The 60114-nt window shown below is 18.7% G+C and overlaps 6 protein-coding genes and 4 pseudogenes across 6 annotated transcripts, besides 4 other annotated features; 6 read left to right on the top strand and 4 right to left on the bottom strand.

Annotated features, from left to right (window-relative positions):
- Positions 1 to 3424: 3424 nt before the first annotated feature.
- PmUG01_01032700 (STP1 protein) lies at positions 3425 to 5980 on the bottom strand (the record flags this gene model as incomplete). Its single annotated transcript, XM_029008559.1, has 3 exons — positions 3425 to 4548; positions 4811 to 5849; positions 5978 to 5980. The coding sequence occupies 3 exons, from the start codon at positions 5978 to 5980 to the stop codon at positions 3425 to 3427; spliced, it is 2166 nt and encodes a 721-aa protein (XP_028860107.1).
- A 6305-nt stretch (positions 5981 to 12285) lies between these two features.
- PmUG01_01032600 lies at positions 12286 to 12891 on the top strand (annotated as a pseudogene).
- Positions 12286 to 12891: a sequence feature (Plasmodium exported protein, unknown function, pseudogene).
- Positions 12892 to 16671: 3780 nt separating this feature from the next.
- Positions 16672 to 17623, top strand: PmUG01_01032500 (Plasmodium exported protein, unknown function; the record flags this gene model as incomplete). The annotated part of the gene is made up of 2 exons (XM_029008558.1): positions 16672 to 16746; positions 16904 to 17623. The coding sequence occupies 2 exons, from the start codon at positions 16672 to 16674 to the stop codon at positions 17621 to 17623; spliced, it is 795 nt and encodes a 264-aa protein (XP_028860106.1).
- Positions 17624 to 21811: 4188 nt separating this feature from the next.
- PmUG01_01032450 lies at positions 21812 to 22461 on the bottom strand (annotated as a pseudogene).
- Positions 21812 to 22461: a sequence feature (Plasmodium exported protein, unknown function, pseudogene).
- Positions 22462 to 26400: 3939 nt separating this feature from the next.
- On the bottom strand, positions 26401 to 28349 carry PmUG01_01032400 (PIR protein; the record flags this gene model as incomplete). The annotated part of the gene is made up of 3 exons (XM_029008557.1): positions 26401 to 26565; positions 26689 to 27972; positions 28332 to 28349. 3 exons carry the CDS (start codon positions 28347 to 28349, stop codon positions 26401 to 26403), a joined length of 1467 nt encoding a protein of 488 aa, XP_028860105.1.
- An 8105-nt stretch (positions 28350 to 36454) lies between these two features.
- Positions 36455 to 36856, top strand: PmUG01_01032300 (annotated as a pseudogene).
- Positions 36455 to 36856: a sequence feature (Plasmodium exported protein, unknown function, pseudogene).
- Positions 36857 to 39766: 2910 nt separating this feature from the next.
- On the top strand, positions 39767 to 40737 carry PmUG01_01032200 (fam-l protein; the record flags this gene model as incomplete). Its single annotated transcript, XM_029008556.1, has 2 exons — positions 39767 to 39853; positions 39979 to 40737. 2 exons carry the CDS (start codon positions 39767 to 39769, stop codon positions 40735 to 40737), a joined length of 846 nt encoding a protein of 281 aa, XP_028860104.1.
- Positions 40738 to 43321: 2584 nt separating this feature from the next.
- Positions 43322 to 44172, top strand: PmUG01_01032100 (fam-m protein; the record flags this gene model as incomplete). The annotated part of the gene is made up of 2 exons (XM_029008555.1): positions 43322 to 43408; positions 43519 to 44172. 2 exons carry the CDS (start codon positions 43322 to 43324, stop codon positions 44170 to 44172), a joined length of 741 nt encoding a protein of 246 aa, XP_028860103.1.
- A 3703-nt stretch (positions 44173 to 47875) lies between these two features.
- PmUG01_01032000 lies at positions 47876 to 49648 on the bottom strand (annotated as a pseudogene).
- Positions 47876 to 49648: a sequence feature (PIR protein, pseudogene).
- Positions 49649 to 56881: 7233 nt separating this feature from the next.
- PmUG01_01031900 (PIR protein) lies at positions 56882 to 58121 on the top strand (the record flags this gene model as incomplete). The annotated part of the gene is made up of 3 exons (XM_029008554.1): positions 56882 to 56905; positions 57038 to 57859; positions 57984 to 58121. 3 exons carry the CDS (start codon positions 56882 to 56884, stop codon positions 58119 to 58121), a joined length of 984 nt encoding a protein of 327 aa, XP_028860102.1.
- Between the last annotated feature and the right edge of the window lie 1993 nt (positions 58122 to 60114).

Genomic DNA, 60114 nt, shown 5'->3' with positions numbered 1-60114 from the left:
ATTTTTAAAAGCTTCAAAAATATGTAATTATTGCAATTAGACTTCTTGTAAAAAAATTAATTTATAATAATATAACGTCTATGTAATAAACATATTTTTTAAAGTGGTTATAAAAATAGATAAAATTTAATAACGTTATATGACATTATATATAAAAGTTAACCTAGAAAGCATACCACTTAAAATTTCTCTCTTGCGATTAAAATAATAATAAATATTCTGAAGTTAGCTAGAGGCATACTTGCAATAAATTTTTTAAATATTTTGCAGTAAGCATAATATAATTAGGATAAAATATATATATAATATGTATTATTTCATAAAATTCAAGTAAAAAGCAATATGCACAATATGAAAGAATTATATATACTATGCAAAAGTGCTTAATATAATGGTTTCGATAAAAAATATATTGAGGTTACTTTTTCTGTTGTATAAGATAAATTAATGTTCTGTTCTTTTTTAAATAATATAAGAAATAATTTTCTTATGCGGTTTAAATATTCAGAACCGTTAATATGAATTCACGTGTTTTAACAATATAAAATATTAAGAAAAAATATTAAAAATAAAAATTTTAATAATAAAGTATTTTTTTATAAAATACTTTGGATTATAATAAAAAATATAATTCAAGATATATATATATATGTTATAAATAATTTTATGAACAAAATAAAATGATCATTTAATGATGCCTTATCATGGATTTATTTCCTAGTTTATGATGTACAATAATAAAATACTTATAACAAGATAGAAAAATGGCTTTACTAGGATACAGTAAAGCAAATACATCACAGTTGCGAAGTATAAAAAAGCGATTCACAGTAATTTTCAATAAAGAATGATTAGGTGAAATAATATATATTATTTTTAAAATATAGTACTAAAATGTTATTAATTTCCTCACTTATTTTATAAGTACAGAATGATTTACTTATATACATTGAAAGAGTATATATATATATATATACATATCCTACTTATTAAATATATTTTCTATATAATATATTAATAATTACAACGACAAATTCCACTTTCATACATTTAATGTGTTTATAGTAAATCGTACATTGCACGTTTAACTATTTCATTCATTAATATATACTTATATATATTTAAATTGTAAAAAATAATTTTTTTTTATATTTAGAGAATTAATTATATATCAGGAGATATAAAAAAATGAGTTCCCTTATTTTATTTTTTATATGTATTGTATACATAATAAATCTTATATTAATATTAATGTATTTATATTTTATAAAGTAAGATAAAATATGACGAAATACCTATGATAATTTAACGGAAATATCATTTATATATAAAGCTCAATAAAAAATACCCTCATAATATTTATACATAAAAATTAATGAATTTTTGCTAACTTACTCATATATAGCCATAGTATTCTTGTATGGATAAAATTTTTTTATTTTTTAAAAACAATGAAATTGATTTGTATGTAAAAATATTTTTTCATAAAATTTTCTAAAGATAATTCTCTCAAATATATAAAATAAACTTATATTTATGGAGTTCTGTAATATTTATTATTAGTTTACATTTCAAACTGTAATAATTAAGTATCTGTCACAACTTTCTTAATGATTTACAGTTCATAAAGAGAGTTTCATATAATAAATCTTTACTTTGGATAAAACATAATTTAAAAAAGTTCAATTTTTCTTGAATTCTATATATAATATATTAACTGTTACGCTAAATTCAAAGAAGTAGAATACTCAACTTTCATTAATAATAATATTGTACTTCATTTTTGTTGTTCTTCATATAATGTTATATGTATTTGTTCAAACATTTTGTAAATAAAAATTTTGACATAAATTACTTTAAAGATTATTCTGATTTTCTTAAAAAGTAAAATTTAAGAATAATTTTTCTTTTTTCTAGTGCAATTATATAACAAAGAAAAAAAAAAATAATATAAAACAAAAGAAAATAAGTTAATTACATGTTCTACAGTTCTAAGAATAATTTAATCGGAATATATAAATAAAACATTAAATTTCAATATAACGATGATTTATATTTAACCCTTAAATATTTTAACAATTGTTATAATATAATACACAAGAATAGTAATATAGTATGTGTTAGTAAATATGCTATACTTATTATATATATATATATATATATATATATATATATATATATATACATATACGTATAGTTAAAATAATGTATGCATATATATACAAATATTAATATTTATTTATGCAAATTATATCCATATAATTTTATATAATATTCTTTTAGAATTAATTTAACAGATTCGATCATATTTCCCATATACTGGAAAATATTTTAATCTTTTAGGTTATTGTTTATCATATATATCTAACATATATTTGCTCAAAGAAGACTATATATATTTTTTTTTTTCTTCTATATATATAGAGATTTTTAAATAAGGAAAATAATAAACTATAATAAACTAAGCTTATTGTACATCTTCCTTAGGAAATTATTTATTATTTGTATATTATTCATTAATTCTTATTAATTAAAGATTAATTATATTATATATGTTATACTACACATTCTGATAATAAAAAATCCAAAAAATCCTTATATATATTAAACGTAACAAAGATTTCTATTAAACATAACATGGGTTTTTATTATACATTAATATATTAGAAAAACTAATTATTATTGTTACTAATAATTTCTTTATCCTTGGTGCATTAAATATTATCTTATTATTAAACATACTAAAATATTTTTTCTTCTAAGGAAAAACATAATATTATATTTTTATAATGTTTAAATTTTAAATAAAGTAAAAGATTAAAAGAATTATACATTAAAAAAAAAAACATATATACATATATATAAGTAAAATTTTTATGGAGAAACTTAAGCCGTACTTTGATGCTAATATTTGTGGGAATCTAGTTATCTATATTATATTATTTATTACGCTAACATATATATACAAAAGAAATATATTCGTTAAAAATATATTCTATAAATTCAGTATATCTAATAATACCAAAGAAGGAAATTACATATTAAAGGATAATTAAAAAAATTTAGCTCAAAATTTCACAGATTAATATTTAATGCATAAGCTTTTTTTTTTTTAAAAGTATACATTAAAAGTCTTTTTATTTTTTTCGTATCAATCCTCAATATAACTTTTTTATAGATGTACTTATAAAAGTAAAAATTATATATAATTAGAATGTTTTTTAAATAAATCCACTTCGACCTTTATACTCTAGACTTGGTTTTTTCTTTTATACTACTAATTACTTCATATTGTTTTTTTCTTTATTCCCCTTAGAAAAAAAATTTAAGAAAATAGTTTCATCGACATTATGATATATCACTTTAATATGACTAGACTATATTTTGAATTGTTCCTTTTCAGTTCCAAGGATAAATTATTTTACTATTTGATTAGATTTATTTTCATTGCTTCATTATATGTGAAATTTACATATGTATCATCTTCTATTATCCAATTTTCTAAATCTTTTCTCAAACAGTCTTCCCATATATAATTATGAATTTCCATGCTTTTACTGCTTTCCGAAGCGCTACTGTTAGTTTCAATTAAATTTTTTAATATCTGTGATTTTTCATATGAATTTCCTTCTATTTTCCATTTATTTATGGAACTATCTAAATATAATTCATTATTTTCTATATTCTCTTCTTTTTTGCATTCTTCTAATATCTTTATAAATACGAATATACACAATTTTTCTAATATTTTTCTTTTTAAATATTTATATAAATCTTCATAGCATTCTTTAATATCCAGTTCTTCTATATTTATTAGTGATAGACCATAGTTATTTCCTAGAGCTTCAATTATATCTGAAATATTCTGGAGTTTTTCATCTTTACCTTTAAACCAATCCTTTTCCAAATATTGTTCTATAATATAACGATTTTTTGATATCCACTGCTTCCATAAATCTTTTTCTCTTTCGAGATATGGAATTTTGTAAATTTCATCTAAAAGGTTTGAGTTTAATTCTTCACTCTTTTTTATAAAAAGTTCTTTTTTCCATTCATTTTTCAAATTATTGAACCATTCTTCCCTTGTTAATTTATCAGATATGTTTCTGTGTTCTTCTAACCATTTATTCCATAAAATTTTTTGTTTTTCAATATCATTTCTATTTTGAACATTTTCCATTAGTTCATCATCTGTTAAATTATGATAAGTTTTATATTCTTCTTTTTTGAAATGTTCTAGGCATATATCTAAAAATTCGTCTTTGTTAAATTCCCACTCATCATTTCTGATTTTTTTTAATACTTCCATATGCACTTCTATAATAGTTTTTGATCCCTCCTTTTTTCTCTTTAATTCTTCTGTATTTTTTATCACGTCACTTTCATGAATTTTTATTTTTTTTATGATTTCCTTATCATCATATATTTGATGTTCCAAATGATCATGTGATGAAAATTCACTTTTTCTGTCAAAATATGAAGGTACCCTTATTTTCAGAAATTTCACTTGTTTTCTTTTTATCTTTTTCTTTTTTTTATGTAGCCCTACTAAAGCGCACTACAACATAAAAAAAAATTGAATCATAAAATAATTTATTACAGCAGTCAAATGGTAATCATATTTTTAATATTTAAACATTATTTTACTTTAATAAAAATGGAAATGACAATAATAATTACAAAACCCATAAAAATGGATGATATATGTTCCATATGGGGATATCCTAGTTTATTTTTAACTGCATTTTGAAAATGGGCGTTATTTATTGTATTTATTTCAAAAATAGAAAAATAAGTAGCATTAATTTACCTTCAATTTCAGGAAGTTCGGAAGAATCAACAAATGGGGAATTCGTAATTAATTGTGATGAATTTCCAAAAGCAGCACGACTATCTTCAGCTTTTCCTGAAACTTGAACTTTTGGAGAAGGTGCCGTATCTCCTTGTAAACTTAGATCTCCAGTTTCAGGACCTTCAAGAATTTGTGATTTTTCATCTGATACAGATTGTAAATCTTTAGGTTGGTTAGTTGTTATTTCCATAGATGAAGGCTCAGATAGAGGCGTTGTTTGGTATTGCGATTGTTCTTCACCTGTAGATACCGGTTCAACTTCAGTTTCTACTTTTCGTAGAATTTCAACTACCTTATCCGATTGATCTTGAAATTCAGATGGACTTTCCGATACAGTTTGAACTTTTTCTGAACCTTTTGCATGTTCTTCAGGTTGCAGTTGACCATTTTCTGGGGGTTCCAAGATTGAGCATTTAGGAAATATATTAAATGTTTCAGGATTCAGTAAGTCATTTATTGGATTACGAAAAGAGATATTTGCATTATTAATTTTTGAATTTCTTTCAATAAAGCTTTTCTTTTCCTTAAAATATTCCTCTCTATTTTTAATCCACTCATTATATTCCTTACATGTACTTTTACATTTAGCATCATTATTACAAATATATGAATCCTCTTGGTTCTTTCCGAAAGCTTTCAGCTTTCTCTCCGTTCTTATTTTTTGTTCATAGAAATCATCTGCATCATATTTTAATTTTAAAAGTTCTTTATCATTATCTTTTAATATTACAGGGCATCCTCCATACTTTTTTAGACCTTCATATTTAGGTTTTAGCCAATTTATTAGTGCTCTTTCCCAATTATTTTGGCTAAAATGTTGTGGTGCAGTCTTTTCCTTAATTATATAATCAGCTAAATTTAAGCAGTTGTTTCTAAATTCATTTTTATTTTTCACCTGTTTTAAGGTATCAGTTCTAGTTTTTGCTTCTTTAAGAATCTTTTTAAATTTAGCCTCCTTAAGGTAATATACTGATCCCATACCTAGTCCAGTCAGATCCTAAACACAAAAGAAATTTTAGAGATTATTTATGTTTTAATTTTTACGTAAGTTTTTTTGTCCCTTTTTCCTATAACCAGTAAACTAACATATAAATTTAGAAATATTTAAAACCACTAAAATTTAACCATTTCTTAATTCCACTAATTATTACTACGGATTGTTGTAAATAAGCATCTGAAAGAAAAATACAATTATCCATCTTTTTATTTTTTAATGCTGTAATTTTAAGTTAATATATAATAGCAGAGAATATAAAATTATCAATTACATAAGAAAATACATGAGAACTAAAAAAAAATTAAAATAATAATTAGTTTATATTATAATCTCCTATTACCCGAAAACTATATATCACAAGAGGAGATATATCCTAACCACATTTCGGTGTTAAATCACTGTTAAGAATATGTATTTATGTAAAATTCATGTTCTCTTTATAATTCAAAATGCAAATAGATAACAACAAAAAATTAAGTATTAGTAACTTAATAAGTTACATGAAATTCATGTGTAAAATTTTCATTAATATGTGTATTGAGTCCTTTTTTATATGATTTTTGTTTTTATTAATACAGTTACATACATAAAAATATTACTATCCCTAATAATGTAATTAATACTTTTTAATCTTTTGATTTCCTGAAAATAAGTAATCTATAAATTAAATAATTAATAACAGTGATAGTAGGTTTCTTCTTTATTATACCTTATATGTTGTCTATGTTTAAGATATATAATTATGTAGTTATAATTATTTTGTTAGCTGTTTTTTATATTTAGTATGACGTATACAAAAATAAAAATTAATAATATATAAATTATACTAAATTGTTGATTTAGTTCAAGTTGATTATCATTTAATTGTAATTATGACATTTAATAATATATATGTCGACTACATAAATATTGATAATTTATTATATATATTATTTTAGTGAATAGTTTTAATGTGCTATAATTTATAATATATATATGTTTTTCTGAATATGCTTAGAGTACCACTATTTGATAGTAATAATCCCATTCGGACTAAATTTTAATAAAAAGTATATTTAAGTATATTAATGAAAAATATTTTGAATCTTATTCATCATATGAAATATTATTACGATATACTTATAAAAAAATTAATTTTACTAACTCGTTAAACAAAAATATAATTGATTAGAACATTGTTATAAAAAATAATAATATATGAATTTTGTATAAATAGAATATTATATTAAATTAAATAAAAGAAAAATATTGAAGGTTTACAATTATTATTTTTTAATTATTTATAGACATATTCGAATAATAGGTTAAAAAATTGCCTTTTTTTTCTATATTTGTTCAACATTTAATAATTATATGAAAATATCCCACTAAGTCCATTAATAAATATTGTCTTACTAGGAAATATATAAAAGCTCTTTTATTGTTTTTATATACCTTTTAAGTAATGAATTATTAAATGAAAATACAGAATATTCATTCGTATTATCAACTACATATGTTATTCTATTATAATGTAAATATATTATTTATAGTTTTGATATATAATTTAAAACACTTGAAAAAGAGATAATGAATATAGAGAAAATTAAAAAAAAAAAAAAAAAAATTTATATTAATTGATAATTAATTTTTTGTCAAAAATTGCTTAACAAAAACAGTTAAGTTATAATATTCATGTTCAATCAATATATTAATTAGTGGTTCCATGTATTTTTTAATTTTTTAAATTTATTTTTATGCCATTTTTATTTTTTTTGTTTTACGCATTTTTTTTAAAATAAATTTCTTAATAATTATATACAGGATAATAAATGTAAAAATTAATTATCATGTTTTAAGGCATTTTTTATCTAAATTGTTGTATTTTAATATATCGCTTATATGATAAACTTATATTAGTGGCTTAATATGCGCTAATATAAATGAAAATACAATTTTCTCAAAAATTTGAAAGGTTATATAAAGAGATACATAAAATTAGTTTTCATATATTACATAACAATATTATTATATTTTATTTTTACTATTTCATAAGTATATAAAATAAATATTTTTCTTTGTTAAGGTATTTCTGATGACTTCTTTTTTATATGATAACAATTATTGCTTGATTCTTCAGTTTATACATAACATTTAATTTAAATTAATGAAATATTAATGAATACTCATAAGAATTTTTGAATATTCCTTCAAAATATTATGATTATTTTATTTACTTAAAAAATATTATTTAACATTAAAATGTATATGTTTACATGTAAATTTATCACAGAAATTACACTAATAAGATCTCAATATATTTATCCATATAATTATCGCAGGTTACATATTAAAATATAAATAAAAGGAAAATCTAATTTAACATTATGTAGTTACCCGTAAATAACATATACTAATTTGACTATACTTATTATGTATAAGTGTTCATTGTAATAACTGGGGTATACATTACTATAAAAAGGGACCAAGTATTTAAATTTTCTCTTCACACCACTTTATATTAGTGTTTATAATTATCAATATATTCAACTAGTGAATGTATTTTTATGGAATAATTATATTAAAAAATATAATAAAAATATTTATTTTATGATAAATATATTTTAATGTAATATATAACTTTTTACTTATATAACTGAACATACAATAGCAAGATACCATAGAATAAGCTTGCCTTTATATATCATTTTACTAATAATTGCAATCATTTATTTTTATATAGATTAACATAATAAAATATATGTAATGTTATTGTTAAATTTTAATTATTTCCATTTAACTCTATTTTATTATATATAATCGTTCTATTTATAATTTAGCATGCCTTTCTATGGTTATGCTACTGATATTTCAAAATATGATTTCCATATTTTATAGCATTTTTGACAATTTAATTAAAATGATTCGTAAAGTATTATTTATATATTATTAATATGTTCAAATATGGGATAAACCTATTATAACTAGTTTTTGATAATATAATGAATATTCTATTTTCATACCATACTTAAAGGTAAAGATATGCATATTTATTTATTGAATTTTCTTTGAACATATATATTATACGGATGTACTTTTCATCATAAATACTAAATATTTTAACTGTGTTAATTGTGAGCAATAAAATTAATGGTGTTTATGTAATTAATATTTACATATTTTTATTATGTTATAATGTCTCCTTCACAAAATACAAATTTATGTAAAATAATTATTCTTTAACATTTAACTATTTTTATCTTGTTAAACATTTCTATCAACATAGTTCTATATGAGTATTTCATAGTTCCCTTGGTATAATGCTCACTTTTGTATTATTTTTTATACATAATTATTATAAAAAAATTTATTTAAACTTTTTTTCTTTTTTTATATTTTTTTAATAAATATTTCAGTTAACATGTTCATAACTTTTATCCATGCATAATGATATATATAAATGAAAATTTATCAGTAATAATTTTGTATCGTAAGATAGGCTATTGAACAACTTCTGTAATCCGAATATATATAAACTTTTCAAAACGATTTATAAGCATTTAGAAATTCTCTTAATCTGAATATTTCGATATATATTTATTTTGTCTTAATGAAAACAAATAAAAAAACCCATAGTAATAAACCAGAATTAAAAAAATTACATATTTGTAAATACAACACTTAACAGTAATATCGTATGATAATATTTTACAAGACTGCATTTATATTCTCTCAATTTTAAGTGGAATAATTTATATTTATAATACAAACAAATTATATGAAAAATGTTCCAATAATCATTTATCTTATTTGTTCAAAATAAAGAGATGTACTGATATTCATTAATATCGTAAGATGCTTATTTTTGTGATTTTTACCACCTAAGTGAAGGTTTTACAATACATAGGATTCGTTGATATTTAATTCATTCATATATATTATTGAAAATTTAAAAAATCGGTACATTTTTTAAAATTGTTATATGATTTTTACGCGTATCGTATTTAAACGCAGAGTTTTAAAATTTCATACAGATATTTTTTCCCCCTTGTAAAACATAACTATTATATAATTAATATAAAAACATTAATATATTTCATAATATATGCAAGAAATTTATATATTAACTGAAGATATGGAACTTTTTAAAAATAGTAAAACATAAAATTTTTATGTTAAATTATAAAAATTATCAAAGTTTTTATTTTTGTTAAAAGACAAAAACGTTGGCATCGTTAAATACATTATAATTGTAAAAACACAAACCATATATTACATTCAGTAAGAACTAAATATTTAAATTAACACTTTGTTTTTTGCAGATAATTTAATATATACATAGAATAAATAATGTAAAAAATTGTGAACTTTTATGTTTAATATTATTTTATATTTAAGCATATTTTATTAGTATGTATTATATATTAATTATATTGTTTATTATATATAAAAAAGATATAATTAGAAAAGTATACAACCTTTATTTAGACATGCATATAAGAACAAAATACACTTATAGTACATGTCCTTATTAATGAGAAAATAAATACATTACAAAAAAATAATGTACTTTTATATTATTTCCTAATTTATAAAAGGAATAAATATTTTAGATAAATAAATATATATATTTTTTAAAAAAAAAAAAGGATCAAAAAACCATTAAAAATGAAAAATAATTAAAAAAATGAAAAAGGCTATTTATAATCAAATGTTTAGCAGATTTTTTTTATATGATATACTTATTTTCTATATTATATTTAATAAGATATATACGGATTATTATAAATTTTAAAAATGTGTTTACTTATAATTTATATAAAAATATTTAATGAAAATAAAAACTTTATAAGGATAAATTGTATGAAAAAATAAGAGGAAATAAGAACTTTTGTAAATGCTTCATACCAATAATGTATACGTAAACATATAGTAAATCTATAAATGTATGTTGCTGTTAATTTAAAAGAATTTGTTTTTAATACTGCTTTTTATTTACTTTAAAGAATAATATTTTATAAAGTGTAAAATTATATAATATATTATTCCATTTGATTAAAATGATTTTTTTTAATTTTATATTGACAAAATGATTCTGAGATTTAAAACAAATAATGAACATAATATTTGGTTATAATGCGTTTTAAATAATAATGACATGTTTAACAAATTCTAATTTATATATTTATGTCCATTTATTATCCTACGCCTTTAAAATACGCTTCAATCATTATGTGCTATTAAAAGAATAAATAAAAAATAATATATTGTTCCTAATGTAATAAATAGAACAGTTCTTAAAATATGTGTGCTAGTAGATTATATTGCTATTATTTCTTATTTGTTATGTACAAATTATATGCTGTATATAAATTTCAAATATACTTCACATAAAAATAATTCTACATATTAAACTTAATTAAAAATTATTATTATTATTATTATTATTATCAAAAATAATGATATAAAAATTAAAAATCACTGTTTATTTAAATTCATAATATATATATTTTATAGATTAAGTAGATTATTACAAATATTGTTCTCCATGTGAGTAATATTATATTAAAAAATGAATATATTTAGATAGTAAATCATGCAACTACTATGAGCAATGAAACTCATAATGTTTTATGTACTATTCTTCATTTATTATTATTATATTTTTAAAATGATTAATATTTTATTTAGAATTAACAAGTTTTTCCAAAATATTATGTTTATAAATTTATAATTATTAACCGAAAAGCATCAATAAAATATAATTTTCCTCTCTTAAAATGTTCAACAATGCATTATATATATTCTCTACGTTATATATTCTATATAATCTCTCTATATACCAATATTAAGAAATCATATGTATATTTTTTTTTGAAAATTTTTTTTAAAAAATCGTTTAATTACATTACTATTTTAAATAATTATTTCATATATTTTTAATATTTATAGATGAAGTGAAATTATATTTTTCCAATGAAAATTAGTTCTTTATAAATAACAATAAGATAAAGTTTTTATAATACATTTTAAAAGTTATTTTTCTTTATCTGTGTTATAAAATAAATTATTTACATTTTTTATGTTTTTATGAAAAAATAAAATACAAAAAGAAAAAAATAATAATAAATAAGTAATCTATCCTTTTTTATTAGAATTATATTATGTTACCGTTAATTTTTTCGTTACTGAATATATTACTTTATTAAATAGAGTCATGTTCAGATAAAAAATGAATCTGCTCTTTTTAAAAAAAATATCCACCTTCTTACTTTAAATTAGTCACATTACTTTTATAATGATATACTACGGAAACATTACTAAAGGAAATTCACAATATTCATTCTTTTAGAATCTTATTTTTATTAATACTCTTTTTCATCATAAAATTATCTGTTCTTTTAAATAATAAATATGCACATTCTATATTTAAAGTAATTATAATAAATGTTTGGACAACTACAAACTTGGCACAAAATTGAAAACAATATCGTACAGTTTACTGGAAAAATATTAACAGGTGAATGTTTCAAATATTGAAATATTAAAACAAGAGTTACAATATAATTTAGTGGATCAATAAAAAGAATTTATACAATAATGAGAAGGGGTACAATTCAAAAAATAAACTATCAAATGAATGGACATTGAATAAAATAGAAAGATGTGAACAATTCAGTAGTAAATCCCACATACGTACTAAAGAGATTCGTATTTAAAAAAAAATATTCAACAGAGTAAATTATACAAAAGGAATTAGGTATATTATTAATGCAGATTAAAGGAATTTAAGGTTAAAAGTATATAATAAATACGATTTACTATGTATTTTACATGTTTCCCTTTGATTAAGTAGAATATTATTATATGTCTTATAAGGCAAGATTATTTTTTCGCCACTTTTTTATTTGATAGATGTAAATTTAATTCGTACTGCAGTAATTAGTACTAATCTTAGAATTAACATCTATAGTTTTACCAACTTTTATATATATCTTCTAGAAACATGTAAAATATGATAAGTTAATACATATAAAAAAGTAAAACTTATAATGCTAAATATAACCTTTACTCACAGTAATTTTTTCAACAATTAAAATATGTAACATTCTATGTGATATAAAGAATAAAAAAACAAAATCCAAATTTGTTTATATTTCATAAATTAATCCTTATATCATAAGCCTTTTTTACTCTTATAAGTAAAAATATACAAATATAATTTTTTTTTTAATTTTAATATTTTAATTATTTTCACTTTGAATTTTAGTGTATTATTTTAACACACATAATATTATGATTCATGTATAAGTATCTGCATGTACATAAACAGTTATGAAAAATACCTATATACAGGTTATAATGGATATATAAAGCACAATTTATATTATTTTACTGATATAAAATGTAAATTAATATTTGTTACTACAGAAAATAGTATTCTATTTATTTTTAACATATTACAATCTTAAATGATTATTTGTTGATGTAATTATAGAAATGTTTCATATGTTTTAAACTAAAAATATTTGTGTCTTGTTTAGTGTATGACAAACCAAATTGAATGTTTTTTACAATATATATATATAATTTTTTTTTTTTTTACATATAAAATTTATAAAATAAATAATGGATTACATGAATGTTATTATACTATATTTAATTTTACTTAAAATAAAAATTCGTTTTATTAGACCTAACAAAAATTTTTAAAAAAGTGAACCAGTGAAAATATATAAATTACGTCATAATATATAATGTCAAATAATTTATTTAATTACTTCTTATTTATTTTTTTACGTTGTCTTTCTATTATTATAAAATAATTCTTTTAATTAATAAATAAAGTGTTATATAGGGAACAAAAAGATATATAATGATTATGACATAAATAGTATTAGAAAAAATATAAGCATCATTTTTCTTTATTTTAACATTTTTATTATGTATTCTACAGTAATGTACTTAATAATAATATTACATATTCCACAATAACATACATTACAATATCTCCTTGACATTGATTTCAGTTTCACATATATAACATAGAATATTATATTTATTTTTTTTTTCTAAACGTTTAAGAACGTATACCCTAGATAATATTTATGTATGCTAAAAGAAATGTTTTTTTTCAAATTTAAATTGGCTATGTTATTCATGTTTGTCCTACATTTTTTCAGTATAATACTAAATCATACACTTTTTAATAGGTGAATTAATTTTCATTTTTCTTTTTTTTCGTTTCTTTAGATTCACCCCAAATAAATAAAATGTAATATTATATGCACAACGAATGCGTAAAGTAAGTTTCGGATGTGATATATTAATTTGTAAAAATAAATATCAATAAAAAGCTAAATTTAAATGAAAAATATGTCATTGTAGAAAAAACTTATACATTACAATACAAATATTTTTCAATTTTGTGAATAACTACAGTTTATAAGTTTATGATAACATAATTTTATAAACTCATTAGTAGTAATAGCATAGTTTAAAAGACATAATTAATTTATATTAAATATTCATAGAGAAGTGATTCTTAATGAAACGCTAGGAAAATATAATTTTTAGTGAAAATATATATGATGTACTAACGTTTAATTATCAAAAAAAATATTGATATAAAAAGTCATTTACCCTTAAATAACATTAATATATAACCAATTATAAAAAACGTAAACTATTATTATAAAACAGAATTACGAAGAAATAACTATTACGAGTTATATTATATATACTAGAAGTCAAAAAATATTAAGGGGATAGTTTCATTATATATATGAATTAGTAAATATATATACATAAATAAGTACGTATATATATATATTGTTTGTATATGATATATACATGTACTCTGGAAAAAATTAATTATTTCAGTAAAATAAGAATATAACTTACAAATTTTTCATTTTTATGAATACTCATAATTAATTAATTTAAGTTACCATAGATATTTTTAATAAATACGCAAATGAAAGATAATATAGTAAAATATAAATACTCCTAAAAATAACAAACACAGTTACATGGAAATTTAGAAAATATTAATTAAATAGAATATTATAAGTTTGTATAATTTGTACTTTAATTATACTTTATAAGATATATTATGAACTATTGAGGAACCCTGTTGTATTCTTTATAAAACTAAAAATTCGTAATTATTTACGAAAAAGTATGAATATTCAAATAATAAAAATACTTAAAGACCACGAATAATTACCTTTCAAAATATGTTTATAATTATATATATAGTTGCATATACTATGTACTTATGGTATAATAAAGGAAAAAAATAGTTGTATTATATCACGGTTTTATGGTAACTTGAATTATATAGCATATTAAATATTTTAAGGCTTCATTTTATTTTATTTCATGAAATTAATTATTTTTTAAAAAAGCAATTTTCCTGCAAACAAATGTATCATTTTATTATTCTATAATTAAAATAATACATTTAATATATAATATTTTTACAGTTATCTCGTCATTACGTGTTACAAATGGTAAGATATAAAAATCATCCACTGTAAATATTTCTACATAAAAAGAAATATTTGTTGAAGTATCAAACTTATTTAATTTATTCCACTTGCATAAACGTTATAATTTATTATATGTATTGGAGTAATATCTATTTATATATCAATAGCAAAAGCATGTAGCTTTCTATCCAATATAAAGTTTTCATGAAAAAAAAATAATATAAATAAATTCCCGTAATTTTATTATATATTATTTTAAGTATTATACTTTCAGATTTTTTAAGAATATTATTTATCTTGTAAATTATTTTATTTTAAAATTTTTTTAAAATTAATATAATTACAATAAGTATTTTTTTCTATATTACTTTTATATTTATATATATTTTTTAATATTAGTATTCTCAATATATTTGCAAATTTAATTACTTTTAACAAAAAAAAAAAAAAAATTATAAATAAATAAACAAATTTTTATTAATTAAAATTAACTCTTTCGTAATAAAAAAAAAATTAAGTATTTTTTTAAATTATAATAGAATTATAATATTCTGTTATAACTTGATACAAAAGTGTGAAATATTTTATTTTATTAGAATATTTAAAAATATAAAAATTTTATAAGTAAATTCAAACATAAAATTAGACTTTTGAAATAGTAGTACAAATATTTTCCACATATTCTTGGTATATAACACATGAAAATTCTTATTTTTCTTATAAAAAAAAAAATTAGCTCTTTTTTCCTTTTTTTATTTTCAGTAATATCCTTGCTATTATAAGCCAAAAAATTATTTATGCTTTACAACGACATTATTCAAAAAGTATAATGCGTTCTCAGAAATAAATTAATTATCAGAAAACAAAAGAAAATTTGTACAGATCATATATCTTATGTAAGTGCTAATGTACATATTTAATCGACATATTATTTTTTAGTTTAAATATAAAATAAATATATTAAGAACAAAAGAGATTATTTTTTTTTATTTTTTATTATAAAAAGTACTAATTAAACGAGATTTATAATTATTTGCTTGACAATTAAAATATATATATATAAAGGTTACTAATAAAAATTCTTTACCGTAACGCATTCTATTTAATGTTGATTTTTTTTATAAATAACATTAAAGTAAATATTCATTAAAACATTTTTAAAATTATCATTTCTTTTTTATATTGTGTATTTCTATATTATTTTTGAAATTTAATACTTTTTAAAAATAAAATATAATAAAATTGTAATACAAATAATATTATTCTATTAAGTCCTTGTAAAAATACAAGGAATTTATTATTAACTTGAATATATTATTACATTAAATAATTCAAATATTAATGGAACAATGAAGTCTTTTATTTTAATTAAAATTTTCACATATTCCAATTTTATTTGGATATGTTCTTATTTTAATTGTGTGGTACAATAATAATATCTCATATAAGTTCCTTTATATTTTTTCTTTTTTCATATAATATAAATATAATATATGTTTATACATACAACAAAATATTTTCGTTGTGAATAAATAGATATGTCACCATGTAACCAATAAAAATAATACATTTTCTTTGTAGCGTACTTCCCAAAAATCATTAGATAATAAGAATTATACAGATAGTATATTAGATATAAGTAGTGATATATTTAAATTAGTAAATGATAAGGAAAGTAAAAATGCAGAATTAAATATTATGCTATTTGAAAATGGACATAATGATTCAGAAAATTGTAAAAATAATATTCAATCAATATATTACGAAAAACAACAATCATTAAATGAAGATGATAATAGTAAAACAGAAAATTATGGAAAGAATGAATCTAAGAATAAAAACAATTTAACAGAAACATCCAACAAATTATTCAAGAAATGGATATGTGCTATATGTAAACCGTTCAGAACGATAGATAATGTATTTGAAAAACGACTATATAAGGTATTCAGTCATATATATAATTACAGGCAATGTAAAGATCCTACACAAAAAAAAAGTTTAAAACGTTCAGCATATAAGTATATTGCCTTAATATTTGTTATACCAGGAATGCTTTCAATTATTGGATTTATATCATTTTTTTTATCGTTCTCTTTTGTTGGCAATAAATTATATTTAGCATTATGGGGACAGAATTATGAGAACGGGGGTGAAACCTTAATAAAATTTATGCAAAATTATGGGGGTACAGATATATTTTTGTTAGTTATATTATTAAGTATTTTTATCCTTGTTTATATACTAGTAAAATTTATAAAATATTCAATTAAATTAGGAAGGAATGAAGTTAAATCATAATAATAATATATGCATTTCTTTCAGAAAAAACATGCTTCAGTTAACCAATAAAAACATACGTTATACTTAATGAAAATATATAATTAAAAAAGTTCCTTGATACAATATAAATTTTATTAACATATATAGATAATAAAAAAATAAATATTGATACAAAATGATAAAAAGATATGTATTTAATATTAATAAATGTTTACGATATCATATATTTGTTTTTGTATTAGTATGTATACTTTTGATCTAATTTATTATTACATTTTAGTATATATATATATATTTTTTTTTTTTTTCTTTCTTTCTTTCTTTTTTTTTTGTTTTCCATTAAATTGTGTTATTGATATTTATTAATTTTTGTAATTAACATATACGCTTTATATATATAAATTATGTATTTATATGATTTAGGCAAATTTTTATTATAAAATACATATTATAAATTTAATATATAAAATTACATTTGATGCAACTTATGTAGTACAATAGTTTTTATTATTAACAAATGTATTTTACATTTTTTTTATTATTTTTTTTTAATATTAGACTGCAAAAACTGCTATATATATATATATATAAATAATTAAACTTTTATTAAGCACAACTAAAATAAATATATTAATTCATGAAGTAGCATAATTAAGTATATATACATATTTATATATGTGTTCTAGTTTTTACACTTCACTACAAATACATTAGATTTTAGTGTTACTTAAAGGAAGAATATTAATAAATAGAGAGTATGTTGAATACTATTAATTCTTTTATCTTTTTAAAGCTTAAGGTTTGTATTAATAAAAAGATATAATAAAGAAATATTTTTTTTATAGGTAGTGCATAAAAACATGATATATTTTTTACTTGTTATAACAGTTTTAATAAAATATTTTAGAAAATATGCAATATATTTTTAAACAAGTTTTAATTAAAAATTGTTATGCATATGTTGTCCCATGCAACAGTTTTCCCAATAATTTTTATTTATTAAATTTTATTTTTTGCAGACTGAAATAACTTATTTAATCTAATATTAATATATGTTTTAAATATGTCGTTTACACTTTAAAAAATATTTTTTAGAAAGTTAAATAACACATGTATACTTTTTATTTGTAAAAGTATAATAAAACCTATGTAAAATTAAACTAACATATACAGACATTATTGTATTTGGAGAGTTCAGATATGGCTAATGCGCGTTTTAGAAAATTAATTATTATTATTTTGTTTTATTTCTTTTTTTCTTCTCCTTTTATTAATTTGTGAATGTTAAGGCTTGAATGATTAATAGTGTAATATCCTATTAATATTTGCATTTACACATTTCCAACTAACATGGATATTTAGTTATAATTATGTTAATTCAATATAAAATACAACAATATTCACATTAAATGTTTTCAATTATAATATCAAAATGATATGGGAACATGTAATTTACTTTTTATGTAAGGTGAAGTCTGCATTCTTTTCATCATAAATACACCAATATATAGCACTTGAGATATAGCCATTTGTAAGGGAAACACCATAATTAACTATTAAATTTATAAACATATATATTTTTCACAATGTTATAATTATAGCATTTAAAATATTTATTCTTTTACATTATAAAAATTTAATTCTTCAAAAAGAAAAAAAATTAATTACTTTTATAAATTATTAATATTACATAAATGAAAACATTATGACATTATCACATCACAGATCAATAAATACACTAATACGTCCTTAGTAATAATACATATATTTTAAATATATATTTATTAATGAAATATATGATTATATTTTAGATTATCAGTTTATTTTATATTATATATCTTAACAAAATATTACATATTTCTTTTGCATTTCGTACTAATATGTATACTTCTTATTTATAAAAAACATAATGTTACTAATATATAGAATTCATATATAAAAATATATAGATAATTTATAAATATAATTATAAGTTATTACTTATTCACATAAAAGAGGAATAATAATAAGGCGAACAGTTATAACTTGTTGATAATATTTAATATCATTAATTTATATAATATAGTAAATTATTATTATTAACTAATAGAATGCTAATTACAACGCTATTACTGATTAAATAAAATGTACCAAATTGAATATATCTTATTAATAAAAATACAAATTCCTAGTAATATATAAAAAGTGACAAATATTGAATCTATATAATTCCTTTAATTATGAAATATTTTATTGAATTTATCCCTTTCCCTAGAGATAACGCTTATAGAAAAAAGCAAAAGGAGATAATTTACCCTATATTAATTAATCCTTTTTGCATAAGTATATTATTTAAATTTTTATATATAATACTTTTATTTTTAAATTTTTATAGTGCATTATATAATATAATATCTATATAAGGAATTGTTTTTAACAATTTTATTAGCCACTATGCATTAATAATATATAAAATAAGTAAAAAATTTTGTGAACATCTAAATAATAATTAAGGTATTATGTATAATAAAACATAAATTACAATGTATTATTACTCATATTAGGAACAAGCACTATAACAAATTAATGAAATAAACAAGGAGACAACTAGCTAAAGTATAAAACAAGGCACTCATATATTTCCATCCTTTTAACAAAATTACTGCTAATTTTTTATTACTTATGTCTCATATGAAATATTAAAAATTCTTAATTAGATGACATTTTTTTCATATAACGAACCGACTGTCAAACAAAATTGCGAATTAAGTCATTTAGTTAAAAAATATAAAAGAATAATCAATTTAAATATATAAATAATAAATCTCATAACAATAATTAAGGTAATTCTCTTAACTATTATACGATTTGTCAAAATTATTATCACTCATTATTATATTTTAAGTATTGTTTTTATCTATTATTTCAGATATAGCTAAAATTAATGCTAAATAAGATCATATACCAAGTAATTCAAACGCAATTTTAACATATTATTATGAAAAATTAATTGATATAGAAAAATTACATTATAAAAAACTACACATTTATTTTTTTTTTACTATGGCTTTATACATATCAATCTTTTTGAACAGTTTATATCTAGGGTTAAACTTTACATACAAACAAAATTAACCGTTACGTATAAGAACATATAATTGAAAAATTACATTTTAAACTATATTTATTTCTCTGCCTTAATGTTAGTTATCTAAATGATATAATGATATGTCACATTTTCTTTCACATACTATATTTTCAGTAATTATTCTTATATGAAATGTTGAGATATAATACCTTAAAACATAACAAGATTAAGAATTGTGTAATCTTAATAAGACTTAAAAGAAAAATATAATATCTTAAAAAGAAAAAAATAAAATAATAAAGCTATATATTTTATTATAGATACTTAATATATGAATATGTTATTATTTTTTTATTTATAACATAAGTATATTGTTGCTATACGTATCATACTTAGGGTCACAGAAAATCATGTAAAAGAACTAAGAATTTCCTCTTAAAAAATATTTTTATTAAGCAAAAATTATTATGAAATTATTTTTTATACTAAAAATATTTTAAAGTTTGTTATTCATTTTTTCTCAAAAAAATTATTCTAATTAATTAGTAAAGCATATATATAAGAATTCTACTTAGAAAATTCACATAATGAGTTTAATTTTAAAATTTAATAATGTTATATCATTGAAAAAAAATATATATATATGGAAATAAAGACAAAATATAATCAAATACATAATAAACTACAAATTTATTGAAACAAATAGTCAAAATATAACTTTAATAAAATAACAAAAACAAAGACACATAAGCGATATCCGACATATATAAAAAAAAAAAAATCAGTGATTTTAAAATTTACATTTTTCTATATTTATATCAAACTAATTATATAAACAGAGAAAAAATATGTAAATGATCTATACTCATTAGGAGATATAAAAATAATCTTAAAAAAACTTTTTCGATAAACGTTAAAAAAATATAATGCAAGTATAATGTACATAATAAATATTTCTCTTACTCTTAAATACATAAAATTCCATATATATTAATATAAATTCATTCAGTTAAAATATTTACAAGGATAAATCTTAAATATAATTTTAACAAAAGTTTAGAAGGATTTTTACACATATTTGGACTTGATATTATTAAAACAAATTTTTTTTTTTTTAAATTAATATACATAATTAAGCATTAATAATATATTGAATATAATTCTAAATCACTTAAAAACAATGGATACACGATAATCCTTTGTAACTTGTATTTTCTTGTTAAAATTGGAATTAACGCCTTAGGGATATTTTTAGTTTATAGGTTGTATATATCATCTAATTTTTTGTACATTATTCGATCATTATCCGATAGCTTTAATATTCTAATTTCGTATATTCTATATAATTTCTTTAAATTTTTATGTGATAATAATACTGTACTTTTTCTTCTTGGTTTTTCTTTTTTCATTTGACATGGGTCTCCTAGTTCTTCAAATTATGTTTTAAGATAATTAACATATTTTAATGAATTAGACAATTTTTTATTATTTCCTTGTAATTTTTCTTTTAAAAGTAATCCTATTTGTTTGGAATTTAAATCAATTTCTCCATTTAATAATGTGCTTACTTTTATATCTAATGTATTATTTAGGTTGATTTTCTTAATTCATGATTTACCATACTTGTTTGTCTAAAAATAAAGTAAATATTTAATATTTAAAATAAATATACGTATTTTCTAATAAATAAAATATTAATTTTAAAATGAAAATTCAACATTATAAAAAATGTATAGAATTTATTGAATATAATAGTTATTCTACCTCATAGAAATATGGACATGTCCATATTAATACGGAAAAAGAAAAAAATTTTTAAAAAATAAAGAATTTATTCTTTTGTACTATTATGTTGAATTTATATATAAATTCTAAACCTTTTTTGATAAAAGAATTTTTTTCTATATAGTTTTTTTGATAATAATCAATAGGATAAATGCTATAACTTTTGCTTATTCTTTTCTTTTTCTTCAAAATTTAAAACTTTTTAGATTTCTTTAATTAATGTTAATAATAGTAACAATTCATTTATAAAAAGTGAAAAAATGAGTTAAATAAAAATATTATACTAACCTTTCTATGTAAAAATATTATAAATTGAAATAATATAAATTGAATCAATTTTAAAAAACCATTAAAAAATATTTAATTATTATGTAATAATTGTAAATGTACATGGTGTTAATAATTAATTACAGAAAATTTGTTTATATTTATGTATTCTCTATTCATATTAATAAATTGATTTCTTAATTTTTTTACAATAAAAATGTATAAATATAGTAACTTTACATGACATAATTATATATATAATAACATTTTTTAAAATATATCATTTAAAATTTCTCTGTTATAATTAAAATACCTAAAAGTATTTTGAATTCAACTAAAATTATATACATGAGATATTTTTTAAAATAATGTGCTATAAGCATAATAATTAGAACACAATATATAAATAATAATAGTAATTTAATAAAATTTAATTTATGCCCATGTGACATATATGTATTAATATTACTGTATATATCTAACAAAATTGTTTATTGAACTGTTAAGGATAAAATATATATTTAATTTTACATTTATTTTTATATTATATAAGATAAAATATTGTTATATATTTTTAAGTAATTTAAAACATTAATTTCTTATGTGAACGATGGTTAATGCTCCTTTAATATTACTTCAATATTTTTAATAAAACATTATATGAAATAATATTAAAAATGAAAATTTGAAGAATAGCAAATATTTTTATAAAAATATTGCAATGATTATAAAAAATTAATTTAAAACATAATAAAAAAATAAATAAATAAAATTGATTACATATATTTAATTATAAAAGGTATGTTACATAAATAATATAATTGTACATAATTTTTGTATTGTTAATATTATATTGTAAAAATTTGTTCAAAAACATGTAACATATTTTAGAGAAATTAAATCTAAGTTTTATATAAACTTCTCCATAATAAAAATGTTCATTTATAAAAAATAATTAATGAATGTCTTACTTTCTCCTGTAAAATTATATTTATAGAAATAAAATAAAATAAAGTAAAATAATTTTTTTAATAATTATTTTATATAAATAATAAATATATTTGTGCTTGTATTTCATAAATATATTATTTCAAAGAATTATTGGTTCCGTTTATTTAAAATTTTTTAAATTTAGTGTAATGTTTTTGTCTTGTTTCTATTCCCACCGTTACTTTTTATTTTAACCTACACATCAAACTATTACATTTTAAAAATATATATCTTAATAAACATATACCTTGAATTATATATATATATATATATATATAATTGATCTTGCATTGTATTAACATATATTAAAATTGTATTTGAATGTATTAGTTAAATATATGATAAACATTATATATAAGGAACATATAATAGTAGGTGATTATATTACAACTTAAAGAAAAATATGATTTTCTCGAATATATGTAAGCACTATGAAAGGAATGTATAATAACTGATTTCAAAAATATATATGACAATATTTATCTTTTTTATCTTTTTTTTTTTACTGCAATATATACGTTATAGATACTTCTGGATACAATGAAGTTTTGTCCTATAGATAATTATTGGAATTTGATATTTAGTACTATATTCCATAATTATATTCAACTTGTTTGAGCAATTATAATATAATGTATATATATTATCAAAATTATCTGAGTTCTTGCAGTAAAACTTTTAATTTGTATTAATGATACGGAAGTATAATTAAGGAAAAAATATAATACAGAAAGAAAAAAAAATCTTTTAAATTCAGATAAAAATTGTTATTATCTCAAAAATGTTATCATTCATAAATGTGATTTATGAAAAATTGTGTGCAAGGAGTTTTTAATAAAAATTACTTCAATATTATTTTCATTTAATGAATATGATCATTGTATTTACTTTTACTATGCATTAACGTTATCATCATATTATATATTTTTTTTTTTATTAAAAAAATTTAAAAAGTACACATAAAAAAAAAAAATAAGTTAAATAACTTCGAAAGAAAGTTTAAATTTAATATGATGAAAAAGTAAAAAAACAATCAGATGAATGTATGTATATTTGAAAAAAATTAAAATATAAGTCCTTAATGATAATGAGATGAACTGACATAAAATATATTTATTATATTTTAATTAATTGAACCTAGGGCAATAATTACGAAATGTAACACTTATATTATTTAATTTATATATATATTTTAGGATATTTTATTTATATTATTCTAATTCGTATTGATTATACTAACAATCCATATTTTAAACAAATATCTATTATATAAAATAAACAATTCTAGGTATTTTGAAGACACATTTTTCTTGTTAAAATTTATAATTTTTTTTTACATGAAACATTTCACATACAACATAATGATAGTTTAACATTTTAATACTATAAATACCCTTAATATATTATTAAATGTTTTCAACAAAAAAATTCAAAATAAAATTCTTCCTAATTATTATATATAAAATAAAATGAGTAAAAAAATATATATATTTTTTAATGTATTATATATATTTAACTTATGTATATAATATATATAATATTGATATGAGATTTATTTGTCATTACATTTAATTATATTGCATATGACATGATAATAGTATTACTTTTGGAGTTATATCTTTCACATATGATTCCTTATATTCCCATATTGATAATTAAAATCTAATTCATTTTATATTATTAAATTTTTTATAAAAAACATATTTATTCTGTCAGACCAAAAAGTTTACTTTTCCTTCATACTAGTATTAATCTAAATGAAGTAATTAATTGGTATATTATTACTGTAAACATTACGTTAACATAATTCATAATTTTTTCCAATTTTTTTAAGAATGTAGTGAATCTATGCAAATATTATTATTAGAATTTTGTATAATACATATTATTTTAGTTATAGAATATAAATTAAAGGGAAAATAATGATAATTATAATATATAGTAATGAATTTTAATTTTCACATTTCTATTATTAAAAAGAAAATATTAAAAAATTATAAAAACCTAAGCATAATTCTAAAATGTAGTCATTTACTTTTCTATATATGTACTTAAGTAATGCTAACATATATATCATTACTTTCCTTCACATTTGTATATCGCTTTTTCCATTATTATCCCTTCAAATAAAATTATTAAATATGTTACATACACTCTTGTGCTTTATAAAATTTCTACTTTTTAATTACAAAGAACATTTTCTATGTTTGCATATAATATCGTGTTTTTTGTATATATGATAATTTATCTAAAATCATTTTAGCTTTTTAAATGTTACTAATATAAATGTGTTACTTTTTATAAATTTGGTTATATAATTTTTTGTTTTTTCCTTTTTATATATGATATTCTTACCATTTATTTTGCTTCTTATCATTACATGAGTTTTTATGAAATTTTAGGTGTTTTATATTATATATAAATATATGCACATTTTTTGCATTTAATTATTTTTCATTTTAATCATTCTATCCTATAGTTTAAATATAAGTACAATACATGAATAACCTTTTAAGTACAAATCGTATACTATATGTATTTATTTATGTATTAACTATATTTCAATCATTTTTTTTAATTTTTTCTCTTACTAAATATGAATACATGCATAAATCCTCCACGAGCGCTTTTCAGTATTCATTTTATAAATCATTTTTACCTTTTCGTGAAGTCACCAAATATGGTTTCACCTAGAATAATAAGCAAATTGTAATCTTGTACTACCCCTATTTCTATTTACCGTTTTTGGTGCACGTATTTTAAACTGCCGCAAGTATGATATATCAACATCATCATCAATTCGTTTATTCCTGGATGATTTTTTTCTTAAATGACGTCCAAAGGGAGTAAACTAATATGAAAATTAATAATATAAAGCATAATTAATATATTTGTTTTATAATAATATAATTCAATGGAAACATACAATAGTAAATTAATATATATTTCATTTTCTCGAGAAACTATAATTTACTTTATAATAAAGGAAAATAGTGAAAATTATTCCAGTGGCCAAAGCAAGTGCAACACCAACTCTGAAAAAATTGTTGGTAATTGTATCAGTTTTATTTACTAATGTATGATAATAAAAACCATTGATGCTTCGTGTGAATCTAACCTTTTTATGGGGAGAATATTCTTCCCATCTTCCTCCGAGAGTTCCTCTTTCTCGTACATTTGGTTCTTCACATGATCCAGGTGAACCTTCTCCAAATTGGTAACCAGGACAAATCTTTTTTACTTTACTCTTCCCATTTTCTGATAAGGATAATGAATTTGGAGCTTCCCGTAATGTGTCCTTTTGTTCAGAATTTGCAGATAAGCCCGATACATCGCCGCTTCTATTTTGCTTTTCTCCTGAGATTTCAACAGATTGAACTGCTCTAGGCCGTGACACTAAACTATTAAAATCACTTTGTAACCTATGATTTGTATTAGAATTAACATTTTTAGGAGATTCATAAGATGGAGACATTTTACAAATAAGATTACCATTGCCTTTGCATGTAACAGTATAAAATGAATTAAAAATGTGTGATCTAGAATTTTGAAAACTTGATAAACTATCCAAATTTTCAGGTGCCTCGGCTTTTTCTAAATTACTACATTCATTTTTTCCATTTTTATTTAATGATGACAACAGTTTACGAGGATCAAATTCATCATTGCATTTAAAATAATCAAAACAATCCATCAAGAATGAACCAAAGCAACAGGAATCCTGAGCTGTACGCTTATTATATAATATAATAATATAATTAAGATAATTTGTATATTTATTTAATTGAACACGTTCACAAGCATCAGATGTTTTAATACTATCAAAGTTTGTGAAATAATCATACAAATATTTCTCTTCTATCTTATCTTTTAATCCTTCTAAAATATCATTTTCAAAGGAATATAGACAATTATATGCATTATAAGCCCTATTTATACTATTACGAGCTTCCAGGAAATTATCACTAAGTGATTTTAATTCTTCTGTTTTCGAAATGCTTTTTAACACTTTCCATAATTCATAATATACCCAGTATCTGTTATGAAAACATTGATTAGTATAACTTGGTGTTTTATACTTTTTTGACAAATCTTCTGCATTTCTTGCAATCAATTTACAAAGATTATAATTTGAATTAGGAATATTCTCTTTTGTTCCATTTAATGATTTACAGTATACATTGTATTGTTCTCCACTGACGCTTCTGTTCAATTCATTATATATATTACTTGATTGTGACCCTTGTAAAATTCTATTCTGAATATGAAGACAAAATGAATCAAAAAATGACTTATATTTTGAAGAAGTATAACTTATTGTTATAATGTACAATAATAAATTTACATTATAACTTATTTATGTTTTTTTTATTTTTCAAATGAAAGAGTACCAAATCATCTTCCTCTATAGAATCCATTTTATATTTTTACGGTTAAATTAAAAAAAAAAAGTTATTATTCCGAATGTTCAGGTAAAACAAGATAAAACTAAAATCATTATTCGTAGTGATATATAATGTATTACTCTAAATGTATTTACAAAAGAAAATAAATATAGGCTAGAACGAAATATACGTTAATCATCACTCAGAATTAGAATACATTAAATTTGCTAACATCAGAGGTATTAATCATTTTTAATTTTATAAGAAATGTAAAGAAAAATAAGTAAAGATTTATACAAGTATAACGTTTGTTGATAAACTTTTGTTTTATATATTTTTTAATTATAGCGTTTATACACTATTCTATTAATATATAACTCATAACAATTTTTTTTTTGTTGTTTCCTTTTTTAACATGTCATAATAAAAGTTTTCATCTATTTTCTTTTTTTCACAAATTTTTTATATATCAATTTTGATATAATAACATCTCATTTAATTAAAATATATGTTTGGATTTGATATTCAGAAATATATTAATATAATTATTCCATATAAGCCATTCTAGAACGTTTTTTTTTTATTTAATATTACTAAGTAAATATTAAAAAATATTTTATTAGTATATATGTGACAAAACTGTAAATTAAGAATAATTGTGATACTTCAAGAAATAAATCGTTTTAAATAAGAATAAAATTAATTATTATGCTAATATATATAATAATTATAACTTCGATATTTAATAAATCACGTATGCCTATATTATCCCAAAATAGACCAATAAGCTTCTTTACTTTTTAATGAATATTTATTTTAATATTTATTATTATTTTTTTTATTTTTCCACTAAGCTTATTCTTATTTAACATATATGTTCGTATGTATTAAAATTATTAAAATAAATGGTATAAATAGAAAATTTGTACATTATATTTTTCGGTAAGTCATATTCTTAAAAAAGGGTAAAATTAAAGATCTTAAATAAAAAGTGATTGGATACTTTTATATTTATTATAAATTAAATATATAATTCCATAATAATACAGAAATAATAGAATATAAATTAAAGTTTTATAATGTATATGCAATAATTTTTTTTTTATTTTCATGATATAAAATAATTATGAAAAGAAATATTACAGTATTATGAAATTTATAACATTTCTTTCATATTTTGTTTATAGCTCTTCTGTTCCATAGTAATACATTAATTCAAAAAAATTATAGAATCACAAATAAACAATATATTTTTCTGCATGTAATATTTTGATATAAAAAATGTTAATTTTGTGTACATTTAAAATAATTCATTCTCCACAAGAAATAATATCTTAAAACCTTCTGGAATAAAATAAAAACATAAGGTACTACTAACCTTATTATATACGTAAATTGAATGGATTTCCTTTTTTTATGAATTGTGTATATGATAAATAGTTGTATTCCTTCTTTAAAAATAAATTAAACCACTATATTTGTTAAATGTTAAAAAATAAATTAAGAATACAAATATTTATATAAGTATAATATATTTTATATGTTTTTATATTTTTTAATATTATATAATACATTTGTATTTAATTTTTCTTATTTTTTTTTATATTTATTTTTTGTACTATTTTACTTTAAAAATTTAATATTTTGCTGTTAATTTTTTCTTTATATGATTGTTAGAATTTTGTGAATTTTTTAATGATTTCTTAAAAAATATTGTAAAAAAAAAAAATTAAATTATGATATATAACAAATTGTAAAAATACCTATAACAAACATAATTATTTATGAATGTCGTTTCATTTTATCATTTAAGTAATTTTTTATAAAAGATATTTCATTTAAACCATCGTTTTTTTGTTTATTATAATTATTTATCAGAATACATTAATAGGATATGTATAAAACATTTAATTGATAATAACACAAATCACACCACATGAATATTACATTTTAGCTGTTCTTATTATTATGCAAGTTTTTAAATTGCTTTCTTAATTAATTTATTGAGTGTTTTTTTGCTACATTTTTATATAAATTTTACATATCCATTTTTTTATTACATTTCAACCATATCATTAGCTAATTTTTAGTAATAACCAATATTTAACTATTATATAATATTCAATTTTTTTAAAATGTGTGATTTTTCAATTATAATAATATATTTAACCTTCATATACTACACGTTATCATAAAATTAACTAATAAATACATATATTAAAATGTTCTCGTTAGATTTTTTTTATAATATTCTGTTGAATGAGAAGACAAAGATAATAATAGTTATAATAAATTTATATTCGAATATTTTATAAAAATATATTTAATTATTTGTAAATAATTTTGAAACAATCAGAATGACATTAAATAATTATATCATATATATAATATTATTTGTAAGAAGTGATATGGCATTTTCAATGAGGAAAACGTTGAAAAAAAATCAAAATACAGCTTACCAATTTATTTTTTTCATTTTGAAATAAATTAATTTAAATCTATATTATTAATATGACATGTAACAAAAGTAAATAAAATATGGGTAAATATAAAATTAAGAAACATGATAAAATAATTCTTCATAAATATAATTACATCTATAATTAATAAAATAACAGTAATAAACTCATCATTACAACGTATTATAAGTTCTACATATATTATATTATTATAGTTTTAACTAAATTTACAGACTTATTTCTATCATGCTAAAAATATAATAATGAATCTTTCATGACTATTTGTTTACTTTTTTAAAGCTATTTTTAACATTTTCTAAAAAATTCTTTTATTCCAAATAATTTAATGTATACATTAATTTGAAGTAATATTACATGTATATTAATATTGACGATATTTCTAAATATTTTCTTAAATTGTGAGTATTGTAATATAGAATAAAATAGCACTTTAAATCCTTATGTACTCTAAAATTGAGGTAACAGAGAATACCATATTTTTATAATAAAATGTAAATTACTTTTTAATTAACATAAATATTATTAATGATACTTCTAAATAATAAATAATTTTGTCTTAGTTAAATAGAGCTAAATAATCATTTATTATTTTTACTAATTTGCAGTTTTTTTCTTCAGTTAATGTGAATTTTAACTTTGTAATAAGCGTTAAGCTATAATAATAAAAGAATATGTATATATTTTTTAATTTTTTAATATCCATGATGTATTAGTTAATATTTTGCATATTCTAAATTCAAATGTATGTTATTACTTCTAATTTAAATCAATGACTATTTATTTATGCAAATATACATATCTATAATATTATTTGTTTGAGTTATCTAGAATTAAAGAATATATTAATAAATACAAAATAAATTTTATAATTTAATATCAACTATAATATTTGTATAATTATATATAATTAATAAAATTATATGGAATGATTATAAATCAGTATTTTACAAAACAAATAAATTCTCACGTGATGTTTCATTTTACATGGGTAATTCATTGCTAATTTTCATTTAATATTACTCATTATTAGAAATGCTTATTCTATGTTACAATGATAAAACAACTAGAATATAATATTCAAGGAAAATTAAATAAGAATCTCTATGAATAAATATTTATTTAGTTATTATACATAATAGAAGGAAATAAAGAATATATCTCCATCTTATGTGATATTATATTTTATATATAGATATTATACTGTCGCAAATGTAATCATTAATTTAATTAGCATATATTGAAATAGAAAAGAAGATTAAAAGCAGAACAAATGGTACAATTCATATTAATTTAAAAAATTATAAATATTTCATTTTATATTCGATACATTTCTAGTGGACTACAATAAAAAGCCATTCTACTAACAAAATTATGTATTTATATAACTTATTATTTCTTTTTAATTCCCATGGTAGTATATCATGAGGAATTTCGTCATATGAAAGATATAATGAATAGGATTATGAAAAGAATATAAGTGATTCTAACGATGAATGAAATAAATTAGTTCATAATGAGATTAAAAACCTGTGTAAACATGAGTCAATATCCTTAGTATAATTACCTAGAGAAAATAATAAAGATCACTTAGTTATTATTATTTTCGATATTGGTTCTATGATAGGGTAAAAAAAATTTTTAATACTAGTATGAGAAATAATAGTCATGCAGGTTTTATTATTAAACCTTTTTATATAATAAATAGAGTTAATTTAGATCATTTAAGATATACACGAAGTTATTGTTATTCCGATTCGTTATAAAAGTAAGTAAAGAAAAGAAATATCTACTTTATTATTTTAAATTACTCAGTTTTACTAAAATTAAAAATAAATATAAATAATATGAAATAAAAATGTAGTGTTAATAAATTATATAAACACTATATATGCGGACAATACACTTAATATAACCATGATAATTGTACACATGTATGTAAGAAGCTTTTTAAACGTAATAATACGTATAAACCTTTTATAAGATATCCAAAATTGATACATTCTCATTATAAATAACAATAATGAATTTATAAAGATAGTTAATCCTTAACATATTGATTATTTTATTAAATACGTTAAAGAATTAACATGGAAAATGGATAGAATATTATCTGTGATTAAAACAAATTATGCAATTGTTTCAGAAATGTTTAGAAAATTAGAATATGATTTTCTATGTACAGTCTTTTTAATTGTTTCTGGGTTTAACTGAATATTTCTAAAATTATGACTTTTATATAAAGTAAAAAAAAATTGTATTTTAAATAGGAATAAATTAAGTTTATATATATAATTTTATTATCTTAAAAATTTACGATTATAAATTAAACGTGTAAAATATACATAATATTTCTCATTTATATATACGTTCACTTAATTGGAATGATCCTCTCATAAGGTACAAACCTAAAGGAAAATTTATAATAATTTTAATTAAGAGCACACTAATTAATTAATTAGACGATGTTTAGCATATGAAAATATAATATGACTAAAAAGGTTATTAAATATATACTATTAACGCTCTTCTGTGGCAACCATCTCATATGGAATATAAAATGACAAATCAAACAGATAACAGACCTATAAAGTAAACTATTATATAAAAATCTTTTTTATAAAAAAAAGAAATTATAAATAAATAAATATAAACCCAAAAACACTGTAAAATAAGAATTCCAAATAATAACTATGTTAATGGAAAGGATATTAAGACAAAAATCTAGAAGCTTATATATGCAAACTCAAACAGAACATAAAAAAACAATTGATATTCAAAGAATATATTTATTGCGATTTAATTTAAAGAAAAATAAATATAGAAAAAAAATATTACATAAGAAATAAATAATTAATTAATAGTAAAAGAAAAGTAATACATATGATGTAGTATATTAATAAGAAGATATAAAGGAACTATGTGATAAATAGAAAACCTCATGTTATTGTAATCTCAAGACATAGAACAGTGTATTAAAGTTTTTATTTTAATGCGTAAAATGTGGAATATAATTTATGTAAATATTCTCTCAGGAAGATAACCATTTGAACTTACTAAAAAGTGAAATAATTGGTCTTTGATTATATAGCATATCTAATATATAACATAGAAAATATGTAAGAACATTATACACTAATAACAAAAGTATACGAAAATAAAAGTATTTTCTTTATATAGTTTATATTTTCATTTATATAATGTTATAAATAATATTAGAATAATATCATATACAGAGAAAAAATAAAGGTTAAGTTGATTATAAAAGATTTCATCTGTGATAATCATAATATATATATAAATCTATTAATATATTAGCATCAATAAATATGCAATCAATTAAATATATGAAAAAATTGTATAATACAAAATGATGTAATTTATATATAATATATTAAAATTTTATATTTTTTAACAGTTATACACTATTTTAATAACCTGCCATAATTTAAAAAAATAAAATGAAATATCTTTAATATTATTATTATTTTAGTCTTGTTTAATGTAAATATAAGTTAACATATATAAACAGTTAATAATATAAATGTCATATTAATATAATTATCCAATTAGAAAAAAATATATATGAGTAAAAGTATAAATATAACTTAAAATTAAACAAATGAGAAAAATGTATGAATAATAAAATTGCATAAGATCTTAAATCTAATGCATTAACTAAAATATATAATTTTTTATGAATCAATTATCATATACATCTGTAATAGGTTACTTAAATTATATAACATACTGTAAAAGGGAAATTAAAATATTTCTAGAAAAAAAAAAAATTTCAAAAAATTCATATATTTTTATTATTTATTATGAAAAATAATGGAGTAAAATATTTTATTTATTATATATTGTTTTGATATTAACCATGTAACATATTAAAATATATATTATATTAACGTAAAGGAGTATTTATAAAATATTAATGTTGAATATCACATGATGTTTAAATGTAAGAAGAAAAATGTCAAAGGATTAATATGAGTACTTGAAGGAGTAAATTCATTGATTAAATGTGTTCATAGTATGGAAAAAAATAAATTAAAAACAAAAAAAGAGATTCATAAATTATTCCTTCATTTTATAAAAAAATAAAAAATTCAGAATACAAATAAATAAATATGTGCATATATGTCGAAATCAAATAATTATACTTTTAAGGCTTAGTAAATAAAAATATTTCTGATCGAGATAAAGTTTCAATACCAAAAATGATAGGATAAAAATATAATTATGCTAATTTTTATTCTATTATTTTTTTAATACAAAAATTGCATTAAATATATTAATTTTTTTTCCTTTTTAAAAAAAAAAGTACTATAAATTTATTTTTTTTTTAATATTAGAACTATCTTTTGTGAAAATAATAATTTTATAAATGTCATTTACATTGTAAATAATTAATATTATAAATAACAAGATATGTAATATATTTCCTACTATATATATTTTTCTTATAAAAGCAGTTATTCATGTAAATGATATTTTTAATATTTTTTATTTTTTTTAAATACACTATATATATATTATATGTTTATGAAATACAAAAAGACATAAAGTTCTGAAAATTTCATTAAAAAAATTAGTGAATGAATAAAATATTTTTTTAATAATTTTTAATACTATATCATATAGGTTAACGAAAAATATTTTTTATAATATTTATAAATATATACAAAGTAATCATCCTTTAAGTTATTACTAACTGCACCCACTATATGTTAAACAATGTTATTTTTTATTCCTTTCTTTTTTGTTTTTTTTTAATTCTTATATACAAATATTAAGTTATTTATATGTATAAAATACAATAAAAGAATTTTTTCATAAATTTTTTTAAATTATTAAATAGCCAAAATAAAATATAATCCCTAATATACCAACATAGAATATTATAAATTTATGATATAATAGTAAAAGTTTCACATAGATCATACATCTTAATATAAAAAATTTTCATAAATTATGCAATATCATAAAAATTACATTTTTAACGAATACAATATATTTTATACACAAATTCACGCTATGATAGTTATTAGCAAATCAATTTTAAAGTAGGTTTTATTTTTTTAATAAAAATATAATATTGTTTGTTCATTTATTTTTATAATTAAGAACGTCTAACTGAGAAAACAAAAATTTATAGCTAACAGATTGCATATATTAGAACAACTAATAATAAAATATAATGAAATTTAATAATTGAACATTTAGCAAATAGTTTTACATATTACTATCAATTTTTTATATATTCTATATTTAAATAAATCCAATATTATGAAATATTGTGATATCATCTTTTTCTTTTTAAATGGTAAATATAATATTATTTACTTACCCTACTATGAAATAATTAATTTATATATTTATAATAATTATGAATAAATTCAATTTATATTATTTTAATTAAAATTATATTTTTATAAATAACATTAATATAAAAATTTCCTAATATATATTAATAATTATTATTCTTTGTCTCTATTGTAGAAAATGTCCTAGATATAAATACGTTATTAGAGTTTTTCTAAAAAATAATAATACAAAATATTATAAAAATAAATAAATCTTTATATGAACGTTTATAATGAAAAAAAAATTGTATTACTTTAAAATTTTTCCTTACTACATATATTACAATTTTTAAGATATATATAATGAAGCACAAAATGAAGTCTCTATTTTATTGAAATTTCTATCTTTTTACTTTCAACATGGATATGCCTTTTTTACAATGACCCAGCATTACAACATTATTTAACGAAGTTTGTATTATTTATTTTTTCGTCAACTTATTTTTATTGATAAAATTTTTTAGAGTATGTTTTTATTTAAAAAACATAATTTTACCCTTATTTTTTAGAGTACATTTAGTAAATATTTGGGAAAGTACAAACTTGACAGAAAATTAGGTATAAGGAATTATCAACTGTTATCAGCTTATGTAGAAAAAAGTGATCCATATATTGCAAACTTAAAAAAGGGGATAACTAACAATGAAAAATGGGACAATAGAAAAAACAAACAACCATGTAGAAGTTCATCATATAAAGAGGAATTCAATAGACAATATGATAAACATAAATATTTAGGATTTGAAGGAAAAACGTTATCTGATTTTGAAAGAATTTTATTCAGTCATCTTGATTATATAGAAATTATTAAGGAAAAAACATCAATTGGTGATAAGACTACAAACAAACAATATGTAAAGAGTACGGAATACGAATTCTTATGCCTAATATATTACTCTCGTGGGGATTAATTCTACCATTAAGGAACATAAACGATGTTATAGATAATAAAACTTTAAATACTGAGGATAAAGCATATTCAATATTATTCTGTATATTATGTGTTATATTCATATTAGGACTTGCTCATACGCTTATAAAAATTATAAAATATAAAGGAATTAAGAAGAGGAAATATTAGACATAAAAATAAAAAGAATATTTCTTTCTTTATATAAGTCATTAATGTGAAGTAACGACTGTAATATATTTACTCTTATTCTTAGTAAACTTACATATAATTTCTTAATTTGCACAAATTCACATATATACAGATGGCATACTTAACAAAGAATCGTATATATTTATTCTCTAATATATTTTTGTTAAATTGAATGTTTTAGGGTTTTACATTTTGGATTTTAAACTATTGTTCAAGATTAATTAATTACTATGTTTTAATATATATTTGAGTATTAGTATAGATTTTCATGAACGATATATATTTGTCTGTTAAAAATACATGCATAATAGCAAATTTTATATAATCTTATAGAGTTATTGTAATTTGCATTCAGTATGAAGTGTAATTTTACCACTTTTTTTTACTGTTTCATTCTAGAATCGTTTTATAATGATCTAATTTTAATAAGACCTTTATTATTTTTAAATTAAAAGTAATTTAGTCTTGTTTTTCATTTAACGGAAGTGTTCAATTATATGGTTCCATTATTATATATATATATATACATATATATTTATTTATATAATGAAAAAATAATATTTATTCTATAAAATAAGTTTTATGAGATATGTTTATTAAAACTTTAGCATAATAATCTTTTTAAGAGACCTTTATTTTAATTTACAATATACGAATTTGTAATTATTAATATATAATAAAATAGCATCCTGTATAGTTAAGGGTTATTTATAATAGTTTAATAATTACAACAATACATGTCTTTATAATTTCATAAAAATTCGTTCCCATTTATTATATTATGGTTGAGCATAAATGTAAATTAATATTTGAATAAATATAAATCAAATATAAATTATATTTATAATTTATAAATAAATATATCATATACATTTCTTGTTTTTTACATAATTAATGAATTCTTTAAAATAATTAAATATATAATAATATATGAATATATAATATGTTGAAATTCTTTCCTTTTTTCAGCGCTGTTAATTCATAATAATAGTCTTCTAAAAATATGCGATATATATATATTAAAATAAAATTTTTCATTAAAATATAATGAAAATAAATGTATACTTTTATAAAAAAAATATAATTATATATAGACAAAAATTTATATACATGTTCTATTTTTTTCGCTTGTCTATAGATATATTAAATAAAAAGTTAAAATAATTACATATATGTATAAATATATGCACGGTTTTTATTAAAAATTTGTAAATTCATTAAATTAATAATAATAATTTTTAAAAAATATATAAAAATTAACTAAATGAATTAATTTTATATAAATAACCTAAAAATATGTAATATGGATTTTATTTTTTACATAGATTTAAAAATGAATATTTCAAAAGGTGTTATATTTTTTTTACCGTGTTTAATTGAAAAAGTTCAATGTTTGAGGTTCCTCTCAATGCAAATGTTTCAATAATTTCCATTTTTTAAATTCATTATTTTATAGAATCAAAATAAAATTTTATTATAATATTATTATATGTTTTATTTATGAAAACTCCGTAAACTTTAAAAGGTATTGTTTAATAAATTAAATAATTAATTTATATATATATATATATAATATATTTTTTTTGATTGTGTAAAATGTATTTAAAACCATAAACAAATAAGTATTGCCTATATGGGCATACAAAATAAGAAAAATAAAAAGGTTGCTAATAAGAATTTTAATAAAAAAAATATATTACGTTTTTCTGTTAATAATAAGTATTACTATAAGTTCGTTAATATATATTAATCCTTGGAAAGAATATGTATATGCATAGATATATGGAGTAATTCTACTATAACAATATGATTTTTTTTGTTTAACTATATTAATGTTTCTAATGAATGCACATAATTAATAAAAGAAAATTAATAAATTACGTATGTGAATATATAGATTTTTCATTTAGAAATAATGATACAAATTAAACTTAATGAAAAATTATAATTTTCAAAAATTATGGTAAAAAAATGTAAAATCTGTTCATATTTAACTCTAAAATATATAATACTACATAGTAGAGTAGTATAACGCAGATTAGACCATTTATATATATTATAGTATATAAAAGATTGAACGTGCTTAAGTAATAACTGGTTCTATGGTAAAATTAACATATCACAATGTTTTTTTTCGTTTAATATTACTGTTCTTATATTATTACAATAATTAACATTTTATTAAAAATAACTTTGTTTTACAAAATATAAATTTTATAAAATTATAATTATTAACAGGAAAAAATCCTTAAAATTATTAATTATTGTTTTTCTAAATCGAAAAATATATTATCTCTATTCCTTATATTCTATATATTCCATATTCTATATAAACCTAATATTCACAAATGTTAAAAGTTATATATATTTTTTACTTTTATGTTAAAGAATTAAGAGGAAAATTTTTTAATTACTCCTCTAAATTAAACAAATAATTTATATATAATTAATAGTTATCAATGAATTTAAATTAATTCATTTTAATGATAAATAGTTTTTTTAAAATAAAAGATAAAAAATATATAATATAAATACAAGTTATTTCTTATTATACATACTGTAAAATACATTATAGTTATATAAATTCTATTATGTATTTACGACGAATTAATTAAAATTCTTTTTAAAATAAATATTGTATTCATCATCATCAGAAAGATATTATATTATTATTATTTTTTCCCTAAATTAATACATTAGATTATTAAAGATCAATATAATGGAACAAAAAATTAAGGCAATTTTAGTTATTAAAATTTCTGCTTTTATAGTTTTAACTTTGAAGCACCACTTTACAAATGATGTGGTATTACATTATTGCATAAGAATATTAGCACAATCTTTATTTTCTCATTTTCTCATTATCATTACTGTTATATAGTAATATTTTAACTATTCTTTAAATATTATATATATACTTTCTTTTTTTAGAGTGTGTTTAGCAATTTTTTGTATAACTATAATCTCAACAGAAAATTAGATACAAGAACTTATAGATTACTTGCAATATGTAAACAAGCTAAAAATTCAAGTATATTAATGCTAAAAAATAATATAACGAATAATGCATTACAGAAAGAAAAATATATATCCATCAAGGAAGATAAAACTGCACAAAAAAAAAATCGGTTAAATGGAATTTCATTAAAGAATGCGAAAAAATATAATGAAGCAAAGAAAAAAAAATCTTGCATATTTGAAACAAAGAAATATTCCCATTTTGAAAAAAAAATATTCAAAGAACTTGATTATATAGATTTTCTTAAAAACAACAAGACAATAAGTGATAAGACTTACAAAAAAATAATAATTAGAAAATACAGTCTACAATTTGCTTTACCTTCGTTATTGTTTTTGTTGTCACTAGCATTACCCATGATAGAGATAATATGGCATTTCTTATATCAAAAAATGTGGTTATTGGAATTTTCATGGCTGAAAACACAGTTAAATGCGTTAGCCAGTGGACCATTGTCTGACTTTTTAGAAAAGTTAAAAGATGGTATGTCATGGTTATGGGGAGACTTATCTTCAGTAAGTGATCCAAAATGTGCAGTTCTAGGACATTTAGTTGGTCTTCTAATATATTTCATACCTTTTATTATATTAGGTTTCACACTTATATTGAAGCTTTTTTATTACCACAAAAAAGTTAAAAAATATGAAAAAATTAAGTTTAGTAAAAGGTAAGATACATACTAAGCAATATATATATATATACGTAAAGAAGTTCTTAATGTATAATAATAAATATAATGTTTTTATTACTAATAAACATAATCATAATTTCTTTAATTTTGTATATGTCTCTATATATATATGGAATTTTTCATACATAGTAGTGAAAAAATATATTCTTAGTTTTTTTGTGAATTTGAACTTTTTAATATCTTTTAATATGTGACATAAAGAATTATTTCAACTTGACTAAATATTATGTATTAATATATGCATTTTTTTAAACAAAATTTCATTAAATATATATATATATATATATATATATATATATATATGTTAAATTAATATATAATAACACTAAACATATAGAATTATATAAGTAAAATAACTATATGCAACCAAAAAGATTTTTTTTTTTATTTTATATTATTGTCTAAAAGTCCAAATTGTTGAAAATATCATGAAAATTTATTATTATTTTAAAATTAGTAATAAACTTGCCTTATTTTGTATTTAATTAAAAGAATCGAATATATTTTGTTGAACTGATATATATATGTATATGTTTTAACGTTACAATAAATTTAGTATTTTTTATATAGGGTTTATACTATGTGGAACATATCATAAAGTGCATTAATTTAAATATCTAAGAGATATTTCGTTTTTTGCGTATAGGTATTTATAAATGAAAAAAAAAAAATTGTCCTCATCAAATATGAATTATTCATAAATGTCAAATAGACTTTGGATTATATATCATTACAACAATTTAAAACGTTCACATCAAGTACTATTTTATTGTTCATTTAAGCTGAGGTGTTAATTCAATTTTGAAAGAACGAATTAAATATATATAATACTGTAAATATATAACTAAATTAACTATATGTATTTTATATTATTAAAAGATTACATTAACGAATTCAGTGTATTCATATATTAAAAAATAATCGGTTTAAATTGTTTTTTTCTTGTGTTTTAGTTTTTTTTATAATATATTTGCTAAACCCATGTTAATACTTATAAAAATAATAATTTTTATTAATGGTAATGAAAGTAAATGTATTTTTTTTTTTTTAATAATATAGAAATATATTGATAAATATTTATCTGTATGTTTTACTTTTTATATTGTCTATAAATATGTTTTGTAGTGTGTTATTAACTTCTTAAAGATGTACAAAATTACATGTTGTTTATATTAAGTGTTAGTAATTTGTTCAGCCTAGTACTGACAAACTTTTAAAAAAAGAAAGTAAAAACGAAAATTAAATTATTATTTATAATTTATAAATATGTAATATTTAAAAAATTTTTTTTTGCTTAGTATTAATATAATACATTCAAAATGTTACTAAAATTTTTTTAAAATGCTTAATTAAATAAATGAAATTTGTATGTTTCTGTCTACAGCATATTATTGAGTAGTTTTCAATTATTAAATATTATTTTTCATAGATTCAAATGAATATTATAATATAATTTCTGGTTATCGCCTTTATATACTCTTTAAATATAAGCAATTAATAAGTGAAATAACTTATCTATATTTTTTTCTTTGTGACTATCCACATATAATATACAGAAAATGAGACAGATATATTTGGACATATCTACATACAGAAATTGAAAATATTGCTAATAAGAATATTAGTAGTACATTTAAAATTATTTTTACTATTCACTACACTTTTTTTATTTCATTCTATATTGATATTTCTTCTAAATATATATTAATAATTAAACAAAAAAAATTAGATGAATATGAATATTTTTTTTATAGAAATAACACTACAAATTAATCTTAATTTTAAATTATAATTTTTAAAAATTATGATAGAAAAATAAAGAGTCAGATTTTATTCATCTTTACAATATATATATTTTTTTACATATTATATAATATACTAAAAATTAGATTTTTCAAAATTATATTATAGCCTATAAAAATAATATCCATGTTTACGCAGTAATGCAATTGCCATGTATAACACAACATGTTGCACAAAAAAAAAATTTACTTTCTCTATTATAATATTTCATTAATTAATATATTTTAGGAATAATATCTTTTTAAAAAATATCTTTAAAAAAATTAGAATCATTTATACGATAACATTCTTAAAATTAGCAAATATATTTTTAATATGAAGGGCGATATATAATATGTATATTCTCTACATTCTGCATAGTATGTAAACTAAATATTTGTGTATAATAATAAATCGTATATTTTTTTTTTGTTTATTCTGAATAAGATTAATACATAATCTATTTAATCAGTAATTTACAGTAAATAATTATATAAACTTTTTTAAATATTTATAAATAAACACAATTTATTTTATTTAAATAAATGTTTATTACCTTTTCTTTTTATAACATTAACATTAAAAAATTTTTAAAATATCTTTAAAGTTTTTTTCTTGTATAAGCTGTAAAATATATCGTAATTATATAAATATTATTAAGTATTTATGAAGTAATAAAAAAAAGGTTTTTTTTTTAATTATATATAGCATCCCTTATAAGTAGAAAAATAAATTGTTATTTATTTTTCCCTTAATATGTTTGCTTATTAATTATTTATATAATGCAACAAAAAATTAATTCCATCCTATTTTATAAATTATCTGCGCTTATCCTTTTAATTTGGATATGTCATTTTTATTGTCATATAGTATGATAATATTATTTATGTATTTCTGTGAAATATATATTTTTCGTGTTTTATATTATTTAAAAATATTTATTATTGTATTAACATATATTAACATAAACTTTTTTTAGGGTACTATTAACATATCATTGGATGAGGACTTGACACCATGTCGAAGATTATATACAAGAAGTTATCGTTTACTAGCAAAATATAAACAGAATAAGGATTCGATTATTTTAGATTTAAAAGATGAAAAACCATTCAATGGAGAGGGGGAAAAAGGAAAAAACAAACATTCTAATAGAAGGCCACTAAATAAGGCGCAATACTATACAGAAGTTATAGATTATAATAATAGTATGTTTGACGGTAAACACTTCCATTTTGAAAGAAAATTAGTTAAAAAAAAGGACTATGATGATTTTCTTGAAAAAAAGAGAAGAATTTGTAATATAGCTTTAAAAAAAATAAAATTTAAGAATTATGGATTTGGAGTTAGTATATTTTCCCTTTTCTTCTTTTTGGGAATAGGATTACCAATATTACAAGCATTTAACTACTTGAAAACTGCAGGAGATTGGATTAAAGATTCATTATTTTTGAGCGGGGCATGGACTGCAGTTGAAACTGCCTTGGGTGGAGCAAAAGAACATTTTTTTCTAATATCATTTGTAACACTGATTATTATATTGTCTGTTATAGTTCTAATAGCGTTATATAAAATCCTAAAAAATAATGAAAACTATAAAAAAATTAAGTTAATGGCTGATTTAAATGATTAATTAGAAATAAACATTTTTCTGTAAGTTAACAACATTAACTTATATGTATAATATTTTTATAGAATTTATTTTTATAAAATATGCCTATAATTATTATAATTCTATAAATACATATATTAGTAATTATCTTTTTTATACAGAAGAAAAAAAAAAATAAGTTATTCATTTATTTTTGAATTTGGATATTTTGATATTTATGAACTTTTCTTTTAAATTATTGATTCATATTAATTACATATTATGGGCTAATATAAACATAAATATGTTTATTAAATTAGATTCTTATGAAGAATATATATTTAAGCATAAAAATTAATATATAATAAAACAATTCATATAATTTTATTGGAGTATGAAAACTCATATTTGAAAAAAAAATTGCTTCTTCCTATATTGCAATATTTTTCATAGAAAAATGATTAATTTTTTTGGTAATTAAAACAATGTATTATTAGTGTTAAATTAATACTAAATGCGTCTTGTTTTAAATTTATAGTAACGAAAAGAATTTTGTACCCTTGACACAAACACTTTTTTATTTAAAAGACAACATAATATTTATACTAAAAAAAAAGTTTTATAGAAATTATATAATAAAAAATATATATACTTTAAATATCTTTATAACATATATATAGTTTAATTCGCCTGGTACATTAATACAATAATCCTTATGTACCAATATTTTTTGCTTTGAAGAATGCATTACTAATTGCTTAATTTCAATTTCAGAATATATAATATTTAAATGAAGAGCTCAAAACAAAATTATCATTGTATTTTATAAAATTTATAGTTATGGGAATTAATGCTTTTTTTAAAAAATAACGTATATATAATAAAAAGATATTATATATATATTTTATTAGCAAAATCTAGCTAATACTTTTTTTAATTAATCTTAATCTTATACTAGTATGTATCATAAAACAATTACGCATTTGTTCCAAACTTAAACAATAACTACTTAATAAAAGTAAATAATAAATTTATAATGGAATTCAATTAACTACTGAATAATGCGTTAATGCACTTTAAAGATATATACGTTTTTTTACATAACACTATTACACATAAATAAACATTTGCAAATTCTCAGTACTTAGTATTTTTGCTCTATACATATTTTTACCGCATCAGTAATATGATCTTAAATATGTGAATTTATATAATATTATATTAATGATTAAGAATTTTCTGAAATTATATTCTTTCTCATTTTAATAACATAAACTTAAGTAAAAAATTATTTGTATTCACATATTATATCATAATAGTGCTATCATGTTTTTAATAATTTTAAATGTTATGATATATAATAATTAAAGTCTTAAATTATATTTTGCATTTAGTGATTAATCACAAACAGATATATCATAAAACGTGTGGTCTAATTTATTTACGAGAATTTCACATTTTAATGTTCTATCATTTTTTAAAAAGAACTTTTGTAAGTTATAATTTAACCAAAAAATTAAAACTAATAATTTTTTAATTCATTACATGATTTGCATATTTAGAAAAGTATATAGTAGACAATAAAAAGGAATAATTATTTTATTGTTTTGAAAATATGTTGTTCAATTTAGATAAATTAAAATTAATATTTGGATAAATGCTCATAAAAGTATCAATCTATTTCTAAGAAAATTTTTAATAGGTTTTACAATTTTTTTTTTCTTTTTTTCAATATTAAATGTTATAAATATTATAAAATTATATTGTTATCTGTAAATAGTACACATATGTATCTAAAAGGGGTAATATATAGTCCAAATTATGGCAAAAATATTACCAAGATATACTAGTACAATTCTTTTTGTTTTTAGGGCTTCATGTAGGAGATTATTAATATTGATTATTACAATACAATATCAATATTCTAGATCATACATTTATTTACTATTTTATTAGTATACGTACGAAATTCCTGATTTAATTCTGTGTTATAAAAACTAAGCAAATATCTGTTATAAAATAAAATGGTAAAAAAAATGAATATGTACATACATTCCTGATATATTTAAACAAATGTAAATATAAATTTCGATTATGCTGATAATCATGTATTTTTCTCACGAATTACTGTTTTTATTTCTTTTTCCCTTTCGTTAAATTTATCATATATATATATATATTTAATTAAAAAAAAAAAACATTTAAATAGATACAATTGGAAAATTTACATTTAGGAATAATGCTATGAGTTTAATTGAAAATTATAATTTTCTGAAATAATGATGATAAAATAAAAAATTAATGCTTATTATAAATAAAATATGTATTTTTTCATGTTTTAGTAAGTACATTATTAACATGATTTGTTATATATATTATATACAACAAGGTATCCGCATTTTTTAGATGTATCTAATGCAATATCTAACTTTATTTTATATGCATTACTAAAAATAAGCATAATGATATTTGTAATATTTTAATACCTTATATAAAATTAACTGACTATTAAATGTTTTCAGCAATATATTTTTTAATGTATCATAGACTATTAAGATATGCCGGTATTACATGTATATTGCGAAATTTCATTCTTATATATTATTATCTTTATTAAATATATTATAATAAAGTAACTATATATATGAGTTGGTTCACGGCATTTATAATTCCCTTCTTTTCATTTTTAATAATAAAATCCTCATTCATTTTATATTATGATATATATTATAAAAAAAGGTATATATTTTGCCAAAACTAAGAGGTTACTTTCTCGTAATAGCAATTGTATTCATTTAAATAAAGGAATTATTTGGATATTGTTAATGTAAAAATTATATTAACATAATTCATAATATTTTTTATTTTGTTAACATATGTAATGCATCTATGTCAAATTTAGTATAAGAATTTTATAGAATATATATTATTTTACTTATATAACATAAATTAAAACAAAATTAATAATAATATTAATATAAAGTAAAGAATTTCAGTTATTGCATTTATATAATTAAAAGACAAATATAAAAAAAAAATTCTAAAAGCCCAAACTTAATTCTTAAAATTAGCTATTTACCTTTCTAAAAATGTACCTAAATATAGATAGTATATATATCGTTACTTTCCTATTTATTTTTAAACTGTTTATTCTATTATTATTCATTCAAATACATTCACTATATATAATTCATACACACTGTGTCTTTATAAAATTTCTACTTTTTAATTACAACAAACTTTTTTCATTTTTCCTTATAGTATCGTGTTTTTTCTATATATATTAATTTATCTTAAATTATTTTAGAATCATAAATTATATAATTATTTATGTAATACGTTTTATAAATTGTTATGTATAATTTTCTTTTTCTCTTTTTTTTTTTTTTTTTATATATGATATTCTTACTATTTACTCTTCTTCTGATAGTAATATAAGTTTCATAATTTTTTAGGTGTTTTATTTTATATATAAATTTACTCTAATTTTCTGTGTTCGATTATTTTTTATTTTATGCGTTTTACTGCATACATTTCATATATATAAGTACAATACTTGGATAATTTTGTGTATACCCATTGTATATTATTTATATTTACATTATGTGTTAACTGTATTTCATTCAATTTTCTTTTATTTTTTCTCTTACTATATATAAATACATATATAACTTCTACACGTTTGCTTTTCATTATTCATTCACTAAATTATTTTGACTTTTATTTGAAGTAATCAAATATGGTTTCACCTAGAATAATAAGCAAACTGTAATCTTGTACTACCTCTATTTCTATTTACCGTTTTTGGTGCACGTATTTTAAACTGCCGCAAGTATGATATATCAACATCATCATCAATTCGTTTATTCCTGGATGGCTTTTTTCTTAAATGTCGTCCAAAAGGTGTGAACTAATATAAAAATAAATAATACGAAGCATAATGAATACATTTGTTTTATAATTATATAATTCAATAGAAACATAAAATAGTAAATTAATATATATTTCATTTTATAGAGAATCTATAATTTACTTTATAATAAAGGAAAATAATGAAAATTATTCCAACAGCCAAAGCAAATGCAATACCAACTCGGAAAAAAGTGTTGCTAATAATATCAGTTTTATTTACTAAAGTATGAGAATAAAAACCTTCAATGCTTCGAGTGAATCTAACTCTTTTATGGGGAGAATATTCATTCCATCTTCCTCCGAGAGTTCCTTTTTCTCGTACATTTGGCTCTTTACAGAATTTTGGTGCATCTTTTTCTAATTGGTACCCAGGACAAGTTTGCTGTTCTTGCGTTTGTTTAACTTTTTCTGTTTCTAATGAATTTTCAGCCGGTGATTTTTCTGTTCTTCCAGAAATTCCATTTGTTTCTGTGGTTTCTTGTCTTGATTTGTTAATATCTGAAGTTTTCTCTTGAGGAATCGTTCCAGAAATAGGTATATTTGTAGAAGTTTCAACTCCTGTTAAAGATGGTTTATTACGAGATTTAGAAGAGATCGGAAAAAAAACGACATACACTTTTATCAGCATTTGGTCTTTCACGAGTTCGTCTGTTAACTGAAAGTCTGTCTTCATTAATATCTGTGCAATAAAAAATAAAAATTGAATCTTCTATATCTGTTTGGGAACTAGAACCCTTTGACATACCGGATGCTAAAGAATCTTCTAAATTTTTTAAATTATCACAATTTTTCTTTCCTTTAGAATTTAATACAGATAAAAGTTTAGTTGGATCAAACCCCTCATAACATTTAAAATAATTTGGACAATAATTCCATGAATTTTCGCAACAGTATTTTTCATTTCTATACTTTTTATATAATGTATCTATATGTCTAAGGTATTTTTCATATTCCCTCAGTGAAACAAGTTTACAAGTATCATAAGATTTAATACTATCATAATTACGAAAATAATCATACAAATATTTCTCTTCTAACTTAACATTTAATACACTTAAAGCATTATTATTTTTAAACTCATACTGACAAAAATATGAATTATAAGCTTTATTAATACTGTCTCGAGCTTTCATAAATTTACTAATATAGGAATTTCTACTATCATTTTTAGAATTACCCTCTAGAAACTTTTTTATATTTTTGTATGCCCAATACTTATAGTGTGAACAGTAAATAGTAGATACATCTTTATTACTATGTTCAAGTAAATCATCTGAATTTCTTGCAATTTTTTTACATAGTTCGAAACCTTCATTCTTACCAGCATCTCCTTCATTTTTGAATACACTACAAGAATTGTTATATTTTTCTCCTTCAACCTTCTTGTCGAATTTATTATATATATTATATGAATGTGATCCCACTAAAATTTTATCCTAAAAATTAAACAGACCTAATGAATTATATATATATATATTTACAATATCTTTTAAAATCATGGATATATATTTTGTTTTCGTAAAAAAATACTAAATTTATAAAATGTTAATACACTTTTTAATTAAGAATTAATATGTACCCATTTATCCTCATTTGAAGTTGACATTATTGCTTCAAAAAATTGAAATAAAAAAAAATTTTACCATTCGAAGTTTTGAATTACCTATATATAAAAAATAAAAGTACAGTTATTAATGACATATTATGTATTTCACTATATTAATTATAAGAATTAAATAAATCTTCCTTAGTAATAAAAATTAGTTAATTATTATTTATAATTAAAAATCCATAGCACTGATATTATCCTATAGAATAATCATTTAAAATTTTGAAATAGAACAAAAAAAAAATAAGTTCAGAATTCTAAAATGACATTTTAATTTTAGCTCATAGTGTTTTATTTTGTAAATAATTTTTTTATACGATTAATTCACTTTTCCATTAATGTTTTACACTATATTATAATTTTTTATTATATTATTTTTTTAATAATTCTTTAATATATGTATCAATTTATTTCGTTTTTTTTAATATTTTCTTTATCAATAATAATTAATTCTCTTTTATATTTAGTACTATATTAACATAATTATTCCTTAAAATCGATATAAGGGCTTATTACAAAATAGTATATACATATATATATTTTTATTAAAATTAGATAAATGAATACTAAAGAAATTTTATTTATACAAATTTGGAAATTTTATAAAGCAAGAGTTATTGTTATACATGTTGATAAATGATCCTAAATAAGATAAAAAATAATAACTGCTTAAAAAACTTTTTTATAATTACAATTGTAATATTTAAAATATATTATAAGTTTTTATTATAACAAAATAGTTCCTTTATAATTACTATTTTTAAAAATATATCATTTTATAATAATGTTAAAATGAACAAATATAACATAAGTTAAGGTCTTCAGTTTTAAAATATATTAACAATAAATTTTTTACTATTTTCACATTATAAATTTATAATAAAAGGATATAGTAGAGTACTCTAAAATTAATACTTACTTTTTAATATCTCATCCTTATATACGTTGTTACATATTAATGCATTAATAAAAAGATATAATAGAGTTGCATATATAAATTTCTATTTGTTTTTTTTAGGTAATATTTCGAAATAACTCATTATAATTTTATAATCCCACAAAATAATATGTTCCAAATAATGACATAATATATGAAAATATTTTTGAACAAAAAAATGGAAAAAGCTTCTACCATTCGTTTATACGTAAATATAATAAAATTCTCTTTTTTAGTATACTTCTTGTAGATGCTAAAATAATTTTATTACTTTTTTCATTATAATTTACACAATTTTTTTTTTTAAATTAGAAAAAATATATTGAAAATTAATAAATTTATATAATGAAATAGTTGCTATATATTTTTTATATTTTTTTTTTCTTTTGATTTAATTTTGTCATATAAGAGGAATTTTTATTAATTTTTTTTTTTATTTTGTTTTATGTTTATTGCATATATATATTTTTAGCACAAAGGAATTATAATCTATTGTTTATTTTTTTATTATTATGATTACACGAATGGTTTTAAAATAAATATATTAATGAATTCTTAATAATATTTCATATGCAAAAAACCACTTAATGTATACGTAATTATGTAATAAATACAGAAATTACTTAATTTATACAAAACTTCTTAACTACATTGTGTTTCATTTTCATTTCAGTTATTACTTTTTATGAGTGCTTTTAATTCGAATAATAATTTTTGTATTTATAGAGATTATATATGATAATATTTTGATTAATGGAATATGCATAAAACATCTAATTCATTAAAATGCATTCCATGTTACACAAACAGTATATTTTAGTAATTTTAATTGTTGTAAATTTAATATTCTTTTAAAATTTTTTAATACGAATGATACATATATATTTTATCAAAAACATTATGAGCCAATTTTAATTATAACTATTATATATATGTTATATTGCATATAATTGCTTTTAAAATATTTGCAATTTTTCATTTATATATATGAATATATTGTATTCTGCTGTAAAATAGTATCTAATGAAACTAACTAATTAATGCATATGTTCGGAATATTTCTTTAGACGATTTCTATTTTTTCTTTTAATTTATTCTGATGAACTAGAAATTTGTGATATCAATACTTATAACAAAATTTTTCCAAATATTAAAAAAAAATATATATGGTTATTCATTAAGAATGAACTAATAATTAAAAGTATATAAAATCTTTACATCATATATTTTACATTGTAAATAGTGATTTAAGTTTTTTACTGCTAAAACGTAATTCAAAAAAATAATGATTACAAATTTTTTTTATTTTTTTTAAATAATGTGCTATTATATACTGTTACTAGTATAATTCGCAGCAAAAATAAATAAAATATATAAAAATATATATTTGGAAAATTATACATAATGATATTTAATGATCATTATTAAATGTATGAATAATAAAAAGAATATCATATATTTATTTCGATAACGTAATACTTTTATAGAAATTAAAGACACAAATTATATATATAATTTACAAATGTATTTTTGTGATATTAAATATGTAAAAATAAATCTTAAATTTATTTTTATTTTTTTAAGAGTTATTTTAGTATATATTTGAAAAATTTGCTAGTACCATATAATGCGCTATTAACATTTACTTTTATTACAAATATATAATTATACCATTATTTCTACAACCTAAAATTACATAGAGAATATATCGTTATACAATAAATTAATATGTTAAATTTACAGCTACCTCAAAATTAAGAAAAGCAGAAACCATCATATGGTCAATTAAATACCAGATCCTTCAAAATAATAGAATTATAATTATTAAAAATTTGAAATACTTATCAAATTTTGTACTATAAAATAGACCACATTTGTCGTATATTATATTTACTAATTTATAATATTTTATCATTTTATAAGAAGTTTAAATATTTAATATAAATTAAATTGAAAATAATTAATAGTATATTTATATCGTTAGAAACAATCAAAATAAAAAAGTTCGTTTATTAAAATTCTATATTCTTATAATATAAATTTTATTGATTTTAAATATAAATAATAATTATATTCATCCGGAATGGAATATTTTTAAAAGTTAAATAGCAATATTATATAAACATCTCAATGAAAATTAAAGTTTATATATTTTTAATATAAATATCATTCATTATATATTATGAGATTAATAGAATTCCATTATAAATATATAGGTTAATACTTTACGTAGTGCTTATTTTTAATATGATATGCTGCATTTTGCATGAATATTAAATTTCTGATGTTCACTGAATTTTTTTTTTAAATTAAAAATACTTATTTTATATAGTATATATAGTTCTAGTATAATTTATTCTTAAAGGTAAATGAGTAAAGTTATAGAACTAATAAATATATTTTTTGTTATTAAAATTGGCATTAATAAATAAGTAATGTGCCTATAAATTGCTATACTTATTTTTTATAAAATTAAAAATATACTAAAACAAATCCTTTCTTATCTACATTTAACATATGTATAAATAGAAAATAACTTTTGAACAAAATAAATGGGGAAATCTAGTTTTTATCATATTAATTATTAATAATTTATAACTTGAATGTTCTAAATATGTTTAATGAAAAAAACACTTTCTGGAGGGAAAGTATTTATACATATAATTTATTTTTATCATTTGATTTTTAAAAAGATATATTCCAGTGTTCACTTTTATGTGAAAGTTAAAATAAATTGAATGTAGTTAATAATTCAAGTGATTATAGAAATAAATATAATGATTTAAAAGACATTCAAAAAGACATTAAAGCGAATTTTAAAAAGGTAGCAATATATTTAAGGAATTAACATAATTCGTGAAAAAACATTCAAAATTTCAGAGATATCTGCCATTATTTTTAGCTTATGTTTTACTATAGGAAAACAATAATATCAAGGGGTTTCTATAATTACAATAGAAGCACAAGTGTTAATAAAGTTTATAACATAATAAAAAATATTATAAGTATTTTAAAAGAGGTACCTTCTGAAAGTAATTTTGTAGATGTGTATAAACCTCGTAAAAATGGAGAAAATTTATGTGCTTATTTTAAAAGTTATGACTATATTAAAAGGAAATATGAATATAGATATTAAAAAACAAAAAGTAATACAGATGAGTGCAAAGATATATTAAGTAATTAATTTAAAACTACACCCAAAGAACAACTTCTGTCTATTAATAAATATGAAGTACAAAATAGTACAACAAATATACACTAATAATTAAAATAATATAGGATAAAAAGGGTAAATACTTATCAAGGTAAATTAATATATTTACTTTAAAGTTATCAGTGATTTTGAACATTTATTTAATTATGTTTACATAACAGAATACAGCAACTGCTAAAGTTCTTAAAATCTGAGATACCATCAGGAATTAATATGGATTATGATAATACTTCAAAAACTATATGTAATAATTTAATATAATATGCTCTTGAATTATAACTATAGTTTCCTTAACACTTGGAATATATTATCTACTTTATGCCCCTAATATTGTAAACATAAGTTCTTCCTTAAAATTCATATACTACACTCTAATTTTTATATAATAATAACCTTAAAATATTTTGGTTTAAAAATAATTACATGATATTCTTTTTATCTTCTTAATATATTCTTTAGTAACCTCTACTTGGAAGTTTTGTATGTAATACAACAGAGAAAAAAAAATAAATAATAATATATCTATGGAACATACAAACTAATTAAGAAAAGATATAGCCATATAATTATATATATATATTGTAATAACAGACAATTATATTCATCTTATCAACCTATATTAGAATATGTACAATAATATGAAGCATTATACTAATTGATTCAAAAAGATTACATTAAGGAGAATAAAAATAGGGTTCACACTCTAATTCTACTTAATAATAAAAAGAATAAAATAATATTAAGAAAAATATAAATAATAAATATAAGTATTATTAAATTAATACTAGAAATGTTATTTAATTATATTATATATAAATATGTATAAGAATTTGAAAGAACATCCAAATTTTTGAGAAAGTATACATAGGTTACTTTATGAAGTTTTATATAATAAATGGTTTTAATAAATATATATTTTGTTATCAATATATTATGTATAAAACAGGATACATTGTAGACACATAATAACATAACAGTAAATTCAATAAAAAGCGTACTTATTAAGAAATCTAAAATAAACTTTAAGATATATAACAAATTGACGATCAAATGTCAAATAATCTTAAAATATAAAAATTGTTTAAAATACTCCATATAAAGAGTTTGTTGAATGTAATTAAAAAAATGCTATTTTATATAGTTATTCGTAGCACATTTTCTTTTTTCTACATTAAATATAATATTTAAAGTTTTATTAGTTAATTATACTTACCCACGTTTTATTAATTTATATATTATATTTCAGATGCTGTGTTTTTTATAAAATAATTGTATTAATATTTCTTGCTATAGTAACTTATGAAAATATTTAGATAATAAGAGTATAATTACTTTATTGTAGTTAATAAAAACATTCCTAGTTACAATTTTTATTATTTAGATTAAGTTAAATTAATAACATAGGATATATATTATGTACTTGTAAGGTTAAAATAAATAGTACATGAAATAACACTATGCATTATAAGTTAGATTTAACAATACTGTAACATAGTGAATTTAATTAAATAATATAAACTCATTCACTTATATAATTATTATCTAACTGAATATATTATTTATACGGGAAAAAAACTAATTCTCAATATGTCAACAGTGATAGCAGAAAAAATAAAATATTATAAAAAAAATTTTATAGCTCCATTAAATTATTAAAAAAATAGTATGTTCATTTCCATACATTAATAATTATAATTAATTTTTCCTATATTATATCATACGATTTTTTACAACATATATAATATAATATTAAATGAATTGATATGTAATAATACCATAATATACTAAAAATAATGGTACAGATAATAGCTGCATGAAGTTATTCCACTAGTTTACGCAAAATATTAAAAAATATAAGAAAGAATATATATCAATTTTTGCTTCTTTTCATTAATTATTATAACAGAAGCGAATATTTAATTATAAAATTACAAATAAATAAAACAATAATTGATAAATATATATTTTTCAGTATAAAAATAAAAAATTTACGAATTATTTCAATATATATATAATTGATGAAAAAAGATTTATTAGAATATAGTTTACAGATAAAATAAATGTTTTTTTATCAAATTTTCCTGAATATTTTTTTTATTTTGTATAGTATTTAATATATTTTTTTATCCTCAACGTAATCTTTTTAAAATAGTGAATTTTAAAATTTCTTAAAATAATTTTATTCCGAATAACTTAAAACAAAAACTAATTTTTTTTATACATATATGGTTATAGTTATTTCTTTAAGCAAGTATATTACATTATTACTGGTGCAAAGTAAAATAAAATGGATTTTAATTTCCTCGAAGAATAATAAAGAGAGAAATATATATAATTTTTTAAATTACAAAATAAATTGTATTTTTTATACTTATTATTTATAAATAAAAATTTTTTTTATAATAAAGAATACATAAAACATTTGTTATATATTATTATATATATCATATTTCAATTATTTAAAATTTTTTTTAATTCCTAATACACATTAATATAAAGATAATAAAATATATTATTCATTATTATAACTACAAAGAAAAATTATACTAATATATATGATATATAATTGATCATTCTAACCAAGTTAATCATAATGAAGGAAATTTAATTATATATATATATATAGATAAATACGATGTTTTCGAAATGAAATAGGATAATTTAGTGAATATTTTATTATAAAATAACGTAAACATATATACTTTATTTAGTTATAATTTTACCTAATATATATCATTAAGAGAATTTCTTAGTACTTTTATAAAATTAAATTTTACAAGATAAAAATTTTCCACATAATATTTTATTTTAATATAAGCATTATATTTGTAATATTCATTTTATTTTTTTCTACCTGAAAAATGTATATTTCGTGTTGTAAGTATATAATTATTATAATATTATCCAAAATCTATAAATATATTATAATTCTCAAAAAATAAATATTTATTAAATCTATAATTCATATAAAATATACATAATATATAAATTTATTATATGCTATTATTCTATATATATATTGATATTTATATGTTCTAAATTATGATCTTTTTATTTAATTGATATTCCTCAAAATAGAATGAGTACTTCAACAGGTGCTTTGGTAAATATTTTACACTTACTAATATACTTTTTAATTTTTATTTTAATGCATGATACATCATTAAGTATCACAAATTATTTTAAAATAACAACTTAAATATTTATATATTGAATTCTTCTAATTCATCTTTAGGAAAATATTTTAAAAGAGTTACCCGAATATAAACAATATGATGATCTTTATAAAGATGGAAATAATGAGGTAAGCGTTGATTACTGTAGAGACACTGAAACAAAATGGAAAGATCAAAAAGTAAAAACTATTTGTAATAATATTATAGATTACTTAAAAAAATTTAATAAAAGTAAAAAAAAAGAAAATGTTAATTATGATGAATGTTCTTACTTCACTTACTGGATATATGATAAAATTATAAGTGAATTAGGTACTAAAGGGAATAAAACTTTTCACCCAGATGATAGAACAAAACTTAATCACGCTATCCTTTCTGCATATAAAAATATAGTAAAAAAAGATTGTTTATTTTACTTTGATGATAATTTTAATGTATGGAAAGAAGAAAAACATTTGTACTTTTATTTTAAAAGTTATGATCACATTAAAAATAAAAAAGGTTCTTCTGGTACAGAAAAAAAAAAGTATTGTGACTATCTTGAACAGATAAAAAATATATACGAACAACATATAACGAATTTCTGTAAATACTTTTTTCAGAAAGACAGCTACGTGAACATGTGTTCACAATATTTTAAATGTGAAGAAAAATATAACCCATATGATCTCTTATCCAAATTAAAATGTAAACATAATATATCGATTGATTATTGGAAAAAACTAATTCAAGAATTAATTATTGATAGGGACGTTATAATGTTAAGTCACCATTCATCTGAAAGAACACGTATAAACTTTTTAGATGATCCTTTTTACAAAGCAATAACATTTGGATTCGTTACAATAGGACTACTTTTCACATTATTCTTATTGTATAAAGTAAATAAATATTCCGTTATAAAATATAATTGCGCTACACACTTCTGTATAATAAATCTTCCTTAAAAAAATATAATTACAAAATAAAAATTTTATTTTTTTTATATTTTTGTTTTTATATTAGACTTATCACTACAGGAAAAATAAAAATAAAGAAAAATTTTTGGATCAAAATGAATTATTAGAGAGATTTTATTATGCAAAACACAAAAAGTTAAATTTAGAAGACAGAAATATTTATTTATCTTATTATTCTATATGAAATATTTAATTCTAATTGCACATGCATTATAAAATGTTTTATGACAGACAAATTAAGACACATTTAAATCTTATTCTGGAAGTAAATTAACTTACAAAAACAAAAAAAAATAATAACTGCATATATAAATGACAAAATAATAATTATTATTCATTTGAATATTATACCCTTATACGTATTTTTTATTATTATTTTTTTGGGAAGTTTTAGTGCCTTTATTAAATAAACAAAATACTTATAGTTTACATAATAGAAAAATATATTTTTATACAGAAGTATTAATTCATATTTTTATATGTTACAAAATATAAAATTATGAAAATTAATTATTCTTTTTTTTTTTTCCTATTGATTTAGTGATTATCGTTATATAATAAGAATATATAAATACTAAGGAGTAAATGTTATTATATGTTATATATATTTATTTTATATAAATATATATATTCATCCATTAATTTTTAAGTTATTATTTATTACGGAGAACTATAATGAATATATAATTCTTTAAAGTATAAGAATGAAAGATATGTAAAGGCCTGCTATATAAGAGAAAATTATTATAATGATATATTAATTATATATTATATAAATATATGCTTTTTTTCTAAAGTGGTAATAAATATATATTATATTAATTTGCAAACAGAATGATAAAAGTATTCATTTTGTATTTTATGGTATAAGGGATAGGTGCATATTCTTACAACATGTTATATAATATTTAAGTTGAAGTATATCAAAATTTTTTAACTAAAATTATTCACTTTTAATAAGTAAAAGTAGGCGAATAAATATAGAATATTTATTATTGTAATCCTTGGTGAACTTCTGTGATTACATGAATTAAATAACAAATAAATAAAAAATGTATATTATTAAAACACAAGTAGAAAATTGCATTGGAAATTATATAACAATTAAAGTAAATTTATAAAAACTGAAAGACTAAACAATAATAATATGAAATTAATGCCTCTAATAGTATGAAATTATTTATCCTAAATTAAATATGTTAGAGTTTTTCTTTATTACGTAATGTTTAAATTATCCACATAATTATTAAATAAAAAGAAGACTTATTTTATTAGTTCAACATAAGGTAATATTTTTACAAATAAGAAATAAAATAAGATAATGGACCTAAATAAATAAATAATAGTTTATTATTTAAATGGAGAAAAGTATTAAATTTATATTTGTTTTACGTTGAACATATATGCAACATAATAACATATATTATACTAAATACACTTTATTTTAAATAATTCAATTAATTGTTAATAGAATCATATATATACCTTTGGAATTATTTATATGTTGAGAAAAAACAAAATTGAAATAAAATATTTTTTTACCACAGACATAACGTCATTCATAGTATACAATAATGCATATTAATAATATAGACATTTACCATAAGTAAAAAGCAATAAATATAAACTATTATTTTTATTTTGAAGGAAAGAAGATATTGTAGTTCATAATATAATACTATTATATAAATAATATTATTAAATATAATATTAATATTAATATTGAGCAACATCTTGAAAATATAATAAGGGAATAATAAATTATAACATTCTACGTCTTATGTACTCTAAAGAGATTTATCATAATGTTTTTGTTCTAAAGGTATATTATTTATATTTTATTTTTTTATATTATTTATTTTTTAAATGCTTTTAATTAAGTTACTCTTTATGACTTGAATTATTTATTAAAATTAAATGAAAGAATCTCAATCATTAGTGAATTTGTGTTTATTGCATTTATTCTTTAAATATTGCAATTAAAAGTGATGTAATATATTACAATGTTTTTCACTTTAACAGAAAAAGTAGAATTACATGTAAATTTTTTTTTACGAATATTAGATTCATATAATGGTCATATAAAACACAAGTAATACATTTCCCTATGAGATGCATAAATATTTTTAAATATATGCCTAAATAAAGAAATATTAATTTTTGGAGGTACAGAATAT

The sequence above is a fragment of the Plasmodium malariae genome (assembly GCF_900090045.1).
Source record: "Plasmodium malariae genome assembly, chromosome: 1".
Taxonomy (NCBI): domain Eukaryota; phylum Apicomplexa; class Aconoidasida; order Haemosporida; family Plasmodiidae; genus Plasmodium; species Plasmodium malariae.
Note: the sequence above shows the minus strand (reverse complement) of the source record. Positions and strands in the feature narration are given on the sequence as shown.